Raw genomic sequence first — 55,696 nt, forward strand, 5'->3', positions numbered from 1 at the left:
ACAAACACGTTCTTCGGGTAGCCAAAGAGACGACTGCATACTTAGACATCACCTGATGGTCAATATAGAAATCAAATAGACTGTATAATTAGAATGAGAAGATGGAGAAGTTCCATTCTTTCTCCAAAAATATAACCAGAAGCAGATTTTGGCACAGACCATGAACTGCTAATATTAAAAATTCAAGTTAAAGAACTTTAAACTAACCATCATGACAAAAAACAACCTGAACAACATCACCATAGAATTTAAAGATTATGCAAACAAACAAACCAGATTTAAGCCTAATTGACTGGGAGCCAGGACAACCCTGGGCTGAAGCCAGGGACATTGTCAGAGAGGAATGCAAAATGATGCTATTTACAGCCAAAAAGACAGAAGTCTCAATGGATGACAGATGAAACACTTCAAGCAGTTAAAGGTAGATGAGAAGCAAAAATTAAAAATAATAATTATAAGCTGCTCTGATAGCCTTTAGGGCTGAAGGGCGGGGTATAAGTACTCTAATAAAATAAATAAATAAATAAATAAATGTCTTTTTAAACTACAATTCCCAGAATTTCAAAGCAAGTTAAAGTGGTGTCAAACTGGATTATTTTTGCAGTGTGGATGCAGCCAAGGGTGGGGATGCTCTTCAAGCAGCAGGGGGACACATTACACGACCAAGTAGAAATACAAAGATGATGGAAATAATACACTGAAAAACTAAATAACGAGAGATTTCCAACTTGTCCCTCTGTTTACACGGACTTTAGATCCATGGCCCTCGCTTACTTGCACAGGGCAGAGGGACTTAAAATGGGGCGTGCACTGCCAATCAAGCCAATAGGGCTTGAATACCAGGAGATTTCCATGGGGAGGGGGGTTGGAACGGATCCCCCCAAAACAGAGGGGCGAGTGTTGAGTATGTTCTGTCTCTGTAGCTTGGAGCAGGTGTATGGATATGCCGTCTGTTCCTGGTGACTTATTTCTCCCAAGTGCTCTGAGCGTAGTTCTCTTCACTTTTTAAAATTGGAGGTTCGTCCTCATATGGTTCTTCTTTAAATTATTTTGTCATTACATACATTATTGAGTAAAAAAAGTGAGACTCGGTGTGGTGTAGTGTTACAAGCATGGATCAGGGTTCAAATTTCTGATTGAACATGAACATGGAAACCTACTGGAGGCCCTTGGGCAAGTCACACTTTCTCAGCCTCATAGGACAGTAATGGCAAACCGCAATCTGAACAAATTTTGCCCACCCTGCTCCCATGACAGGTTTGGCTTAGGGTTGCCATAAATCACAAACCGCTTGAAGGCCCATAACAATGTACATTATCAAGTGACAAATGCCATGGCCAGAATCCTATTAGCCCATTGCACTGGGCCAGTGTAGGCGGCAGCAGCCCAAGGAAAAAGGCCATGGGCAAAGTGGCAGTGAAGCAAGGCATGGGAGAAACAGGCTACTTGCTGACGGCAGGTTTTGTCAGCTTTCACTCGCCACCATTTTGTGACCCTGAGAAAAGTGCTACTGCTGGTGTAATGCACCAGCAGGACTCAGGCTCATGCAGGAACAAACACACCACAGATGAACACTAAGGCAAAATTTTGGCATCAGTTCAAGGGCAGCCCTGTTGCCAGCACACAACATCCCCAAGCGATGCCAGGGCCCTGGCAAAACCCACGACTGATGCCAGCCGTGGTCTCAGTCCTCCTTTCATTCCCTGCTATCACCGCCACTGACAGAAATAATCAGGAAGGCATGGCTGAGTGTTTGTATAGCATGGCACTGTCGGGTTAAAACAATGGCAGTGAACACCATGGATGGTGTAGTGTTTGAGTGTTGGACTCTGATTCTGGAGACAATGGTTTGAATCCCGGCTCAGCCATGGAAACTCACTGGGTGACCTTGGGCAAGTCACACTCTCTCAGCCTCAGAGGATGGCAATGGCAACTCCCCCTCTGAACAAATCTTGCCCAAAATCCCTCATGATAGGGTTGCCTTAGAGTCACCAAGTTGGAAACAACTTGAAGGCACACAACAACAACAACAACAACAACAACAACAACAACGGTAGCACAGGCAAGTAACTCTAGCTTTGTGGGTCTATCTCCAGTTTCCACAGCTGTCAGGCTGCTGGCTGTGTCAAATAATCTCCCCCCGAATTGTCTGTTCAGCTTCACAGAGGGCTCTGGTCAGTCCTGGAATTAGTCTCCGTTCTTCTCTGGGAACAAGGTGAGCAGAGGCCCTCCTTCTCCAGGACCTGGCCTCCATTTCCACTTTCTGTCCAGGAAGAATTCAAAGCATCCTCCATTTTGAGCAGGACTGGGAAGCATGGGCTTACATTTCTAGGAGTGTCTTTTAGCTTTAACTGCATTTTGTACAAGTGAACAGGCATCCTCCTTTCCCAGGTCATGTCTCCCATTTCAACCTCCTCCATTTTGAGCAGGACTGGGAAGCATGGGCTTCTTCCATTTCTAGGAGTGTCTTTTAGCTTTAACTGCATTTTGTACAAGTGAACAGGCATCCTCCTTTCCCAGGTCATGTCTCCCATTTCAACCTCCTCCATTTTGAGCAGGACTGGGAAGCATGGGCTTCTTCCATTTCTAGGAGTGTCTTTTAGCTTTAACTGCATTTTGTACAAGTGAACAGGCATCCTCCTTTCCCAGGTCATGTCTCCCATTTCAACCTCCTCCATTTTGAGCAGGACTGGGAAGCATGGGCTTCTTCCATTTCTAGGAGTGTCTTTTAGCTCTTTATTTTTAACAATCTTTACTAATTTCAAAACAAACTTTAAAAAGGAGACAAATACAGACATACTAAGCACACTAGTAGTAGAGACGTACTAAACACAATAGAAACTATTCAATACATACACATACAAGCATTGCCTCACCTCTACGAGGAGGAGGAGGAGGAGGAGGAGGCAGGGACTCAAGGCTTCCAGGCTGCCCAGCCCCTCCTCCTCCTCCTCCTCTGTTCAGCAGCTGCCCCTGAGGAGGGGGCGGGGCCAGGGGTGTCCATGGCGACCCTCGTCCCGCCCCCCAGCCAACGGGAGTGACGTCACCCTGCCCAACCCCACCCTGCGCTCCCATTGGCTGCGCGGGTGATGAGAGGGGCATTTCTGGCTCCTCCCGCCCAGCCTTTGCCACGCCCCCTCCGCGACGAAGCCCGGCTCCCGGAGGGAGGCTCAGCGGGCGCCCAGCGAGCTCACAGACAAAGCCCAGCGCAGGGACGGTTGGCCGGAGAGACCGAGTCCAGCGCCCCAGGTATCAGGCGCCGCTGGGCCGGTGGGGGGCGGCAGAGGGGGCTCTGGAGCCCGGGCCGGTGGGGAGGGGAGGGACCCAGGCGCGCCCTCCTTTGCCCGGACGCGTCCTACATTTCCCCGCCCTCTGTCCCGAAATGTCCTCACAGGTTCACCAGGCGCGTCCTCCATTTCCCACCTTCTCGGAATGCTCTCCCATTTAAGAAGAGGGTGCCCAGGCGCGTCCTCCTTATTCCAGGACGCGTCCTCCATGTCCAGGAGGAGTGCTAAAATGCTCTCCATTCTGAGCCGGACTAAGAAGAGCAATGCCCTCCCGTTTGGAAGATGGCGAAAGCCCAGGTCACCAGGCGTCCTCCTTTTCCCGGGCTGCCCTGCTTCCCCACCTTCTGCCCGTTAGGGGCTCCGAAATGCCCTCCGTTTGGAGCAGACTAGGGACAGGCTGCCCAGAGGCCTCCTCCCTTTCTAGGACCGTCCTCCATTTCCAGCTTCTGTCCAGGAGGAGTTCCAAGATATCCTCCGTTTGGATCTGTCTTTTCGGTGAGTGTCCTTAGGCTTTTGTTTCGGGATGCCCTCCACCTGCCTTTGCGGGGAGAAGGGAGACAGCCAGCCCAGCGGAGGAGGACGAGCGCCGCCAAATGGAGGACACTGCCCCAGGAAAACGCTTACAGACGCTCATCGACAGATAAACCCGCCGTGCTTCGTGGCCATGCTCCAAATGGAGGACCTTTGGGAGCCCTGCTGGGCAGAAGGCGGAAATGGAGGACGTGTCCTGGAAAAGGAGGGCGTGCCTGCAGAGCCCAGGCGGCAGGTGCAGAGAGAGAAAGGAGGGAGGGAGGGAGGGAGGGGGCTGGGGCGTTGCCTTTGTTTGGCTGGAGAGAGTTTGGGAGCGGATCCCCTCCCTGCCGGACCGAAGGGAAGACCAGGACCCTGGGTCCAGCCCAGGCTTCCCGGAGGGGGCGAGGCAGAGGGGCTCCTGCTTGGCCAGAGGGTCCCTTCTTCCGCTTCCCAGGGCGGAGAGGTCCCTGATCCTGCGAAGACAGAGAGAGAGAGAGAGAGAGAGCTCACTGATCCTGAGAAGAGAGAGAGAGAGAGATTCCTGGTCTTGCAAAAAGAGACACAGATCCCTGATCCTGCGAAGAGAGAGAGAGAGAGATCCCTGATCCTGCAAAGACAGAGAGAGAGAGAGAGAGCTCACTGATCCTGCGAAGAGAGAGAGAGAGAGAGAGAGATCGATCCCTGATCCTGCAAAAAGAGACAAGAGAGGGATCCCTGATCTTTTAGGGAGAGATCTGGCAGGGTGTTTCTGGACAGGGTAAGGCGGGGGGGAGCCTGCCAATCCTCTGGAGGGGCTCCCTCTTAAACGATGGGGGAGGCGAGTGCCTTTGAAAGAGCAGCCTTCCCGGCCGCCTCCCCTGTCTGCGAAGCCTGGCATCTGGGAGGCTGCCTCTCCCTCTTCTTTGTTGAGGGACCGACTGGCAGAGAGGCCCAGCCCCACCCAGGGCTGCTTTGTCAGGGAGAGGGATGGAGCCCCCCCCCCCCATTGCCCACCGACCCCGTGCTTTCCTGCCTGCCTTTGAGCTGGGCATGTCCCCAATATAAAGGCAAGCAGAACTCGGGCTCTAACTGGGGATGAAAAAGGCAAGGCTGAGCTGTTTCATTGTTACTGGGAAACCCTCGTTTGCTGTTGCCTTCAAGTCCTTTCTGACTTATGGCGACCCTACTATCATGGGGTTTTCTGGGCAAGATTTGTTCAGAAGAGGTTTGCCCTTGCCTGCCCCTGAGGCTGAGAGAGTGTGACTTGCCCAAGGCCACCCACTGGGTTTCGTGGCTGAGCCTGGTCTCCAGAGTCGTAGCCCAACAGGCAAGCCACTACTGTGCCACACTGGCTCTCCAAACTAAGTGCCTCCCTGGACTGTAAGAGTAATTAATGGATTTGTGGGTGAAAGTGACATGGATGAGCAAGAGTAGGGGGTGCTTTAGAAATGGGTTTGGAGTAGCTACATACTGTGGGCCCTGGGCATCCGCTGGGGTTTGGGTCCAGGACACCCCATGGATACCAAAATCCATGGATGCTCCAGTGCCATTAAATACAGTGGCATAGTAAAATGGGTTCCCTTATATAAAATGCCAACATCAGGATTTGCCTTTAAGAATTTAGATATTTTTAAAACACTTTCAAACTGTAGATGCTTAAATCCAAGGATAAAAAATCCATAGATATGGAGGGCTGACTGTAATATGTTTCCAGCCCCAGTTGAAAGCGTCACTTGTAATCTAGAAAGTCTTCCCCTGCTCTGGACCCTACAAAGAGAAGATGGGAAGTCTTTTCAAGCATCAGCCTAGCCACACCCTGAGATCTCCAGCCTTTTCCTCAGAGAGGTTTGGAAGCGAATGGCAAGGAAAAAAGGCTTTTCAGCTCATGGTGGCTCTGCACACTGGCTCTCTTTGTGTAGTTAGTAATAAACAAGGGGGTTGCTTTCCCTCCTTCCCACTCCATAAAACACTTTTTAAGAGAGAGAGAAACCCCACTCTGCAAACACTTAACACAATAGTTCTTAACCTTTGGGTTTGGGGTGTGGTCATGGATCCTTTTGAGATTCTGTGGATACCCCCCCCCCCCCCATGCACTAATACACATAAACAAATACAGTCAGCTCTCCATATCTGTGGGTTCTTTATCCACGGATTCAACTATCTACCTCTTCAAAATATTCAAAAGAAATATAAAATTCCAAATAGCAAGCCTAGATTTTGCCATTTTACTTTGACATTGTATATAATGGGACTTAAACATCCATGGATTTTGGTATCCATGGGAGGGGTCCTAGTACCAAACCCCAGTGGATACCAAGGGCTCACTGTATAGGCAAAATGTTGCATACAGTTTATTTTACTGTATTGCGCTGGATCCCATGTTAAGATCCCCTAATAGGAATATCCCCTTCCACTGATTTTCTAGTGTCTAGGAAGACAGGGGAGTGACTTTCCTGTGTGTAGAGGCAATACAGCCCTATTAAGAAAAATATCCTATGGTGGGTAGTCCTTTGCTTAAAAGTTAGGGGTGTTACAAGTCATTTGGCAGCTCTTCTGATAATACTGAAGTGGTTCTCAGCTATTCTAAGTTTAAGGGAGACTGAAATGAATAAAATGTTCATGGTGTGTGTGAAAATCTATGAAGTGAAAGAACGTATGGCGGTACATGAGGCATATAGTACTGACCTTTCAGAGGGGATGAAAGGCTTAATGGGGGTTATAAGAACAAGAACCTGTTTATTCCATTTCATCCAAATTAGATTTAAAAAGAAAGATCTTGGGGGACTTGTGGTCATATCAGGTGAGCTTTTGAGGGGGAGGGGAGTGATCAAGTGCCTACCTGGACTGTAAAACTAATAGTTTTTTTGATGAAAGGTGACATGGATGTGCAAGAGGAGAGGGTGCTTTAGAAATTGGTTTAGGGTAGCTACATAATGCATTTCCAGCCCCAGCTGAAAGTACCAGTTGTAATCTAAAAGGGCTTCCACTGCTCTGGACCCTTAAAAAAGGATGGAAAGCCTCTTCCAGCATCAGCTTACCCACACCCTGAGATCTCCAGCCTTGCAGTACCTCCTCCCAGAAAGCTTTAGAAGTTAATGCCAAGGAAAAGAGCCTTTTCAGTTGTGGCTCTTCTCAGGGAGGCCCGCTTGGCTCCAACATTTTCATCCTTTCAGGACCAAGTTGAGATGTTTCTTTGTTGTTATTGTGTGCCTCCAAGTCATTTTTGACTTATGGTGACCCTATCATGGAGTTTTCATGGCAAGGTTTGGTCGGAGAGGGTTTGCCATTGCCTCTCCCGAGGCTGAGAGCATGTGACTTGCCCAAGGTCACCCAGTGGGTTTTATGGCCAAGCATGAAATCGAACGCTGGTCTCCAGAGTTGTAGTCTAACACTCAAACCACTACACTGCGCCACTTGCTCTTGAGATGTTTCTTTACTCCAGTATTTGATAGGATGCAGTTGGGTGTTTTTTAATGAGTTGCATTAACACCAATTGATTTTGCTTTGTTATTTTAGGGAGTGGGAAGTGTTTCATATTACAGATATTTTGCTTTTGTTTTAACCTTTGCTTGTGTTAACTCTTACAAAATGTGGCATTTATTTTTTTAAAAAGATGTTTAATGTCTTTAGTTGTTGTTGTTGTTGTTGTTGGTGGTGTGTGTTTTCAAGTTGATGCTGAATTATTGCAACCCTAATCCTTGGGTTTTCTTTGCAATTTGTTCAGAATGGAGGTGTCCTTGCCTTCCTCAGAGGCTCAGAGATTGACTTCCCCAAGATCCCCCAGCAGATTTCCATGGCTTAAAGAGGGTTTGAAGTGTGGTCTCCCAGAGTACCAGGCCAGCATCTAGACCACTACACCAGGCTGGTTCTTGTTTAGTTAATACTAGTAATACAGTGGTACCCCGGGATACGAATGCGCCGCCTTACGAAATTTCCGGGTTACGAAAAAAATATATTTAAAAAAACTGTTCCGCGTTACGAAAGTTTTTTCGGGTTACGAAAAAACTTTTGGTGCTTTTCAGCGCTATTTCGCACCAAATCGCGGCTTTTCCCCATTAGCGCCTATGGGTTTTTCGGCTTACGAAGCCTTTCGGGTTACGAAAGCGGCGGCGGAACGGATTATTTTCGTAACCCAGGGTACCACTGTAAAATAGGCAGTCGTGACCACTTACGTCCTCAGACATGGATCCTTCAGCTCTCAAGCACTGACGCTTAAAATTTGAAGAATCAAGGTAGATGGATTTGATTCTGATAAGAGGAACACAATAACCATCAGAGAGAGACACTATCCATAATCAGAGACCAGAGCACTTCCTCCTGGGATGAAAAATATAACATAATAAAACAGATTGTCCCAAGGGGTGCCTGATTTGTTTATCTCAGCTGGCTTTTTCTTGTTTGAGGTGAAAGGGAATAGTCAACTGTATTCAGAACAGTTCACCTTGATGGCTTTCCATAGAGGGAGGAAATGCAGGAAGAGAAGGCTTTGATAAAAGGTGGATATGTATTGTTCCTGGGAAGCTAGAAGAGTACTATATATACAGTACTCATGTATTGTACTCTAAAAATTTTAGGCACAAATTGACTCCAAAACCCGAGTCAACTTATCCATCATAGGTCAATGTAAGTAACTCGTTTTTTTAACGTTTTTACACAAGACAGACATAAGATTCTCATCAGAAAATATACATACAGATACACACATCTTGCCCTCATCCCACAAGACAATAATATATTCAAAAATATATAACATAGAAAAAGTATAGCTTCCTACTACTTGGTCTTTTCTTTGTTTATTTCATCTAACCGTTGTATCTATCTGCTTTAACAACTGCATTCTTTACAAGTCTTTATCTATATCTATATAGCTTATATCTTAAATTATTGCATTTGCATTCATTTGCCCCACCTTCTCATATTATCTTTGACTAGACCTTCATTTCCCAGTTTTAAACTCTCAACCTTGTATGTTCTTATCAACCTACTAGCCTTTATTCTCTAACAAAAATAGCATTTTCTATATATAACTTTCCCCCCAAATCTTACAACACATTTTAACTTATAATTCTTTATCTATAAGATCCAATCTTTTTTTACGTTATCTTCAGTTTTCTCTTTCATCCAACCTGTCATTATATCCATTTCCGCCATCTCATATACTTTAATCAACCATTGGTCAATAGTTGGTGCTTTATCCGCTTTCCAGTATTGAGCATATACAATCCTAGCACATGTAAATAAATAAAATAATAATTTAAATAATAATAAATAAATAAAAATTTTATTTATATACCACCCTTCCATCAGATCAGGGCGGTTTACAGCAATTAAAATACAGTGGACAATAAGCATTAAAATCATACAACAAATACAAGAAACATAAAAACAAAAGGCCCCAGGTTAGCCAGTCCCGTTGCCAGTGCGGCGGAAGGAGGTCTATAGGACCTTATTCAGGGAATGCAATTCCGAACAGGAAGGTCTTTAAGTCCCGTCTAAATTGGGCCAGGGAGGTAGCTGAACGGAGCTCTATGGGCAGCGTGTTCCAAAGGGCCGGGGCGGCGATGGAAAATGTCCTCCTGGTAGTGGAGACAAACCTCGCCCCGGGAACCCTAAGTAGTTGCTGCCCAGTTGTTCTGAGGGTGCGGGGCGGAATGTATGGGGAGAGGCGGTCCTTCAGGTATCCTGGGCCCAAGCCATTTAGGGCTTTATAGGTCATCACCAACACCTTATATTGCGCCCGGAAGTGAATGGGCAGCCAATGGAGATCTTTTAATACCGGTGTTATATGGCTGGCCCTGGACGTACCAGTGACCAGCCTGGCTGCCATGTTCTGCACCATTTGAAGCTTCCGGGTTTGGTATAAGGGTTGCCCCATGTAGAGTACATTGCAGAAATCCAGTCTCGAGGTTACCAGGGCGTGTACCACAGTTTCAAGGTCCCTCTGGGCCAGGTATGGGCGCAGCTGGCGAATAAGCCGAAGCTGATGACAGGTGCTCTTGACCGTCGCATTCACCTGAGCAGTCAGGCGAAGGGACGAGTCAAGAAGCACCCCCAGATTGTGCACGGAGTCCTTCACAGGGAGCGTGACCCCGTTCAGGACAGGTGGAACCACCGCCATTCCTGGACCAGGGGAACCTATCACGAGTACCTCCGTTTTCTCTGGATTCAGCTTGAGTCGGTTTTCCCTCATCCAGCCCATTACTGACTCCAGACAGGCCACGAGAGGAGAGACGCCATCCTCAGTCACTGCATCAGTCGGAGACATAGAGAAGATTATTTGGGTGTCATCAGCGTACTGATAACCCCGTGCCCCATGTCTCCGGATGATCTCTCCCAGCGGTTTCATGTAAATGTTAAATAGCATGGGAGACAGAATGGCTCCTTGAGGGACCCCAGTTTTAAGGGCCCTCTCATCGGAGCACACGTCTCCCAGCTGCACCATCTGGGACCTCCCGGAGAGGTAGGACCGGAACCACTGGAGCGCAGTGCCCCCGATTCCCACCTCTGCCAGGCGCCCCAGAAGGATACCATGGTCTATGGTATCGAAAGCCGCTGAGATGTCCAAGAGCACCAACAGGGACACGCTTCCCCTGTCGATGCCCAGACGGAGATCATCGACCAAGGCGACCATGGCCGTCTCAAACCCGTAACCTGCCCGAAAGCCAGTTTGAAATGGGTCCAGATAATCCGTTTCATCCAAGACCGCCTGAAGCTGGATTGCAACCGCCCTCTCGATCACCTTCCCCAAAAATGGCAGCAGTGAAACTGGCCGATAATTATTATATACCAGGGGGTCGAGGGAGGGCTTTTTTAATAAAGGTTTTACAATGGCCAATTTAAGATCGGATGGAAATTGCCCTTCCCTCAAAGATGTATTAATAATCCGGCGTAACAATAAAGTTACAGCCGGTCCCCCCTGGGCTGCTAGCCACGAGGGACAGGGATCGAGAGAGCAGGTTGTCTTCCGAACACTTCCGAGGATCTTGTCCACATCATCGGTACTTACCAACTCAAACCGATCCAGTTTAATAAAGTCCACGGAGGCCCTGGATACCTCTACTCTAGGTTCTGCCTGAATGTCGGCATTAAGACCTTCGCTTATCCGAGAAGTTTTATCCGCGAAGAAGTTGTTAAATTGGTCACAGCAGGCCTTAGAAGGTTCAAGGATCTGGTTCAGGGCAGGAGGGAGCTGAGTTAGCTCCCTGACTACCCTGAACAACTCTGCTGGACGCGACTCCGCGGACGCGATACGAGCACCATAGAACGAATTCTTTGCTGCTCGTATCGCCTCTCCGTAGTCCTCTAACAGTTGGGCTAGGAGAGTCTTGTCGTCTAAGCGAAGGTGTTTCCGCCAACGGTACTCTAGCCGTCGCAGCTCCCGCTTCCTTGCCCGGAGATCTTCCGTATACCAGGGCTTACGTTTGGAAGCGGGTCTGAGAGGGCGCTTGGGAGCGATACTGTGTATAGCCCTCGAGAGACCGGTATTCCAAATACCAGTCAGGGCATCAGCAGAGTCGCCGTCACTTCCAACCATGTATCCCTCTAGGGCTTCCTGGAACCTATTGGGTTCCATTAGCCTTCGAGGGTGGACCATCCTAATAGGTCCACCACCCCCGGGAGGGATCTGGGTAGAGACCTTGATTTTCGCCTCAACCAGGAAGTGATCCGTCCATGGCAGGGGGGAAATATTAGATATTTCCACCCACGGATTTTCCGCATCAGAACAGAAGACCAAATCGAGAGTATTACCCGCACAATGCGTAGGACCCAGAATCAGCTGGGACAGGCCCATGGCCGCCATGGTATCCATGAATTCGCGAGCTGCACCAGGTGGAACATAGCTGGCCGTGAGGGTGATGTTGAAGTCGCCCAGGACAAGTAGCCTGGGCGTCTCCAGCATCAGTTCAGCGACCAGCTGTGTCAGCTCGTTAAGGGAGTCCGTTAGCGCACGGGGTGGCCGATACACCAACAGAATCCCTAGACTGTCCCTCGCCTTTAGGGTCAGGTAAATACACTCGATATAGGACGTCTGTCGGATGTGGTTCCTGGTGAGGGACACGGTGTTCCTATGTATCAAGGCCACACACCCCCCCGCCCACCTAACCTGGGCTGGTCCTTCACCGAGAACCCGGCAGTCAGGGCCTGAGCCCACACAGCGTCCCCTTCAGGCCCAAGCCAGGTCTCGGTAATGCAAGCCAGATCGCAACTTCGGTCCTCCGACAGATCGTGGAGGATGTGGGTCTTGTTGATCGATCTGGCGTTGCACAGGAGCAGCGACAGGGTTTGTGGCACGGTTGGAGTGACCCTCAGGTCCCTTGGGTTGGGAGAGGGACAGGAAGGGGAGATAGATATGAAGCATCGATCTCGCCTTCCCCTGGAACGCAAGTCCCTCCTCCCACCGCCATACCTCCCCCTGCCCCACACAACCTCAATAGGAGCTCCGCTCAAGGTGATGTTATCCCCTTCCTCCCCAGCCCATGCATCCCCCGCGTCCATAACCTCCCCCCACCCTACACCAGCAATTTAAAGAGCAGAGGTTAGCCACCACAGGCATCCTCTGCTCTAGGCTAACCCACAACCTCCCAAGCCCAGCAAAGACTGCGCAGCTGCGCAACTGCGGAGTCCCGCAACGGTGGCCCTTCAGTCCGTGGGCGGCACTCCCGGGGCGGTGCGCAGATGCGCACCTCCGACACCCCGGAAGGAGGCCGCCCGGCAGAGGCGCGGCTCTGGCTGCGGAGTCCGGCGAGGAGGCGAAGGGGGCGTGGCAGGAAGGTCCGGGCATCCGGCTTTTAAGCTCGCCGCTCTCACCTGGCGAGCACTCTCCCTGTCTTCCCCCCAGGAGTCTTTAAAGGGCCCGCTCCCGGCTGCCGCAAAGTGCCAAAGCAGCCTACAAAAGAGTCCCGCAACGGTGGCCCTTCAGTCCGTGGGCGGCACTCCCGGGGCGGTGCGCAGATGCGCACCTCCGACACCCCGGGAGGAGGCCGCCCGGCAGAGGCGCGGCTCTGGCTGCGGAGTCCACTTTCCACTTTATGTTCTATCATCCCCAACAGAAGATATTTGTATGTTCAAATTTGTTGTTATTATTGTATATATTTCTTGCCAATATTTTTTTGCTTCTTTCCATGACCACCACATATGACAGTATGAGTCCATAACATAAGAAAATTTCCAACAATTTGGTTTTGTTTTCTTATACATAAAGAAGATGTTTTGAGGTGACAAATGCCATCTATATATATCATTTTATAAATTGTTTTTCAACTCTTGACTGACAGTATATTTTATTCCTCTACCCCATATTTCCTCCCATCATTCATAATCTAAATCGTGTCCCACATTTTGTGCCCACTTTATCATACTATTTTTAATTATCTCATCTTCTGTGTCCCATTTTGTTAGCATTTTATAGAGTCTAGAAATCATTTTATTAGTTGCTCTTCCAATTATTTCCTCCCATTCTGATTTTTCCATTTGTATACTTTAACTCTTATTAAAAATGCCCTGGTGAAAGGCAAGTACATAATCTGTCCTGGAATCACAGACCCCCCCCCCTACTCTCTCATCTATCCAACTTTTAGGAAGAGCACAAACAGTTCCTACCTCTCGGGAAGATTCCAGATGGTGCAGTTGGGGGACACTTGCTCCTCCAAGAGGGAACTAACATCTGGGGTCCCTCAGGGAGCTGTTTTGTCCCCCACTTTGTTTAACATTTACATGAAACCGCTGGGAGAGATCATCCGGAGACACGGGGCGCGGTGTTATCAGTATGCTGATGACACCCAAATATGTTTCTCTGTGTCTCCGACTGATGCAGTGACTAAGGATGGCGTCTCTCCTCTGAATGCCTGCCTAAAGTCGGTAATGGGCTGGATGAGGGAAAACAAACTCAGTCTGAATCCAGAGAAAACGGAAGTACCGGTGATAGGTTCCCCAGGCCCGGGGAAGGAAATTTATCCACCTGTCCTGAATGGGGTCACACTTCCCCTGAAGGACGAAGTTCGCAGTTTAGGAGTACTTCTGGACTCGTCCCTGCAGTTGACATCTCAAGTAGATGCGACGGCCAGAAGTGCTTGCTATCAACTTCGGTTGATATGCCAACTGCGACCCTACCTGGGCCAAAGGGACCTTGACCTCTCATCTAGATTTCTGTAATGCGCTCTACATGGAGCTACCCTTGTACCTAGGGTTGCCATAATTCTGGACCTCCAAACTGGGACAATTGTAGGACAAAAGTAGGACAACATTTTCAAATGTAGGACATTTTTTTAAAAAATGGAGGACATGCAAAAAATTGATGTTTTTTTTAAAATGTTAATATAAATGCATGTTTCTTAGGCATGATCAAAATGGAGGACATTTTGGCATTATTCCTAGACAGATGGCAGAAATGTACTTCCCTTTCTGGCTAACCTCCCCCCCCCCCATTCCAAACAGCATATTTGGGCATTGAAGAGGAGGAAGAGTGGAAAAGGCAGAGGAGGAGGAAGAGGAGAAGAAGAAGAGGAGGAGGAAGAAGGGGAGGAAGAGGAGGAGGAGAAGAAGAGATGGAGAAAAAGAGGAGGAGGAAGAAGATGAAGAAGAGGAGGAAAAGGAGGAAGAAGGGAGAGGAAGAAGGGGAGGAAGAAGAGGAGGAGGAGGAGAGGAGGAAGAAGAAGAGGAGGAAAAAGATGAAGAAGAAGGGGAGGAAGAGGAGGAGAAAGAAGAAGAAGAGGAGGAGGAAGAAGGGGAGGAAGAAAAGGAGGCAGAAGAAGAGGAGGAGGAGAAAGAGGAAAGGCTCTTTCCCCTGCCTGGCTGCCTCCGTCGCCAATGGAGGAAGCCAAGCCCGAAACCCCTGCCTGGCTGCCTCCGTCGCCATTTTGCCCCCACCCCCGGGATTCCCCCCCCCCAGAGACGGAGGCAGCCAGGCAGAGGTTTGGGGCTTGGCTTCAGCCGTCCTCCAAGCCCCAGCCAAGCCTGGAGGACTCCGCGATTGCGGAGGAGCCCCCAGGGCATGGCTGGGGCTTGGAAGACAGCCGTCCTCTAAGCCCCAGCCAAGCCTGGAGGACTCCGCGATCGCGGAGGAGCCCCCAGGGCATGGCTGGGGCTTGGAAGACAGCCGTCCTCCAAGCCCCAGCCAAGCCTGCAGGACTCGCTGGGGGGGGGAGTCCCGGGGGCAGGACCAAACCGGGGCGGGACCATGCGGACCCGCCCCAAATCGGGAAAGTCCCGCCCCCAGGCGGGATATGGGAAGCCTACTTGTACCAAGCCCGGAAGCTTCAGTTAGTACAAAACATGGCAGCCAGATTGGTCACCGGTGCATCTAGGTTTGACCATATAACACCTAAGTTGAAAGATCTTCACTGGCTGCCTATTCACTACCGAGCGCAACACAAGGTGTTGGTTATCACCTATAAAGCCCTACATGGCTTGGGCCCGAGTTACTTGAGGGACCACATCTCCCCATATAATCCGCCCCGCACACTCAGAACATCCGGGAAGAATCTTATGGAAATTCCTTCGTCCAAAAATGTTTCCACTTCCCAGTTGGTCTTTTCAGTGACAGGCCCCCAGATTTGGAGCAGTCTTCCCGAGGAGCTTAAAACCTTTCTCTTTTGTCAAGCCTTCCCCTCTGAAGAATGATGTTGCGTATTTCTGTTGCCATCAACTCTCTGCCTTACCCTCTTGAAGAATTGTGTTTAGAGTTTATATATTTGTATGAATGTATTATTGGATTTTATCTATTTTTATGAGATGGTTTGTAATGGTTTTAATAGTCTGTAAACTGCTTTGATCTGTGGAAAAGCGGTATACAAATAAAAGTAATTATTATTATTATTATTATTATTATTATTATTATGCCTGCTGGAATTTTGTAAGTTCTTTGTCACTGTTTTCCTTTGCTTCATCTTTTAGATCATTTATCAGTGGTCCCCAAACTGTGCCCTTTAAAAGATTTTGGACTTCAGCTTCCAGAAGCCTCAGCCATGTTGGCCAATAGTGTGAGATTCTGGGAGCTGAAGTCCAAAATCCCTTAAAGAGCACAGTTTGGGGAAGACTGCTTTAAATCTTTTGTTAGATGCCCCAAAATTTTACACTCGGCTTATCCATAGGTCATATGAAAATCCATAATTTTGACCTCAAAACCCTTGAGATATACATGAGGTTGAGTATATATGCTGAGTGTGAACGAGAAAAGCAACAGGTTTTCCCATGGTCCTGTTCTGGGCTCAGATGTGGCCAGACTGGGCCTTGCAACTTGAGATGATGCAGAATTGTAAACATGCCAAAACCATTGTGCTTGATGATAAGCAAATAGAAAAAGATATCTCTGGCAAATAAACTATTTGTGGTGGGAGACATGTAAGATGGATGGTTCAACTTCAGCATAAACAAGACTTGGAAATCCTGTTGAATTTTTTATTTATAATACTAGGCTGGGTGTTAATATACATATTTCTGTGGAAAAAATGTATTGCCCACACACATACTGCTTAAGACTTCAGATAGCATGCCTAGCTCTTGTGATAAATTATGGAATTACACACACACACACACACACACACACACACACATAATAGTAGGATTTGGAAAAGAAATGAACACTTCAAAACACACAAAGGGATTTGAAGGTGGATGTGTGTGTTTCAGAAGGAGGAAAGCAAAACTGAAACTGGTTAGCAATTCTCAGATGCCTAAGGTTGGCCTGTAAAACAGATGAGAAAATGTCTAGAAACAAAGCGTGCAAACAGAATTGCAAGGTTTTAAGATAACACCAGAGAGAATGAAATACCTCACAACCTGAACTATTTGGCTCTAACCAAAATTGACTGGGAACACAATGCAACCTATCAGCTGGGAGTTTAGCTAACAAACAGTGGTCCTTGTGTCAAATGTGGCTTAAGTCTAGGCAATTGCACTGTTGCAAGGAGTAGGACCCATAAAATCCCTGATTACACTGAGCAACTCCCTTAATTTACAAATTCAGCTTCTGTTTCTGCGTCTGCCACACCAAATAGCGGACTAAGTTTGGTAGGTCTTGCTGCTTCTGGAGTTTTGGCTTACCTGTATGTGGTTTGCAGAGATGGCAAGCTGATTTGTGAAAGGGAATATACCTTCCCTGGAATATCTCAGACATGGTGCTGTCACTGACAGGTGCAACAAAGATCACGCATCTCCCCTTGCATGAAATTTTTTTAATTTAGAAAGAATACTAGCATGCAAAGGGTTAGGGCTTACATCTGGACTGGGGCTCATAAGATCTTAGTCCTAGATGTGGAAACACTCTTCTGTCCCAGTCCATTTTGTCAGTGTATCCTTCTTTACGTGTGTTACCCGAAGTTAGGCACAAGACTACAGTTGTTGTTGTTGTTGTTGTTATCATCATCTTTTATTTATGTAGTGCCACCCACTACAGTTCTCTTTGCAGTACCTTTAAGAAAGATAAAGATAGATGGGGGTGAAGTTTTTAACAGCATAGTTTATTTAATGGTTCTTTAACTTCTGCTTTACATCTGACCCCAACAGATCTTAGAAATTCTACAGTGAAATGTTTTGGACTGCAAGGACTGGCAGGCATTGTAGGTCAAAAGCATCTGGAACTGTTCACCTCGGACATACACAATAACAGACTAACATAACAGTAGCTGAAGCAGAGTGCTGGGAAGCTTCTAAGCAGGGGTAGGCAACCTTTTTGAGCCGGGGGCCGGGTTGGTGTCCCTCAGGCGACTGGGGGGCCGAAGCCGGGGGGTGGAGCTTCAACCCTCCGGGGCGGGGCCACATGCGGGGGGTGGAGCTTCCACCCTCCGGGGTGGGGCCGTGTGCCGGGGGCGGAGCTTCCACCCTCCGGGGCGGGGCTGCGTACCGGGGGCGGAGCTTCCACCCTCCGGGGGCCAGGCCTCCCCACCTTTGCTGGCCCCTGACGGGGCCCCAGGCCCCGTCAGAGACCGGCAAAAAAGCTGGTGGGGGCCACCAGCGCTGGAGGGCCCCCTGGAGGGCCCCAGCGACAGCACCGGGCCTCCCAGAGGCCCCCTGCCGTCCCTCGGAGCCCTCCTGGAGGGCCCCAGGGATGGCAAAGGGCCCCCCAGAGGCGACCTGCCGCCCTCGGAGCCCTACTGGAGGGCCCCAGGGATGGCAAAGGGCCCCCCAGAGGCCCCCTGCCGCCCTCGGAGCCCTCCTGGAGGGCCCCAGGGACGGCAGCAGGCCCCCCAGAGGCCCCCTGCCGCCCTCGGAGCCCTCCTGGAGGGCCCCAGGGACGGCAGCGGGCCCCCCAGACGCCCCCTGCCGCCCTCGGAGCCCTCCTGGAGGGCCCCAGGGACGGCAGCGGGCCCCCCAGACGCCCCCTGCCGCCCTCGGAGCCCTCCTGGAGGGCCCCAAGGACGGCAAAGGGTTCCCCCAGAGGCCCCCTGCCGCCCTCGGAGCCCTCCTGGAGGGCCCCAGGGACGGCAGCAGGCCCCCTGCCGCCCTCGGAGCCCTCCTGGAGGGTCCCAGAGACGGCAAAGGGCCCCCCAGAGGCCCCCTGCCGCCCTCGGAGCCCTCCTGGAGGGCCCCAGGCATGGCAGCAGGCCCCCTGCCGCCCTCGGAGCCCTCCTGGAGGGCCCCAGGGACTGCAAAGGGTCCCCCAGAGACCCCCTGCCGCCCTCGGAGCCCTCCTGGAGGGCCCCAGGGACGGCAAAGGGCCCCCCAGAGGCCCCCTGCCGCCCTCGGAGCCCTCCTGGAGGGCTCCAGGGATGGCAGCAGGCCCCCTGCCGCCCTCGGAGCCCTCCTGGAGGGCCCCAGGGACTGCAAAGGGTCCCCCAGAGACCCCCTGCCGCCCTCGGAGCCCTCCTGGAGGGCCCCAGGGACGGCAAAGGGTCCCCCAGAGGCCCCCTGCCGCCCTCGGAGCCCTCCTGGAGGGCCCCAGGGACGGCAGCAGGCCCCCTGCCGCCCTCGGAGCCCTCCTGGAGGGCCCCAGGGACGGAAAAGGGTCCCCCAGAGGCCCCCTGCCGCCCTCGGAGCCCTCCTGGAGGGCCCCAGGGACGGCAGCAGGCCCCCTGCCGCCCTCGGAGCCCTCCTGGAGGGCCCCAGGGACTGCAAAGGGTCCCCCAGAGACCCCCTGCCGCCCTCGGAGCCCTCCTGGAGGGCCCCAGGGACGGCAAAGGGTCCCCCAGAGGCCCCCTGCCGCCCTCGGAGCCCTACTGGAGGGCCCCAGGGATGGCAAAGGGCCCCCCAGAGGCCCCCTGCCGCCCTCGGAGCCCTCCTGGAGGGCCCCAGGGACGGCAGCAGGCCCCCCAGAGGCCCCCTGCCGCCCTCGGAGCCCTCCTGGAGGGCCCCAGGGACGGCAGCGGGCCCCCCAGACGCCCCCTGCCGCCCTCGGAGCCCTCCTGGAGGGCCCCAGGGACGGCAGCGGGCCCCCCAGACGCCCCCTGCCGCCCTCGGAGCCCTCCTGGAGGGCCCCAAGGACGGCAAAGGGTTCCCCCAGAGGCCCCCTGCCGCCCTCGGAGCCCTCCTGGAGGGCCCCAGGGACGGCAGCAGGCCCCCTGCCGCCCTCGGAGCCCTCCTGGAGGGCCCCAGGGACGGCAGCGGGCCACCCAGAGGCCCCCTGCCGCCCTCGGAGCCCTCCTGGAGGGCCACAGGGACGGCAGCGGGCCACCCAGAGGCCCCCTGCTGCCCTTGGAGCCCTCCTGGAGGGCCCCAGGGACGGCAGCGGGCCCCCCAGAGGCCCGCTGCCGCCCTCGGAGCCCTCCTGGAGGGCCCCAGGGACGGCAGCGGGCCTCTCAAAGGCCCGCCGCCGCTGCCGCCGCTGCCGCGGCTGCCCATCGCGGCTTTTCGCCGCTCTGGGCGCCGCCATTTTGGGCGGCAAAATGGCGGCGAAGTCTCGCGCGACCTCCCCCAAGGTCGCGCGAGATTTCGCCGCCATTTTGGGTGAAAAAATGGCGGCGCCCATAGCCCCAGAGGCCGCTCTGGGCGCCGCCATTTTTTCAGCTAAAATGGCCGCGAAGTCTCGCGCGACCTCGAGGGAGGTCGCGCGAGACTTCGCCGCCATTTTGCCGCCCAAAATGGCGGCGCCCAGAGCGGCGAAACGCCGCGACGGGCGGCCGCCGCGGCGGCGGCGGCAAGGGGAGGCAGGGGCCGGTCGCCAGGCCTCCGCGGGCCGCATCCGGCCCGCGGGCCGGAGGTTGCCGACCCCTGCTTCTAAGGGTTTGTTAGTCATTTAACATCCTTCTGGGCTACCATACAGATCTAAATAATATACGTTTTATGTGTTGGGCATGTGGGCTTGGCAATACTCATGCTCTTCCCTCCCTGGAGAGGAGTATTACTTTAACTGCAGCAACAACTATCCACACTTACACTTTAGTGTTAAAATGCTGTTGGTAGTAATGCTTTGAGAGAATGTGATCTCAAACTTTCTGTGTGCACACTATTGCAGGAATCCTCACATTCTAATGTGGGAAAGGGAAGGAATCCACAGGGTTCCTGCTCATTAACAAGCTTCATTTATATACCACTTCATACTGCCTAAGCAGTGTCTAAGTGGTTTACAACTGTAAGCTAATTTGCCCCCAACAATCTGGGTACTCATTTTAGCGACCTCGGAAGGATGCAAGCCTGAGTCGAGCTTAAGCCCTTTTGTTGGTCTTGAACTCGCAACCTTGTGGTTTTGTGTGAGTGGCTGCAGTACAGGCATTTAACCACTGCGCCACTAGGGCTCCTTACATCACGTCTCTTCCCTAACTGCATCCTCCATGTTGCTTTGCGTTAAGTGGGAAGATCCCATGTAAATCTTGTCGATAAAGTAGCTTTAGGTCATAAGGTTGTGTTGGGGGAGGGGAGCAGTGTTATGCTGCTTTGCATTTGGTCTTAATATGTTGCTTTGAATGCTTGGAAGGCTGGGTATCTTGTTTCATTGTAAGCACCATGCTAAAATGGCTACCAGCCATGCCTGTGACTGTACAACAGTGTTTGTGAGCTTATTGCTACAAGCTCAACCAGTGGGATTGCAGAGTGGCAATGACAGGGTCTGCCCCTATCCAGTATTCTGTTGACCTTGTTGGTCTTTCGTCTCAAGTAGCTCCTCATAACTGTGTTGCTGTTCAGTGGTCCACTGACTAGCATGATGCAAAATGAGTAAGATTTAAGCTTAGAAGGCTAATTTTCTGATGCAGTTGATGGTCCTGCAGCTTTGTTTTTGCATTCTGAATGTGTACAATGTGTAGATCTACCTCATCAGAGCTATGTGACAATAAACTGAGGACAGTTTATTGTGAATCAATGGATGCATATCCTCATTTTGTTGTGTATCTATTGTGAGCAGTGGTTGCAATCTTTATTAATCTTTATTAGGTTGAACTCCATTTATAAATAGGTCAGAATCTGGAAGAGTTACTTTCTGGACTACAACTTCCCCATATTCCCCAGCCAACATGGCCAACACATATATGCAGACTTGGTGGAAGGTGTAGGAGTTGTAGTCCAAAAAGTAACATTTCTCAGCTCTGTAATAGCACATCTGTAGCATTGTTTTCATGTGTTGTCATAACCTCTGCAGTGCCTTACTGAGAATTTCCTATATGGTAACAGTTGTATAATGTCAAGGTTCCTCTTTATTTTCCCTACAGACTGAAAGTGAAAAACAGAATCCTGTCCCTTGCCTGGTAGTTCAAAGGGCTTCAGACAGCTTGCCCAGGATCTGTGGGTGTGAAGATGGATGATAGATCAGTTGCTGGCGGAGACTCAGCTCCTCAGTCAAATGGTATAACCACTACCAAAGAAGGGGCACCAGTTGCCCGCCCGCCTGCAGCAAAACAGAAACTGAGCAAGAACTCAAATCAAGCAGCCCAGCTTCCTAGCAGGAAACAGCCAGTCCCTCCTGCCTCTCGCTCTCCTACGGTTCCTTCTGGTGCTCCCAAAACTCTCAACAATGGGACAGTGAAGAAGGCTGGTGTATTGCATGCCAAGCAGCCGTTACTTAAGAACAATGCTGCTACCAACTCATCCACTAGAACAACAGCAAAAAAAGTGGCAGGAGACAAACCTGGTGGGGTGAAGCCTCTGGAAAAAATGGGTCCAGACAAAGAGGCACAGCAAAAACCCACAAAGGCAGCAACAGCGGCAGCAGCTTCAGGTATCCCTTGCCAGCCTAATCTCTTCTACATTGGGTTAATAGTATCATCCTGATCTATTGAATGTTTTGTGGGCATTCTCAGGAGACTTTCCCTTAGTTCCTAGTCATACCTGTTAATGTACACCTGGGGTCAAGGCAAATATTTCCAAAGAGTACCTTCAAATGTAATATTGCCATTCATGTCCTGTATGCTGTACTAAAAATCTAAATTGTTGTACCGTGGGCCAAAATTCCTATTACTATTGATTGAGAAGGGCAAAGCTGTGAAAATAAAGGAAAAGTTCTCTTTCTGCAATTGGTCAATCTCTTTGGGCCCCTTTCTAAGCTTCTGAAATTTTGTCAGGGGCTTGCATCTAGGAGCAACATAAAGTCATGATGCTTACTGATATCACCTGAAAACCTGAGGTTTCTTGAGTAATAACCTCTGTGTTTGCATTCCACTGTGAAGATGCAGAATACAGTGGTACCCCGGGATACGAATTCACCGCGTTGCGAAATTTCCGGGGTACGAAAAAGTTACATTGGAAAAAACTGTTCCGGGTTACGAAAGATTTTTCGGGTTACGAAATTAATTTCGGCGCGAAATTCAAATCGGAAGCCGCGGCTAGCGGCTTTCCAGCGCCTTTTCGGGTTGCGAAATGTATCGGGTTACGAACGGCACCACAGAACGAATTAAATTCGTAACCCGAGGTAGCACTGTATGCAGCCATGCCATGCCCCCTGGTGGCCTCTAGGTAGCTCTTTCGTTCAGCCTTAGGCAGTGAAAGTTTTATTTTTTCCCCCCATGTCTTGCTGTGCTGTTGACTGAGACATATATCTTTTTTGTTCTTTCCCTAGCCCCAAAGACCACTTCCACAAAGCCCAAGAGATCTGAACAGACTAAGCCCTCCAGGTATGATGTTGGGCACTGCTCTTGCTACGTGCTGCACACTTGGCACCAGCCGAGGAGCCAGTATCTTAATGTTCTTGTTAAATCCTAAAGTGTTAATAATTGCCAGGCCTTGAGGCATAGCCGAGTGAGGTGGTAAAGGGTGGTGCATGTTGTGTTTGATGGTATTTCCAGCTTATCTTTCCTCCGAATAAGCCACTTCCCTGCTATGTTCAGACCCCAAGAGAGTGCAACAGCCCCAAGTGACTTTCAAGGCTCAATGGGGATTTGAACATGTGTCTCCACAGTCCCAGTCTAGCACTGTCCAGTACATCACAGGGACTCAGAGCTAGTTCTTCTAGGAATTAGATAATACCCTGCTTGAGTTAGGAGAGAGCATAAAAGGGTGTGCTCACATATGGAGGATAGTTTGGTGAATGTCAGTAATGTAATGAAAGTGAATTGTATGAATGGTGGGATGAAGTGCTTCCAGTTATAGCTGAAGCCAAACACACCTTTTTCAGGACAGAAGTCATAACTTTCCTGATACTTCTAACTTAGTAGTTCATGGTGTAGTTTCTTGTGCATCTAATGAGGATCCTGTCTGAGCAGTGGCTAAATACAACATCAAGACCCTCTAATTGCACAAGAAACTAGCCTACAATAACAAGTTGCATAAAAAACAATTTACCAGGGTTTGTGATACCAATCCTTGACCATTTAGTGACTGGATTTTAGCATTCATTTGCATTTGCAGCCTTTTCAGACTCTTCCACATTCAAACAGCAAAGTGGAGCAGGTGGGACTTGGTCAGATCATACGTTGAGCTGGGTCTGGAGATTCCAGTAAAAGAGAAACTGCTATGTCTAGTGAAAATGCAAATTTGACTGCATCTATCTAGGCATAAGTAGTGTTTTTGAGAAGGTTAAAACCAGCACCCTGGTGTTAAAGCACTCTACTGCCTACTTGGGTGTGAAGTCTATATTTGAGAGTTTTACACATGGGGAAAAGAATTAAGGCTGTAGTCTGAATTATGCAAAATAGAGATAGCTACTATGTTTATCTTGCTTGAAATATTCTACACCAGAGTGAAAATCATGTGGTCTGTGGGCCACTTGCAGTCCCATGTGACCCTTAGGATCTTCAAAAACCTTTTCTGTCTGAAAAGACACTTGCTGGGGCCAGATTGGATTATCCCAAACTATTTCATGGCACCCCTGCAGAGAAAGTGTCTTAATTTCATCAGTAGCGAAAAGTGCCAAAACATTATTTTTGGCCTGTCCAAATGGTATTGCAACAATGAATTGTATCTCAGGAGAGTTAGAAATGGTGGTGACTGCCACCACCACCACCCCCAGGCTTTGGGATATGCCTACTGTCAATCTTCAAAATCCGTTTTAGTATACGTAATAGGAATTAGTTTTAATCCCTGCAGTAAATTAATACCAAATTCAGAGATGACAAAATGTATCCAGACTTTTGAATTCTCCAGAACTTTTCACTAGGTAAGATGGAAAACCATGCAGAAATTGGAGAGGTAGGCAAAGTCATTTTGGTCCCAATCTTAGGATGGGATATTTTTGTGTATATGAGTGGGAAATAAATGAACAGTTAGAGCAGGGGAGCAGTTAGACAGTCTCCAAATACTGGCTACAGGGAGACTTTCTCTCAGTCCCACCACACTCACAGGCATGCTTGGTAAGGACATGAGAGACAGCCTTCTTCTCAGTGGCTGCTCTGAGTCTGTGGGACTATTTCCCACAGGAGGGTAGAGTATCCCCTTCTCTTTTTGCCAGCAGGCAGATACTGTACCTTGGCTGCTGCTGAAAGCTCTTGCAATGTGGAACATTGTATTTCTGTCCCTTCTGTTGTTATGTTTTTAAGTTTTCTAATTCTTTTAATGCTGTGCTTGCTTTTAAACATCATATCTTATTTAATGATCTTTCAGTTGCTCTTTAATGTTGTTTTGGTATTTATTTATATTGCAAAGCTGCCTTGGAAGAAAGGTGGGATAGAAGTGAAATGAAGTAAATGCATCTCTGTGTGGGAATTTGCCTGAGCTGATTCATTCTATGATTCTATATTGTAAAAACAAGCAAAAGGAGGGGAGCTCAACTAACGCACACACACATACAGGCACCAACACATTTGGCACATTCACACGCACATAACACAGCTGGTATACCAGCAGATCTTTGGCACCAGGAGAAGGAGTGTACAGAAGGAGTGAACTGCAAGGTTTATCCAAAAAAGTGATCTTATTTTTGATCCACTGGCTGAAATGCATGTAGCTGTCTTCACATGTAGCCTTTTCTCTCATCAAACTCTGGCATTGTTAGGCTAGCCTGGTCTCAGTTAATTGCCAAAGGCTTGAAATGCTTTATGTGTTGATGTACATCAGGATGCTGGCAAGAAATAGTCCTTGTGTGTTCCAAAGGCTTGAGCAGAATTTTCTCCCCATCACCTAATTGTTTGTTCTCTGTTCTCAGGACTTGGTTGCCAGGGGCTAAGAACACAACTTCATCATCCTTAAACAGGCCACCAGCCAATGACAAAAGTGTGGGCAGACCTAAGCAGACAGCACCGCCTGCTGGTCAGCAGCAGCAAAGTACTCTGTCCACACAAAGAGGTAAGCAGCGTATATAGCATAATTGCGGAAATGAAGCATTCCCTGTTGCACATTATGAAAATGCTGGACTTTGCAGTCCATAAATGCTGCATCTGGGGAAATACAACAAGTCTATGAAAGCGTGTGCTTAATCTTCTTTGGCACAGTCCGAAAGGTCTGTTTCCATACTAATATTCCAGACTAACATGACAGGATATTTCATTATTTATTAACGATCAACAGATCAGACATACAGATAAAATATATCAAACAAAATCAACATCAGAGCAAAAAGGGGAATAATAGTAATTGAGAATCAAAATACAAAGTTTGCGCTTCAAAAATTTAAAATTAAAATTTAAAATTAATCATTATAAAATTTTAAAATACCATTTTACTCCGACAGATCATTGCTGCTGTTCAAAAGCCAGCCACTTTAATTGTTACCAATCAATATTGGTCTGTCAGCAGATAAGATACATAAAACTCATAAGTTCTTCCAAGAATTGAATAAATAAAAATGTGACGATAACCATTATAGAAAGGTCAATATAACAATATATATCCTACTGGCTATGTTCTAACATGGCTATGTCTCTGAATAAATGGGAATGTTGAACATTCCAAGGAATTTTGGAGACAAGCATATGTATGTGTGCATGCACACATGCATACACAGCTGCTATACTAGCAGATCTGCATATAAATGAGTATTCAAAGAATAATCCATGGCTTTTATATAGTGCTTTTGAATTTTAAAAGCACTTAATTTCTTGTTGTAATCCAAGGATCACAACCCGGTAAACTAGATTGGTGTTAACTCCTACCTTGCAAATGGAAGATTGGAGGTAGAGAAAGTAGCTTGCCTAATCACACCTAGTGGGCTAATGACAGGCGAAAACACCAGATCTTCTGATTCATAGCTTAGTCTCTTGGCTGCTGTGCTGTGTCAAGTGTTACCAATGAGTTGAAGGTGCCATTTTTCTTGATACATTAAGAGTTTTAGTCTTGTAGCTGGTATTTCAAGAAGGAGTTTGTGCCAGCTGAATTCTAACGTAAGATGTAAAGGATTGTAGTAGTAACATTATACTGACAGCCATTACACCTTGGTTTCTCTCTTGCTTGATAACATCCCAAGTGGCAGATGTTTTTTTTAAAATCATTTTGGGAGTGCTAAGGAATATGAACAATACCATAGACTCAGAAAAATCATGGCAAGTAAAAAAAATGGCAGCGTCCTGGGGGAAAAGATTTTTGGACTACAGTGCGCCCACGCCATACGCGGGCGCGCCATACGCGGACTTGAGCGTATGCGCTCAAGCCGCAGCGCAGGGCGGAAGGGGCGGCGCGTCCCATTCAATTGAATGGGCGCGTGCGCCCGCGCCGCCACGCACGAGCCCCATTGTTTCCAATGGGGCTCGAGCATAGGCGGAATTCGCCTTACGCGGAGGGATCCAGAATGGATCCCCCGCGTAAGGCGAGGACGCACTGTACAATCCAAAGAATTCTCTAGTTAGTATGGCCATACTGGCTTGGGGAGTCTGAAGGATGTAGTTCAAGAAAATTTAAATTCTCCCATTTTAGGAAGAAGACTGCCAACTAGCTGATGATTTCAGTATTCTTTGGGTAGATGCTGCATGAAGTCCAACTTATCCAGTCTCCACAAAGGGACTTAAAGTGTTGTTTATTGTTCCAGATGCCTCTAGAACTGCCACCCCTCTGAATGCCAGACCATCAGCTTCCAACCCCGCCGCAAAGGTGTCTTCTGCCTCAAAGAACCCCAAAGCCCTAAATGCCAAATCACAGTCTGAGCAAAACCTTGGACAGAGGAATGCCACTGTGAATACCAAGCTCACCACAAAGAAGTTTCCAGAGCCTGCTAAGACCAGAACTCCTGCCAGTGCAGCGTTTGCAAGTGCCCGCCCAGCCAAACCACAAAAAACCACTAAGGTCCCACCTCCAGGAGGCAGCCCAGGCAAGAAGCCTCTGAAGAAGGATGTTCCTCCTAGCCAAGAGCAGGCTTCTATGGAAAGCAAGATTCAGAAAGCAACTTCCAAGGAAAAGGAGGCCATGATAACCACTGGAGACACAGAAAGTGTTACCATGGCAGATATGGGGGCTCTGCAAAAATTGGACCCTGTGATGGTGATGGAGACGGCTGGCCAACCCATCTCTCAAGAAGGAATGTCTGTAAGCTGCAGTGTAGGAGTCTCAGGGACTGAGCAGTTGGAGCTACAGGGCTTGGAAGAGGATGATGGGGCCAACATGGTGTTAGTTGCAGAGGAGCTGCCTCCAGCAGTGCTGGAAGCCTCTCCGGCCCCTCTTGGTCCACAAATTGTGCAGGTTTTCTCTCCCAGCGAGATGCCTCATTTGGCCGCTCCTGAGGCCCTGTCACTCCCCGGTGGTTACAATGAACTGCTGCTCTGCAAGACAGCTCTTCCTTGCGAAACATCTACTCCCGTCCATTTGGAGTCTGCCTGGAACCCCCTTCCTCTTCCTCCAACACAGTCCTTAAGGCCTGCTGAGGAAGCCACATCTTCTGAGGACTTGGAAGAGCAAGCATCTCCACACTTTGAAGTTGCAGGGGCCCTTGGGCAGCTGCACTCATTGCCTGATGTTGAAAATACCCATGAAGACTTGAATCCTCTCTTGACTTCCTCCCAGGGGTCCCCAATTTTGGCTGAAGGTGAAGCTACCCTCCCAAGTCACAAAGAGGGACTTCCTTCTCCTGGATCCTTGGATTTTGAGGCCAAACCACTTGAAGAGCCCCATGCAGTTATGCACTTGGTACCAATAGCAACAGAGTGGGAGTCACCTGCCCTTGACGTGGATGCTGCCTCTGCCAGGGAGGCAGATCCTCCTGCTTTGGCAACCCTTGCAGGGCTTGTGGCAACAAAGTATGATAGCGAGCCTGGCACTGAGGAGGAAGACCAAGTCCCAAGGCTCTCTCAAAGCCTTGAAGAAGAGTTGCAGCAGCAGCAGCAGCACATTGCCCCTCTAGAGACAGAGAGTGCCAGATGGAGGAACTCCCTGGAACCTGCAGCTGAAGATGGTGAGGTGGCTGAGGAGGATGACTTTCCTCTGAGAATGGAAGGGCTGTCTGCATCTACCAACAGTGGTACAGACGGAGCTCCAGCAGAGGGGTTGCATGTGGCAGAATGCTTGGCTGTCTGTGAAGCTGTTTGGGACCAGCCTCTTCTTTTTTCTCCTGCAGCAGCAGCTCCACTCCATAGTGAACTGCCAGGGGATCTGCCAGCAGATGATCTGCCAGTGTATAATCTGCCAGCGGATGAAATCTTTGGTGACCAGTCTAGTGGGTTGGCTGAACATCCTGGCATTGAAGACCTCAGCAATGATGATGACAATGATGACACAATAGCTCCAGAAGTATGTGTGCAGCAAGAGGAGGGTCCTCTGGACATTATGCTCCCACTGTTAGATGAGACATTGCCAAGTGGTGGAGGTCACAGTGACGGTGATGCTGATGGTGTCACCACTGCTGCTCCAGGATCAATGCATAAACCCCAGAGCCTGCCCGTGAAGAGCCTGGAGTTACTGCAAGAGCCTCCAACTCAGTTGCCTGGTGGTCCAGAGCTGCCACTAAGCAGGACAGGTACAAAGGGCCATTCCCCAGAGCGAGGAGGCTCATCTTCCAAATCCAGCACTCTGAGTGGCCCTGATCTGGCAGGAAAGAGCAGCAGTGAGACGAGCACACCGGAGGAGCTGCGGGAGTACGATAGCAGCTCAGGAGTGGAGTCCAAGTCAGATGAAAGACTGGAGCAGACATGCCACCAGCTCTTGAGTCCCCTGGAGGACCTTCCTGGTGAGCTGGACCTGGGCATCCATATGGAAAAGGGGGATGATGAGGCGGAGACCCTGCCAGCAGATGAAGTCCTTGGTGACCCACCAACAGAGCCCACGGTATCCTCAGGAGAAGAGGAAGGGGTGGAGGAAGGGGAGCTGGATGTGGACCTGCTGAAGGAGGTAGGCTTTACCAAAACGGTGTGCCTGTCGGCCTCCCTTCCCCCAGGCAAGCAGCCCCCCTTGCCTCATTCAGTGGAGGAGTCAGATGAGCCTGGTTCAGGTGATGCCGGCACAGAAACCCCAGCTTCCACCAACTCAGCAGCCTCTTGCGATGTCTTTGGTGCCTTCCACCTCCACTCCACTGACAGCTGTGGGAAGAGCCCTGGCCTCTCCTCCCTTGAAAGCGAGGAGCATTCCACCGAGGGCTTGAAGGACCAGCTCCCCAAAGAGACCAACGACCAGACTTCTGTGGGTTGGGAGCATCCTTCCCCACAAGTCCCCCCAGCTGCTCCCCAAAAGATGGGAGGGCAGCAGCAGGAGGAGGAGGTGGAGCCTTATACTGTCAGTCAAAGCCTGGCTGCTGCAGGTAATGTATAGAGAAACCTGCCTTGTCTGTGTTGAAAGTGCCAACCTGTGCTGTCTCTTTCTCTCTTCCTATTTTTCTCGGTCAGTGTGCAATAGTACCCTGTAGGGAAGGGAGATGCAAGGGGTTGGGAGCTTCCTTCTCCATGTGTATCTGTTCCATCTGTGTTTCTAGACAAGCAGGCATACTCTTTTTTTTTGTCTGTGTGTGTGCGTGTGTGTGTGTGTGTGATCTTTTCCCCTCTACCACCCTCTTACAGACTTCCTCAGGGGAAGCTGTGTGTATTTTAGTGTGTTTCTGAAGAAAGGAAAACTTCTTAGCCTTTTGACATGTTAAATAAAGCATCACTTTGTCTATCTGATCTTGCCTGTCTTGTTTTTCCAGGAGACCCGTCCCCTGCTGCTTTTGGTTTGAGCTTCAAAAAGGGTGCCAGAGGGGGAGGGATCTAATTGAGTATGGCTCAACAGGGACTACCAACATACTTTTCAAGTGTTCAGGCAGTAGGGGTGAAACAGTTTCCTGTAAGGGGGAAGCACTGCCTCTGTCTGTTGTTGCTCAGTGGCTTAGATCAGATGTAACAAGAAAACATGGACCAGGCTTGGAGGATGGAGGGGGGATATGGATGATTATCTGAACTGGACCAGCATGACTGATATCTTGGCAGAAGTAAAACATATGGGAATGTTTGCAGACTTGTATTGCATGTAAAAGATAGTCAGGCAACAGAGGTGGTGCCCTCCAGATATTTGCTCCTAGACTGCATCAGTCCTAGCCAGCATAGCCACTAGTAAAGGGTGATGTGACTTCCTGGAGGGCTCTCAAGTTGCCCAACCTCACAGATGATTTTAATCTGTTAGCTGTGTCCATATGCTTGTTTCTCGAGTCCAGACTTGAGGCCCATAGTTGTGGTCCTGCAACATCTAGAGGCTCAGTCATTGCCCCATCCCTTTATTTAGAGACTCCCTCTCCCTTGAAGATTATTTTTCCTCATCATGCAATGGCAAAGTTACCTAGTGACTGACATCTCTTGCTGCCAGTCCAGGACTTCTGCATCTCTGTCCCTAAACTGGCAGGTCATAGAAAGGCTTTCCAAAGCACAGGAGGGGTTTAGGCAGGTTAAGCAGCAGAGTGCACAAAAGTGTGCAGGCACAAGTACAGGAAGCCTTGGAAGACGATTTCATCTTCTAGTTTGACTTTAGGTCATGGGTGGGAAACTGCATACAGAGTGGGGGCTATTCTTCTCTAGAGAGCTGCACTATTGCCCTTTAGCATGCTGTAAGTGACAGCATTTTGGCTGGGAAGTAAACCACATTTGCAGCTGGTTTGGGGTTGGTTTTTGTCCATTTGAGTGTGAAAAAAATCACCTAAAAATCAATATGAAAAAAAAAATTACAAAAAAAAAATTGTGGTGTGGTTTCAATAGCTGCACCTCAAGGTCCCAAAGTCTGCATGTAACCTGTGGGCTGCACTCTGCCCAGCCTTCCTTTGGCAGGGAGGAATCACTTAGAAGGCAAACCCATTCTTTGCTTTTCTTGGAGTGTAGGTCTAGAACCAGTGGGGTAGATCTCAAGTTTAATGTCAAGGAATTGTCTTTTAACAAGACAAGCAATCTGACTAAAATCAATTGTCCATTGAGGTGGGTCAGCAGGCAGGAGTGGAAAACCATGCATTTCAGGTGTTCTGGTAAATGATTAGATAAACTAAAAGTGTTTCCCCCTATTCAGACAAATCTGATTCTATAAAACTGGTAATGACTGACCAGCTCAGGCTTACAAGTATGTAGACCTCTGGAGCCCTTCCACACTAAACAATTGCAGCATTGCTATGATGCCACTTTCATGGCTGTGGCTGCATCCTGTGGAATTCTGGAGTTGGTAGTTTGGTCAGAGGCACCACAGAAAAGTGGAATTGACTCATTATAGTTGTATAGTGTGAAAAAGCCTTAGGAGTGGCCAACTTCAGAGTGTTCACTGTTCAGCCTTTAGGACCCACCATAGCCCACAGTAAGCTGTAAAATAAGCAGATAATTTAAAAAGATAAGCCAATGTGATTGGGGATTCACTTTCATTTGGGGGTGGGAGCTGAAGCAGGGGGATCCTGCAGTCTGTTTCCATGTAGAACTGCTGTCTATGGAACCTTCCAGAAACAGAAAAAGGTGGTTTTAGAGAATTCTTTCCCACTGGCCAGATAGGATTTTTTAATTTTTTTTTTTCGGGGGGGGGGGGGGGGACTGCCAAAACAGACTGGACTAGGCTAAAACTTTGACCTCATCTGACATAGCCTGGCTTTTTAAGTGATAGATGTAATACATGGGAGGGGGGACTCTCCTTTTGAAATTCACTTAGCAAGTCCACATGCTGGAAGGTTCTTTTTGGAGCTTTAGAGGTCTCATGAAATGAATGTTTATGGAGTATTGGTGGAAGAAGGGCCAAAAATTGAAAAAAGCCTCCTCTAATCCTAGTTTGTCCAATAGAATAGCAGAATTCAGTCAATAAATACTGTACAGCTTTTTTGCTGTAAATACTGTCGGCACTCTGCATTTGCAGCTTTGACTGTTGTGGATTTGATTATTCACAGATATTTAATTGATATATTCTCTAGGTTCTCCAGTGTGACTTAGCTGGAAGCTGAGCATGAAGTTACTCTGGACGACCTAGAGATTCCTAGAGAAAACACTTGTCTAAGCTTAGTTTTTTGCGGGTTTTTCAGGCTATGTGGCCATGTTCTAGACGAGCTTATTCCTGACATTTTGCCAGCATCTGTGGCTGGTGAAACATCAGAAATAAACTCTTCTATAACATGGCCATATAGCCCTAAAAAACCCCAAAAAACTATGGATGTCGGCCATGAAAGCCTTTGACTTCTCACTTGTCTAGGCATTTGTAGGACTTCCAGCAAGATTCTGTGGTCACCCTCTTGCTGATGTTAATCATAAAGCTAGAGGACCTAGCGATTCTTAGAGAGGTGTTCGCTCAGGTAAAAAAAAACTAGTGTGTCTTTTTAGTTGCGTTTTTTTCTACTTTTACTGGGGTCCTATGCCCCTAACCCCAGCAAATGTGGAGGGACCACTGTATTCTTTAAGCTTTCCCTACTAGTTTGTAGAGAATCTAAGAGGATGCTCTTGGGCATTTCCCCAACAACCCTGGAATAATCCAGGATTATACCTGCCCCTATTGGTGAAATCTGAAGTGGAGGATTGGGACAAATAAAGGTGGGAGTGGAGCTTGTTCAGAATGGTGGATCCTAGTGGGTTTGAGAAAGGTGAAGCTCTGTGCTGAGAAAAGAGGAATACAGTAGGTAAGGGGTCACACATGGATGTTGGGCCTCATAATACCCATTTCTGGCTTAAAAGTATACAGTGAGATTTAGAACAATAAAATAAAGAACTAGCATCAATTCTGAAAACGTGGTGCACACCAATTCCACTCTCCTTTGAGAAATTGGACTATGAGTGATGTTGGAGAGTGACTAGATAGGAGGTTAAGTTGGAACCAAAGCTATGATCTATTTATTTATTTATTTATTTATTTTTATTTAGGTATTTATATCCCGCCCTTCAGCCCTAATGGCTCTCAGGGCGGCTTACAATATTATTTTTAATCAGACAGTTCCCTGCCCTCAGTCTTACAATCTAAAAGACATGAAACAAAAGGAGAAGGGAATGATGGAGGGAAAGGGGATGAGGTCCAGTAGTTCTTCTCTCCCTCTAAGGCCTGGACCAAGGCAGATGGATTGGAGGGAGGGCTCTTCCTTCTTCCAGGCTAGTCCTGATGGAGCTGGACTTGCCTGGCCAACTCCGTCTTGGGCCGGCAGATGGCAGTTGTGGAGGGTGGAGTCTCCTTCCTTCAGGCTTAGTCCTGATGGAGCTGGACTTGCCTGGCCAACTCTCTCTCGGGCCGGCAGATGGCAGTTGTGGACTCTTAGGTCTGATCTTCAAATAGTTGTTTGATACCATTCCTATGGAATCCTAGGATTTGTAGTTCATTGTGGCTGCACTATTTCTGCAGTGCAGATTAGACCTCAGAAAGTAGAAGTAGGTATGGAGCTCTCCCTTAAAGATCACCTTACCTGATCCTACACTGTATTGTAAAAAAGGAGCCAGATTTGATGCACCAAAAGGAGGAAGGCCCAGCAAGAAGTGTGAAGCTGCTTTGGAATTAATGAGTTGACTCTACACAGGAAGGCTAGGCCAGGCTTTGATGCTGTTGCTTCCATAGCTCAATAACCTTGGAATATATTTCTTGCTTGGCTGGGAATCAAAATAAATAATAAAAACCAACCTGCTCCCCTATTCTCCTGTTCTTCTGTTGCTTGTCTGTTGATTCCTCTCTTTGTGTGTCACCCACTCCTACCCCTGAGGGCCACTCTTTCCAACCCGAGCTCCTTGCCCTGTTTGTAGGTGACAGTGGGGCTGGCTTGCCCTTCCCCTGGGGACCATGTCCGTCAGAGATCCTTTCCACTATCTACGAAGTAGAAAGTGGTGCTGAGACGCCAGGCCCAGATGACGAGGAGGGGAGCCGCTGTTTCTGCACCGCTTCCCGAGACCAGGCTCTTCACCTAGGAAATATCCAGGCCACCGTGGTGCAGCAGCTAATCAACCGGACACTGCTCTTCCCCATGGAGACCCTTTCTGGGGCTGTCGGTGGGAAGGGGGCAATGAGCAGCGAAGCAGAGATTGGCAAATGGACTGAACTGATCTCCCCCCTGGATGAATCACGGGCCAGCATCACTTCAGTGACAAGCTTCTCCCCAGAGGACATGTCGTCCCCCCACGGGGACTGGACTGTGGTGGAAGTTGAGACCTTCCACTGAATTTTCTTCCTCAGAGGTTAATCTCCCATTTGGGCATCCTGGCTCTTGTGGCCTGACACATATTTCCTGTAGGTTTGGCCCATTTGCTCTTGGGGGTGCAATGGAGGCATCAACTGTGAGCTGATGGAGGACTATCCCCTTTTGCCTCTCAGCCACAGCCCAAGACTACCTTGCTCTTTGCGTCTACTGTAGTTTGGTTCTTGTGAGCTATAACCATGCAAGAAAGGATGTGCTTCCTCTTGGAGCTCCTGCTGCAGTTGGCTCACAAGAGCATTTAGCTTTGACATTTGAGTTTTCGACTGGGATGGGGGGGGGGGGGATTCATTCTAGTGTGGTGTAGGGCACTTCTAGGCCTCAAGCTGTTGTTGGAGCTCAACTCTCATGGCTACTGAACAAGGAAGATGGGAGTTGGAGTTTAGCTGGAGGGTTACAAGTTAACCTTTTGCTGTATATGAACCACTAGTCTAACAGGGCTAATGGTCCCAAATTGTGGTGCATTTATTTCAGGTTACACAAAGCAGACCAACTTACTTTTAGGTTGACAGAAAAGCTTCAGAATGACCCCCTTGCCTCCATTTGACTGCAGCAGGAAAAAAACAAACTGTCCCCCTCTTGGGGAAAGTCCTGTGCGCCCCTTCTCTTCAGAGGAGAAGAATTAGTGTGTGAAACTTCATCGAAAGGAGAAGAGATATTTGCAAGTGGAGAGCAAATGACTTTTAAAAAAAACTATGATATATACATTGAGCCCATGATTTCTGCTAGGGTATGGTTCCAGGACCCGCTGTGGATACTAAAATCCATAGATGCTCAAGTCTCATTATATTCAATGGCCTAGTAGAATGGTGTCACTTGTATACAATGGAAAAATCAAGGTTTGCTTTTTGGAATTGGTTTTTTGTTAATATTTTCAAGCCATGGATGGCTGAATTTGTGCATAAAAAATCAGTGGATATGTAAGGCTGACTGTACTGATGCATCAGCACACACTTGTCTGAGGATTGAGAAATCTCTGGTTTTCTGAATTGGATGGAAAGCTGCATCTTGCAAAGAGTGGAGGAAGAAAATGGTTGCTAAGCCTGTCAGAAATCACCTTTCCATGTTGCAATTTATTGGCAGCAGCTTCATCAGTTTGGGAAGGAAAGGCTTGGTGCAGCTGGGGGGGGGGGGGGGTCTTTTGTTTTTATACCAGTGCTGGTCCCAGGTGGTGTTAGACGACAACTCTGGAGACCAAGGTTTGATTCCCTGCTCAGCCATATAAACCCATTGAGTGACCTTAGGCATCACACTCCCACCCTCAGAGCACTGGCAACCCTCCCCCCCCCCAAGAAACATTGCCAAGAAAACCACATGATCGATCACTTTATGGTCACCACAAATTGGAAATTATGTAGGGTTTGTTTGTTTTCTGCAAGTTTCTTTGGAGGGCTTTTATCATTGCCATTCTCTAAGGCTAAGAAAGTGTGACTTGCCCAAGGTCACCCAGTGGATTTAGACTGAGCCAGGAGTTGAACACTGGTCTCCAGAGTCATAGTCCAACACACAAATCACTACATCATGCTGGCTCAAACATTATATCTGATGATTATTAGGATGTCCTTCAGAGATACTGCTAGAAAACCACTAATGAGACCAAGAGGTAGGTCAAGGCAAGTGGCCAACATGACTTTAAACCTGCCTGGTTTCTGAGACTGAAACTACTGACTGAACATACAAGTTGCCCTGTCAAAAGCAGCCCACCAATCCTTTGCTACCTAGGGGGTCCCCTATTATGTTGCTTTATTTATTTCAGGCTTGCATCTTACCTCTGCCCTCTTGGCTTGCACAGAGAGGCTGACTGTCCCCCTAATTACATGGAGGAATTGTTGTGCAGTAGCATTATTGAAAACAAAGCCTTATTAAATGTAACAGGGTGTTGATCTTAGGTACGTAACTGCTGTTGTAATGTAGCAAATCATTAGTGATAAATTATAGTACATATTTCTTAAGGTTTTTTAAAAAATAAAGATAAACTTTTGAGTTTGTTCTGTTGTCTGTATTTCACAATGAAGGGGGCAGGGACTATGCGCAGTATAATACATACTGATTTCATTTGAAAGCTGCAGAAAATGGTTTCAGTCCTAATATTACTTATTATGGATTAGGCTGCCCTGATTTTACCTGCTTTTAAGCAGGCTAGAAATGGCTCCATAGCAGATACACTTAAATGTGAGCTGTCTATTATCTGGGTGGTATATTATAGAAGCTTCTGCCAATTCTGTGTGTAAGTTCTGCTTTATAAAGTATATATTTTAAAGCTGTGAATACACTAATGAATTGTTCAGGATTTCTTAAATGACAGCTTGAACCTGGTTTTAAATCTGCATGGTGACACAAAGCATGGAGGAGAACCTAACAAACCAAGCCACCAACTATGCAATTGTAGCCCTAGCTTTCCACAGCACAGAACACAGATGTGCCTCATTCTTTCTGCCTGTCCTCTGCTCACTTTAGCTGTTTTGTCAATGACAAGTCAATGGATCATCATGATTATTGCTCAAAAGGGCAAAGAAAGACTTACAGACATCATTTCCATTCTTCTTTTGGAGATAGTATGTGATCAAGATAGGGCAGCATTTCAAAGATGCAGTCTCTGCATGCTATATAGGGCAGGGATGGGAGTCATGCAACACTTCAGACATTGTTGGCCTGTAGTTCCCAGCATTTCTCACCATTCACCATGTTGGCTAGGAGTTGCTGCAAGTTGCAGCTCAAGAACAGCTAGAGGACTGCAGGATTCCCGCCCCTGCTACAGGAATTGAAATTAATACAAATGCAGCTCTCTTTCAGCCTCTCTCTGCCTTGCCCTAGTTGACCTGTGCCCAGCTGTAGTTCAGGGAGAGAAGTGGGAGAGTTAAAGGTGTTGAAGGATTTTTGATTCTAGGCCTTCCTGATTGATCCATCAGTGCTACTACATTGAAGCAATCCTGGGGCCATCATGGGGAGGGAAGGGACAACAGTAGCTGAAGCCCTCCATGCCTGGGTCTGGAAAGGTTTTGTGGCTACTTAATCCTTAGTTTATCTTTTCTGCTATATATTACAAGGCACAAACGTTACTTTGTACAGCAAATCCTATGTGGGGTAAAACAAGAGCTGAGCAGCTTGCATTTAATTGTTCTTGCTTAGTTTACAGGAATCTGCACATTTAGCAAAGTGTGAGTATTTTACACAAATCCTTGAAGCCTGCAAATCAAGTCTCTATAAAGAGCTTCAAATGGGATCACCATTGTGGTAGGAAGTAACTTTTCCTCTACCCAACTTTGGTCTTAAGTTCCTGCCATTCTCACTATCACTAGCTCCACCATATTCTACATTCTAGGAAATACACAATAGGTAACACTTGCAGTTCTTTTTTTAAAAACTATATTTTACAACCTATCTTTATTATAAATTGTGACCTTGTGAGAAAATCTTCTGTACCATACCATGAAAAGAGAAGGTATGCCAAGATTTTTTTCATCAGGGGTTTTTCTTTTGCCCCCACCATGGTTGAAATCCAATATTATCAATCACCTTGTTGCAAGAAGCATACATTTTTCAGACTAGGAGTCACCTGGGCCTCCCTGCAGTTCCTACAATCTAAGCAATACTCCACAAGAGAAACAGATCCTATACTCTAGCAGCTTGAGCAGATGAATCATCATAGAAGGGCCAGGATAATTTAACCCAAATCTTCAGCCACTCTTCCTCCTGCCTCACCACCCTGCATGAAGTTCAGTGTTGCCAAAGACAAAATATAATTCAAACACAAAGAGCATAAGGCAATCATTTGTCAAGTACAATGGAAGAATAATTGCAAAGCTTAAAGCTGACCTCATGTGGAAGCTTCATATATTGAAAACTCAAAGGACCAGCATGATGGGGGATTTAAAATACATAACCGTACTTCCATTTGAAGCAGCAGACACACAAGCATACCAGCTTTCTCCTAACACCTTGAAAAGTTATAGCACTGTTTGCTTTATAATCTCCATGTAGGAGATGGGATCACTTCTATTAACGAGTTTCCATTCATTAAGATATTTAATACTCATCCAGGTAGATTGGGCATTTCACTTTCCCAGGGTCATGTTTTGATATAGACCTTACACAGAACTCTACCTACAAGGTAGGCATTTTACAACACCTATTACTTGAAGAGGGGTAAACAGGATCCCCAAGTTTCAGCCACCTGATGTACACAATTATTCTGCTGGTACTCTCATGGTAAAAACTGTTTGGACAAAAATTGTCCCAAAGTATATTTTCTTTCTATGAACCAGGATGGCTGACAACCTCTCAAATCTAATGCCCCCAATGTTTTCTAGTTCTGGGGTTTTCTGGAATACCTCTAATTCTGCACTCAAACACTCCTGTGGATATGGGTCACTGTACCCCACAATACAACAAAACTATCACTGATGTAAAAAATTCTCCCAGATTTAAGTCAGTCAAGTTGTTTTTTAAAAGAGAAGTAGAGGTGTTTAACACCTGGCTTAGCTCAAAGGAGGACCTATGCACTTCAGCACTCCATTTTCTACTGATGCCAGGTGGAGTTTTCAGTAAGTCCACATCCTGCCCACCCCCATGCTCTTTCCTTAGCATTTGTTCTCCCCCCCCCCCCCAGGTCCAAAGATTCCATTTAGTTGCCACAGTTAATAGCTAGGGATAAGAGATATTCTGTTCCTGCACCTGACAGGAACAAATTCTTGAGTTTTGGACTATGACTCTGGAAACCAGGGTTTGAATTCCAACTTGGCCACATAAGCCCACTGGGTAACCTTTCGCAACTTTTTCTCAGTCTCAAGGCAAGGCAATGGCAACTCCCCTCTGAAGAAACTTGCCAAGAAAACCCCATACACACCTTAGGGTAACCAGAAATTGGAAATAACTTGAAGGCACACAGCAACAAGATGAATCAATGCCTCTGGCTCTGTAATCCCATTATTAAAACCCATCTCAGCTACGTCAGGGAAGTAACCATGTTTCTCTTGCAGCATAAAAAATGAAGCAGGGATGGGGAGTGGGGAAAAGGAATATAATAGCACCTTTAATGCTAACTTTTTTTATTTCTGCATGAACTTTCATGGACATAAACCCACTTCAGATTCAGTTCCATCCCACTCCCACAACTGTGTTATTATGCTTTATATATGAACATTTATCATCACTGTATTGCATCAGAAGTGGGTTTATACCCATGAAGGCTGATGAAAAAATAAAATTCAAGTTACTTTCCTTTCCCCCCACTTCCCCTTCCTCCTTTTTATTCTTAAATGCTAATGACACTGAAAATAGCAAAGGCAGTACAGCAGAAAACAAAGGGTATGTAGAGACACAAAAATCCAGGCAAGCCACCTTAAGGTAGCAATACTGGATGAGAGAAAACTGTTGAACATAATGAGAACTATAGTTCAGAAACCATGTATGGGACGATACTCCCCATACTAAGTTACTTCCATTCCATGTGGTTCCTGGAGGGCAAGGCTATCAATTGCGTCCAGTTATGATGGCTCATGTCCTCCATGGGTTTTCTCACAGGCATCCTGCTGGACAATGTGAAAATTCAACATTGGACTAGACCAGCCATTGGTCTGAACCAGCATAGTCCCATAGCAAATAAAGCTCTCATTCAGAGACAAACCTGAAGCATAGCTGGGAAGATTCATGCAGAAGAGTAATTGTTTTCTCTCTGCATCACCACTACATACTTTTTTGTTCTGGTGGGAATGCAGGCTCAGGTCACCTCTTAGTTTCAAGAAGCTTGCCCCTTGTCACAAACACACAGATTAGGAGCCCCAACACCCTGCTTTCACCATTCCATCAGAGTTAAGGCAGGGTTTCTTTTTAAAAAAAATCTAAAACATGTTGGACTGCAAGTCATCCAAAGTGACGGAGCAGATTCTGCAAGCTTCTGTTCAGAGTGTTTAAAATGTTGCTATTTTTTCTTCATCATGCTGGTCCAAATTGCTTCCTAAATCACTGGTGCTGATTTATCTTCACTAGAGGTTTTCACACCAAAGACTGATATACTACCCGACACAAGGTGGAATTTTCTGGGACGTTAACACATGTTGAATTAAGCAGAGAACAATTTTAACGCATGTTGAATTAAGTAGAGAGAACGATATGCCCAAGTGATACATGACACCTCCTTGTTCACAACCATTTTTCCTTCCACGTTTCCAAGAATTGTTAGGACCTGGGCATGTATAAACCTGTCAAAAGAAGAGTTCAACATGCACAGAACTTACTTTACCAAGGCTTTTGTCATCAAAACAAGAATTATCAGGTAGTTCTGCCCTGAGACTTCATCACAGAACATCTGTGGAAAATTGTTGCATAATCCCAAAACTGCACTGGTCCTTTCACAAATTCTGTCAGTCCTCCCTGTGTTGCAAAGCTTCATCTTGAGTTCTCCCTACAATAAAATCTTCAACACATGAAACACAATATGCTCCCATCTGAGCCTCACAGAGGAACCTGAAACGCATTGTACTGGAACAGCCCTATCTGATTTTATCCATTCTAATTGAAACCTGGAGCACAGAACTGGATTAAGACAGGCAGAGGCCCAAATCCAGGGTGGCCAAAGTGCAGTCCTTCAGATGTTGTTACTTCGCACCATCACTTCACACCAGGAGCTATGCTGGCTACAGTGACGGGAGTTGCAATTTGGCAGTCTCTGGCAGGCCACAGTTTGATCTCTGCAGCCTTAAAATGGGTCAAGATTCAGACCCTCCCCACATAATTGTCAGAATTTGAAAATAGTTGATTTTTTGTTTTCGTATGACCCTCAATCTAACGCCCTAAACTGTACCTTTACTTAGCTTGTGTTTAAATTCTGGCACTGCCAAACTTTTAATGCATTTAATGCTCCTTCTCCCATCCTGTCTAGAATCAATGGCATTCAACTGAAAGAGCTGCCCAGCTCAACAGCCCCCCCTACTCCCAAAAGGAGAGCTAAGAGCCACTCTCACTAGAGTCACCCACAGCGTTTCCTACAGCATGTCATTTCCCACTACTGTCCTTGGACAACTGATTGCCAATGAAAAGAATAAATACATGGGGTAAGACATGTTAGAACCCAAAATTGTTGGTTTTTTTTTTATTTCCGGGTGTGGACAAAATAGTAGGGTCTAGTGCAATAGGGGGCAACATGCAGCCAGTATGAAGCCCCTGAGGCACTTTTGTGCTACAACATTGAGAACCTCTGCTTTCAAATTGCAAACAGCAAGTTTCTAGCCCTCATAGTTCCAAATAAAAAAATTGATAACATAAATTTGGTGTGCATCTAAGGTCTAATCTGCGCTACAGAATTAATGTAGTCTGACACCGCTTTAACTGCCATAGTGCAATGTTATGGATTTCTGGGATTTGTAGTTTTGTGAGATATATAGCTTTCTCTGTCAGAGAGCTCTGGTGTCATAGCACTGAGCCATGACAGTTAAAGCGATGTCAAATTGCATTATTTCTGAAGTGCAGATTAGACCTAAGTCTGCATTCCTCTAGGCATGCATAAGGAAGGGGTGTCTATGGACATACGATTCTGTGTGTCCTGGAAACAACAGAACAGAGCAGGTGCCTGCCTACTCCATAATGGTCACATTGCATTAAAGGCCTATTGACATTCCACATTTAGACCGGTTTCAGACATCATCTGTCATGGCTCTCAAACAAGGAACCCTTAGGAAATGAAGGTCTGTATATGACTCCAAAATCTGATAAACAAGAGTTGTCAGCACCCTCAGGAAAGTTCTCATTTTTATCATTCTTTATGCATAGCCAGGGCAGTTATATTAGCTCCACATTAATTTGTTCAACAGGTGTTTCCTTAGCAAACAGAGGAATCACATTATTAGCTGTGTGCCATCAGAACACCAAGAATGTGGTGAACTGTTTCTTGGATAACAAAACCTTCCACCTACTTGTTTCCTTAACTGAGATTTAAGGTTCTACGCCACTTGCCCTTCTAATCCACCACCCTCATTTAAAAACAAAACAAAACCCAGAGCATTTACACTGCCGATATGGACGACTAAAGTGCCTGCATAAGACACTACCTGAGCTATGTATGTTTGTGTGTTTATGTATGTGACAATTATACTTCCCTCTGCTATCATCCAAAGCTTTTCTTAATTTTAAACTTTATGATGAATGTGCAGTGCTTAATGATCTTTAACCCCAGTTGATTAAAAAACTGGAAGGTGAGTCAGAACTCAGATCTACCTTCAACAACAGGCCAGTCAGAATAGGCTTTATACCCCTCCTGCTTTCTAGACCTCTCCTTCAAAAAAACAAAAACAAAATCAAACACATTATTCCCTCCCTCCCTCTCTGAGATGAATGCAGAACTTCCACTTTCCTTACATGAACACATCTATCCCTTAAATGCACACTTGTGTTAGCTGTTCCATAGTCTTCTGAGAAAGATGACAGATCTAGGAATAGTAAACCAACCAGGTTTCTTTTTTTACAGTTTAAATATTTGTATTTTTTAAAAATGAAAAGGAGGAAATAATAAAAAGCAGTTGACTCTGGGCAATGACCATGAAAGTTGGAAGAAAGCCTACCCAAACAGAAAAGAGAATAAAAAGGTATTTCGTTAAAACCTCCTGACCCCTCCAGCAGGCTCTATTTTTGTCTTGTCAATCACAGCAACAAGGGAGCGGGCAGTTGAGGCCATCAAGTGCTACTGTGATGGGAGGGAGGAGAGCAGAGAGGGATGCTGAAGCACATACTATCTCAGTCAAATTGAGGCCAGGAAGAGGAGAACAAAAGCACATCTCTCCTACCTTTCCCAAAACAGACAATGTACTATAGCAAGTGAAAACACCTTGGGAAAGGTAATACAGACAGGACAGGAGAAGAAAAAGATTTTGCAGCCCTCCCACCCCAGTCTCCCACCCCCCTCCCCCCCGGACAATCAAGATACAGAATCCACTAGGCCAGGGTGTTCATCATTTCTGCCTCCCTCCTATCACAATATCTGATCAAAGTATTTGCTGTTCCCACACTGATACTGTCTTGCTCTCAAGGAAGCAGAGGAAGGCTGAAATGGTCGACACAGTAGCAGCTGGAAGAGTTTCCATTACATCTCAATCTTCTCTCCCCCACCCTCACCCCTTCACAAGATGTGCCTATTTTCTTCAGCCCATGAAGGAGTCGCCTTCATCCTCTTCAAAATGGCACTGCTGCAGCACCTTGATGTGATATTCATAGATCTTGAGGGCAGGACCCAGACGGATGGACAGACCTGTCAGTACATCAGTGCGTTGCATCAGCAACAGAGACTTCCCATCAATCTCCTGCAGGGAAAATAACATGGACACAACAGGTCAGGGCATTAAGGCCTAAGGACTGACTACCCATTGTAATTCACTATCATGCTCCACCCAACAGCCTTTCTAGAAAACAATAGTGAAGAGCCAAGTGTGGTTGAGTGAAATAATATCAAGACACTATTTTGTTTGTGAGTTTGGCACAGGAGGGGACTGCAACTGCTTTTTCAATTTATGCATTTTTAGCCTACTTTAAGATTCATATGGCCATTCTTAAAATGTCAATGACAGAAGTTGAAACTGGACAGAGCTAACCTAGCTCCATTGGCTGATGCCCAGCAACCAGTGTCCTATCATGTCTAGATAATACTCTAAAGACTATGTTCAATCTTGTATTATAGAAGCAGTATCCAAAAGATTGAGACATTCCCCTCAAAATGAACATAGTGCATAGCGAATATTAAGAGAGTCTTTTGAGATTACAGGCCACAACAGGACATATGGATAGTTGGGGGGCTCTAGGGCACGGGTAACAAACTGGTGTCTGTGGAAAGTATCCTGCCCCAAAGAGGTGCAATTCTAAGTGAGGAACCTTGAAGAGTGGCGTGAAACGTGAGCCTGAGCACAGGTGACCTAATAAATATCCATCAGAAGGCCCAATGAGGCCAGGTGTACTGCTTCAGTTATGGAAAAAGAGCTGGAGGAGTCAATTTCAGACAGTGAACAGGGACCTGAAGAGAGGAATATGCAGGGCAAAGTGGGAGGATACAAACTTTGGTGCATGTATGCAAACATATATTAATCACTGGCCTATAGAAGTGCACTTGCCATGTTCTGGTCAGGCATACCAGAATTTTCTTGGGCCTGCCCTGAGTTCAAGGCAAACAAGTTGAGCCACCAACCAGGTGCCACCGCAGCCTACAAACCCTCCCTCATGACCTCTGTTTTACACACTTTTAAAAACTGATGATACTTTTTAAGGTGCTGAAGGCAATGGATGTAGTAATTCATCATCATTCCCTTATTTTTCTTTGTCCCGAAGTGTAATACACTTTTAAAAGGTTTTAAAACAGAGGTCCAAAAGGGAGGTTTGATTGCCTGCACAGTGTTAACTGTCACAATCAGGCTTGATACATGAACAAAACAGTATACAGTATTTTGTTGGTGGTGTTCTTTTATTGGGTGGCATGGAAACAAGAATGATGTTTGAATCAGAATTTTAATCATTAGCAAGCACTTTGGTCATTTACAAAATAAAGGCTGAAAGAACATAAGTTCTCCACATGCAAGAAGATAGCATGGCTATTGTTTTGATGCACACTGGCTTGAGTTTTATTAGTCTGCAAGGAAGGTAAGGCACACATGTATTAGGAATTCCCACTTCACAAAACACTGCACACACACCCTCCCCATAACATTCAGAACATTACATCTCATTGAAAGTTTAGCATGAGCACAAATCCCTCAATCTTCCCCTCCATACACCCAGGTTCTCACCTGCTCTTGAAAGGCAGTTGCTTGCTCACCAAACCCAGCTTCTGTGAAATAATCCACAACATCACTCACAGACCATTCCACTGGATCAGAAGGCTTTTCCTTTACTGAGCTACAAGAGGAAGAGGGGAAAGAGAATTCACACTCAAGACTTTTCACAGTCCTCTACTCCACAGAGCTAGGGTCTTGGAATATAAGAATGAGGACACACAGCTCCAGACAGTGAAGGTAGGGCACTCACTCAAGTCAGTCAAAATTTCTTTTCTTATATAAGGCTATGGCAGCTACAGTAATGTTTATTTATTGTACATATCAACCTTCCACTACATTCCCAGGAACATTTTATAGGAACCGAACAACTGAAATGTAATTTTTAAAAAAGCTAAATACCATAAAACCGTAGATCATAGAAACCAAGGTCATTGTCTGGAGAGAAATGACTCCTGTACTCAGCATTAGTCTCTCTGGAGAGAATGTTCAAAACCTGGGATACCACCATCAACAGTCTTATGAGTGATACCTCACCAACTCAATTGAAAATTGCTATAGCACCTAAAGCCTTCCATTTCAGATTGCAATGTATGATCAGAGCCTGAAAAAGTTACATTTTAGGACTCCCCAAATAAAGCCAGCGTGGTGTAGTGGTTTGTGTTGGACTATAGAATCATAGAATCATAGAGTTGGAAGAGACCACAAGGGCCATCCAGTCAAACCCCCTGCCATGCAGGAACTCTCAATCAAACATACCCGACAGATGGCCATCCAACCTCTGTTTAAAGACTTCCAAAGAGGGAGACTCCACCACTCTCCGAGGAAGTGTGTTCCACTGCTGAACAGGACTTACTGTCAGAAAGTTCCTCCTAATGTTGAGGTGGAATCTCTTTTCCTGCAACAAGCTTGCTCCCTCCTCAATATGACATCCCTTCAAATATTTAAACGGGGCTATCCTATCACCTCTTAACCTTCTACTCTCCAGGCTAAATATACCCAGCTCCCTAAGTCATTCTTCATAGGGCATGGTTTTCAGATCATTCACCATTTTAGTTGCCTTCCTTTGCACATGCTCTAGCTTTCAACATCCTTTTTGAATTTTGGTGCCCAGAACTGAACACAGTATTCCAGGTGGGGCCTGACCAAAGTAGAATACAGTGGCACTATTACTTCCCTTGATCTAGGCACTATACTTCTATTGATGCAGCCTAAAATTGCATTGGCCTTTTTGGCTGCTGCATCACACTATTGACTCATGTTCAACTTGTTGTCTACTTGGACTCCTAGGTCCCTTTTACATGTAGTCCCGTTCAGCCAGGTGTCCCCCATCCTATATCTGTGCATTTCATTTTACCATCCTAAGTGCAGTACAGTACCTTACATTTCTCAGTGTTGAATTTCATGACTCTGGAGAATGCCTGCTCAGCCATGGAAACCGTGACCATGGGCAGGTCACACTCTCTTAGCCTCAGAAAAAGGCAAAGGCAAACCCCCTCTAAATAAATCTTGCCAAGAAAACTTCATGACAGGGTATTCTTACAGTTGTCATAAACTGGAAATGAATTGAAGGCAGAAAACAAAAGCACTCCCCAAATCCCACAACTAACAGGACCAGCAGCCAAGACTGGGAATTGCAATTTTAAAAAAAAATTAAGTAGAATGGCCATGTGGTCTTTCAAGTATTTCAATTGGAAGGTGTGAAGGACCTCACAAGATCAAAAGCAGCACTATTAGCTGGGCTCTGAAATGGTCTGAGTGTATTACAGTTAATAAATCATAAGTGCAATATAATGGTATAATCAAGTTGCACCTAGCAATCTAACAGCCACATTGTACAGTAGCTGCAGTTTTTGAAGCGTCTTCAAAAGCAGTCAAACATTACAGTGGTCTGACTTGTGGTTATTTAGAGCATGAGTCTTTTGGTTATTTACAGCATGATTAACTGTGGTCAGGTTAGCAGTAATCCAGCATTTTGAAAGGAATGCCCACATTGGGAAGCACTGAAATGCATCACATGAAGACAGTAATATGAAATAGGCCTTCATGAAGATGTTCAAATATTTTAACCCCACTACAAATATTCTGGTATTTGAAAGGAGACTAATTCTTGTCACCAGCCAGCACAGGGGGAGAAGCTTGTAGCAGTAGCTTATTCCTCCCCCATCTGCTGCTGCTGCTATTCCTCCCTCCCCATGATATAGGGAACCCCTTATTCACATTAACCATTAAAAGGCTAAGGTTCACTGCCTCCAAGAATTAGCTGGTGCATGGAGGCAGCTCAGTTTCCAGAAGACAATGGCAAAGTGAGGGTTGAGCTAGTTCTGCAAGCACCTCTAGATGCCATCATCTTGTACTCACTGCTGAAGGAAGTCTGCCTGTGCTCTTTCCTATAATCCATAATCAAGGGGTGATCATGACTAGGGAGCAAATGCAAATGCATCCACTTCCATCCTGCAGATATGCTGCATATCTCAACTGGCTGTCATTAAAGAGAAGTTTGTGGTGCCCACTCAAAACTTACGTGCAGCTGAATGGTCTCCCATCTGCCTGGATGCCAGGTCTCCCAGGAGAGGAGGGTACAGAGGGTTCAGTCCCTGCAACAGCTGGCGACACTGGGAATAGAAAACAGGAGGGGAGAGAAATGTGAATAGATCGACATTTTGTCTCACTGCAGCTCATGGAAGAACTATGGGTGAGACCCTTCCCAGGGCCTATCTATCAGGGACCTTCTGAGACAGAGAAGACTCCCACCAGCCAAGCCAGTTTCAGTTGTCAGGCCACACAAATCAGGAGCCCAACTGTGCTAACACCACCCACCTCTAACCTTATTTGCTTCACCCTGTAACCAATACCACTCTTAGCCAAAGTATGCAGTCATGAAATAACAAGCTTGAATAGTCCCTGGAAGCAAAGATGATGAAACCGAGGTTGTTCTACTTTGGCCACATCATGAGAAAAGATGGTGTGGCTCACTAGAAGAGACAACAATGCTAGGAAAGGTGGAGGAAGTAGAAAGAGAGGAAGGCCGCATGCTAGATGGATGAACTCTATCAAGGAGGTCATGGGCATGAATTTACAGGACCTAAGCAGAACAGTGGAGGATAAGGTGGGCTTGGAGATGGCTCATCTACAGGGCTGTCACGCTTCCCGACTCAAGGGCAGTTAACACACACACAAACACACACTTGCAAATCAGAGATGCACAACCTGAAGCAAGGGAAGAAGGGAGGGAGTTCACCCCACGTTTTTGCAGGAGGCTGAGTGCTCTCCTAAAATTTTTCCCTCCAGGCTTTTGCATCTCTATCCTAAAACCTACTGAACAAGAAAGAAAAATCTTACTCCACTAAAGGAGTCCTTACCACCCCAATGGGTCTCACTGCCAGCATCTTTTGCTTTCTCCTCCTGCCTCTCCAACATGTCTCCCAGGAAAGCCAAGCCTGACCAAGTGTCCTCTTAGCCCGCTTCACCCCCCTCCACCTGCCCACCTTATACCTGCTCTGTCCGGCTGCTGGTAGGTGGTGCTGCCTTCTTTCTTGACACTTCCCAGATGAGGACAGGCACTTTCTCCTGGCCAAGAGGCCTTTGTTGTGTGGCACTGCTCACTTCCTTCATGGCGGGGTCGCTCCAATCCTTTACTCAAGGGCTGCTCCTCAAGGGAGCGCAGGTCTCTGCTGAGGCCACTGCTGGGTGGGATGTCTTTCCCACCATGCTTGCTGTCCTTACAGTCCCCATTCAGCTGGGCAAGCCCAGGTCGGCTGTAGTTGCTGGCGTCATACTCTTGTGCCACTTCTGAACCTTCTGACATTGTAGAGACTTCATCCTCCTCTTCTTCCTCTTCATCCTCTTCTTCCTCTTCACCTTTGACCTCCTCACTCTTCTACAAATGTCAACAAGAGGAAATGAGAAGGACAAGGAAAAGAGTCCATGTCCTGCTTCCACAGACCCCAGGTTATGAATCAGCCCCACATCTTAACATGTTAGCATTCAAGCTTTCTTCTGACTCTAAAATTGATGGCTTCAGCCAGAGGAGCTGCAAGTGGATGAGCAAAGCTCACTCCCCTAGATGTAGTTGAACTGCAATCCTCAGCACTCCTCACCACTGACTGTGCTGCTAAGAGTTTCAGTCCAATGATTTCTGAAGGGCCCATCATTCCCACCTCTGCCTTTTGGTTGCTTTAGGCTGCAGGCCTGTAGATGATTATTGTTACTGTGTACCTTCAAGTTGTTTCAGACCCCGATGTGACTCTATCATGGGGGAGTCCTAGGGTTGACAGAGTGTGACTCACTCAAGGTGAGTGGTTTTCCATGGAGCGGAACTGAACCCTGTTATCCAGTCACAGTCCAATGCTCAAGCCACTGCACCCTGCTGGCTCTCCCTTAATGATTATCCAGCAGCAAGTTCCACTTAACTCAGTATGGTTTACCTCTAAGAAGACATGTACAGTGTCATATTACTCATGATGCCACTTCTCATTTCTCAAGCCTAGTTTGCTCTTACATTAGCACAAAATCTTAGGTGCAGCATCTCCTTGTCAACCCTGCTTCAGTTTCAAACTAATTTATTTGCGGGCAGGTCATTCAGTCTGAGCAATGCTGGGGTGAGAAGCCTCCCAAAGGTACCATGATGTGCCTCAAGATATCATCACGTGCCCCACATGTGCCCCAAGGTACTTTCATGTGCTCTGAAGCTTGCTAAAAAAAAGAGCAGGCATCTCCCAAATCCTTGGGAAATTAAGAGCAACCAACTTTGCCTGCACCATCTCTCTATCTGGCTTTGTCCTGCCTCAAAAACTAAACACAACTTGCTATCTTTATCAGAACAAAGCTTCCAAACTGGGGGAGAACCAGAAGGACGCTATTTTACCAGACAGTAACTAAAAAACCCCACCCATCCCTTTGATTATGGCTGGGCTCCTTATTAGATTTGGTTGCTGGACGTCCTTCTGACCAGTAACCACATGATTTTATTTTTTGGTGCGCCTCCCTCCTCCATTCCCTTGCATTTGTGCTCCCACCACCCACCTCTCGACCTCAGTGGGAGGTTACAGGAACGCTTTAGGTCAAACACAAACTGACTATTTGTTCTGTGTTTAGATGGAGCCTGGTACTGACTGGGGATGGGGGGGAGAGGGGGCGCTGTTCTGGGTTTGCCTCACAGATGCAAACTGGAGGGTCACATGCGCATGGTGGGGGGGATGTGCATCTGTGTGGGTGTGTCTCCTCGTGCATAAGAGCTCATCCCCCCCCATTTGCCTGACCCCTAGAAGGACCATAGCCTTCCAGGGGTCCTCAATGGGTGTGCCCCCATCCCTCCCTGCCCTGGAAGGAGTTGGCCATCCCAATAGGTGGCTCTTTCTTCCTAGAATACATTGGGGTGGCACTGGCACAGGGTGATCAGACATCCTCCTTTTCTAGGACACACCCTACATTTCTGGCTTCTGCCCTGGAGGAATTCCAAAACGTCCTCCATTTGGAACATGACTCAGAAACATGGATTTATAGTTTATATGAGCATTTTTAGCTTTAGCAGGAATCTGAATCCTGATCCACATTTGAAACATTACCCGACCCTGACTCTCACATTCTTGCACTCTAACATATGTAATGATAAAATAAAGGAGAACTGTATGAAGACAGGATGACCGGGCGTCCTCCTTTTCCAGGACAATTTCAACCTCTCATCCAGGAAGAATTCCAAAACGGCCTCCATTTGGAGCAGCACGGTTTATACATATGTGCTGTGTTTTCAGTTTTCCATTGGTCATATCCCGCACTTGTCTTGAAGGTCCCACATTTGGGGGTTTCTTGTCCTTCCTTGGAGGTGTGAGGGCCTCTGGTCACTCTGACCAGACCCCTACAAGGGCCACCTCTTCCCTGGGATTCCCTGGGAGGAGCTGGCCATCTCAAAAGGACATTTTCCCCCAGCCTACTCTGGAGTGACAGGGGAGGACAGTACGGACAGTTGGAACTGTGCCAAGAGGAGGTGACACCCAAAACTCTTCCTCACAGCTGTTTGCACATTTGCACAACAACACAGACAAGACTCCTCTCACTTGGGGGGGGGGGGGAGCTGGGATTTCCCCTTTCCAAAAGCATCTCCCCTCCCTCCATCTGTCAGTCTGTCTGCTGGAGCCCTGTCCCTTCCATGCATGCCCACTCCCCTCCCTGTCCTGGAGCAGCACCCTTCACACAGATCGCAGTGGTTCTCAACTTCTGGTCCTCCAGATGTTTTTGACTTCAGCTCCCAGATTCCCTCATCATTGGCCATGCTGGCAAAGGCTTCTGGGTGCTGAAGTCCAAAACAGCTGGAGGATCAAAGGTTGAGAACCTCTGACCCAGAGTGATCAGACTTTTGTTCCTCTGAAATGCAGGACCTTCAAAGAAAATGGGAGGACACGACCCAAAAAAAGCCCCAAACACTCCCTATATATAAAATATAAATTATGCTCCTTCGCCCTGCTCAAAGTCAATGACATTTTGGAATTCCTCCTGGACTGAAGAAGGTGGGGATGGAGGGCAGGTCCTGGAAAAGGAGGACATGTCTGGCTGTCCTATGGATGTCCTCACCGCCAAGGAGGACGAGGCACCGCCAAATGGAGGATGGCCAAGGAAGAATGGAGGGATGTGACCCAAGAGAAGCCAAAAACACGCCTATAAAAATATTCATGAATGCTTTGTGGCTGTGCCCCAAATGGAGGACCTTTTGGAAACCCCTCCTGGACAGAAGGAGGCTCGAAACACATCCTGGGAAAAGGGGGGCCAAGTCTGGTCATCCGCTTCTTAGCCCTACTCAGAATTGAGGACGCTTTGGAAACATGTATTGGACAGAAGGAGGCTAAAGTGTTGGACGTGTCCTGGGCAAAGGAGGACGCCTGGTCAGCCTGGTCTTAGCTCCACTCAAAATGGAGGACCTTTTGGAAATCCTGGGAAAAGGAGGGCCAAGTCTTGTTGCGCGGTTCTAAAGTCCTGCTCAAAATGGAGGACATTAAATCTGACACGGACGAAACGTCCTGGGGGGGGGGGGGGGGGAAGGAGGACAGTGTGTGGTCACCCTCTTTCTAGCCGTACTCAAAATGGAGGACGCTTGGGATGTTTCCCTCATGGGCAGAAGAAGAAGAAGGCGGGAAGGGAGGGCCAATCCTGGTGGCCCGGTTCTACACTCCTGCTCAAAATGGAGGGCGCTAAGTCTGTTTAGAGGGGGGCAATTGGCTGAGAAGCATGGGTTTGTCTCTACAGAAGTGCTCTGGCCTTTTTGGGGGGTGGGAGGTCCTCCCTTTGGGGCGCCCCTTCCACGGAGGAAAGAAATCCGCCCGGTTCCTAGCCCTTCTCAAAATGGACGGGTCTTGGGAGAATTACGTTCCGGAGAGAAGCGGATGGGAAGCGGATGGGAAGCGGTGGGTGGTGCGTGTCCTCCTCTCAAAATGGAGGAGGAGGAGGAGGAGGGCCGGGGGCTCCTCCGGGGCAGAGGCGTCCTGCTTCCCTTCCGCGCTTACCTTGTTCCCGCGGGGGGCCGCCCTGGACTGGCCGGCAGCGCCCCCTCCTCCTGCTGCTGCTGCTGCTCTCTCCGCCCGGCCGCCTCCTGCTCCTGCTCCTGCTCCTGCCGCCGCCGCCGCGGCCCGCGTCCTCTCCTCCTGGAGGAGCAGCAGCCCCTGCGCGCGGCCCCTGGTCACCCTCCCCGCCGCCCCCGCCGCCGCCGCTCCGTCTCCGCCCAAGTAGCGCACGATCTCCCTCAGGCTCACCGGCGACGACGAAGGAGGGTCCTCCTGCTGCTGCTGCTGCTGCTGCGAGGCCGACGCCGACGCCGCCCCCGCGGCGGGAGAGGGCCGCTCTCTGCCGGTCCTGCGGGGGGCAGGCGGGGGCGGCGGCGGCGGCGGGGGCGGCGGGGGCAGGGGCGGCGGGGGCCTCTGGGAGGCGGAGGCGGAGGCGGAGGCCCCTCCCGGCCTGCGCGGGGGCTGTACTCGCGCGGCGTTCCTGTAGGAGATGCTGCCCTTGTAGGAGACGCGGAGGACGGCGCGCTGCTGGATCAGCTTCTCCAGCTCGGCGCGGGTGCGCTCAGGCTCGGGCCCGTGGCGGCGCCGCACCATGCGGCAGATGCGCTCCAGGTCCGGGCGCGCCTTCCGCGAGCGCAGAGAGTCGATCGTGTCCAGGATCCACTCCTGGTAGCGGGGGGCCTCCGTCGCCGAAGACGAGCACGACGACGAGGAGCAGGACGACGACGACGACGAGGAGCAGGACGAGGAGGAGGCCGGGGCCGGAGCGGGGCCCGCCATGGCCCGCCAACAGGGGGACCCCGCCGAGGAGGGGCGCGAGGAGGGCTGACTGGGGCGGCGGCCAGGGGCGCCAGCTACTCCTCCTCCTCCTCCTCCTGCTCCGCCGCCGCCGCCCGAGCGGGACCCGCGAGACGCTTAAGGAGGCGCCGCCGCCGGTGCTGCTGCTGCTGCCGCCTGTGTCCGCTCTCCCGCTTAAGGTGGAACGAAGGAGTTCTCTGAATGGCTTTTAAAGAGGAGGAGGAGGGGCTCCGGCGCTCTCTCTCTGGCTCCTTCCTCCCTCGCTCCCTTCCTCCCTCGCTCCCTTCCCTTCCCTGGTTCCTTCCTCTCAGAGTGACCCAGGCCTGTCCTCCCTTCCCGCCTCCGCCTCCCTCCTCTTCTCCTGATGCTGCTGCTCCTGCTGTCCAGAAGGGAGTTCCAAAAGGTCCTCCATTTTGAGCAGGGCTAAAGCACAGGGTCACCGCAGACACTTCCTCCTTTTTCCAAGACACGTCCTCCACTTCTTCTCTCTAGAAGGGAGTTCCAAAAGGTCCTCCATTTTGAGCGGGACTCTAAAACACGACCACCACACACACTTCGCCCTCCCTTTCAGCCACCTTCTTCCTGTGGGAATCCTTCGCGCACAATAGCCAGCTGTCCTCCTTTTCCCAGGGCCTGTCCTCCATCTCAGCTTCCCCTGTCCAGGGAGTGATTTCCTAAAGGTCCTCCATTTTGAGACTGACCAAACCACAGTGACCATGTGTCCTCCTTTTCCCAGGACCTGACCTCTCTCTCAGCTCCCTCTGTTTAGGGAGGGGCTTCCTCAAGAACCTTCATTTTGACACTGACCAAACAACAGAGTGACTAGGTGTCCTCCTTTTTTAGAGGACAGGTCCTCCATTTCAGCCACCTTCTTCCTCTGTCCAGGAGGGATTCTCCATTTTGAGAGTTGCCAAACAACAGAGTGGCAAGTGTCCTCCTTTTTAAGGACCTGTCCTCCATTTTCAGCCATTTTCTTCTTCCTCTGTCCAGGAGAGAGTTCCAAAAGGTCGTTCATTTTGCTAAAGGACAGAGTGGCCACAGACACGTCCTCTCTTTCCAAGACACATCCTCTATTTCATCCTCCTTCGTTTGTCCAGGAGGGATTTTCAAAAAAAGGTCCTCCATTTTGAGTAGGGCTAAGAACAGGGTGACCACACACGTCCTCCTTTTTCCAGGACCTGTCCAACATTTCTTCTACTGTCCATTTCCAAAAGGTCCTCCATATTTTTATAAAAGCGTCCCCCCCTTGGCTCTTTCTATGTGAGGCCATCAACAGGGTGACCAGGCTTGTCCTCCTTTTCCAGGATATGCCCTCCATTTCCGCCGCCTCCTTCTGTGCAGGAGGAATTTCCAAAAGGTCCTCCATTTGGAGCATGGCTGAGAAACACAAGCTTCTACTTTATGTGAGTGTTTTTAGCTTTGACAGGAATTTGAACCCTAATCCAGACTCAAATCATTGCACCACACTGGCTCCCACTTTTTCCACCTGATGAACAAACCAAAGAAGAACCATAGGAGGGCAGGGTGACCAGATGCCCTCCATTTCAGCCTTCTGTCCAGGAAAGATTCCAAAACATCCTCCTGGACAGAGCTAAGAAGCAGGAATTTATACTTTTTTATGAGTGCAAGGCTGACCAGATGTCCTCACACCACCAAGGAGGACAAGCACCACAAAATGGAGGACTTTCCAGAAAAAACTAGAGGGACAAGAGCAAAAAAAAAGCTATAACACACTCCTGGAAATATACAGTAAACTTATGCTTCTTAGATGTGCTCCAAATGGAGGACATTTTGGAATTCCTCCTGAACTGAAAAAGGCAGAAATGGAGGACTGGTCCTGGAAAAGGAGGATGAAGTCTGGCCACCTGCATGAGTGTTACCAGCTTTTCTTAGGTCATGTCCCTCCATTTGTCTTGAAGGTCCTACATTTGGCTTTGCTTCATCCTCCTTGGCGGTGCCTCCTCAGACGTCAACCTAGATCCAGTTTTAAAGAAAAGCAGCAGCAATAACAACAACAAAAGGCCCCACTCTCTCCCATTTATGGCTGCAAGAGTTTACAGAACACCATGCTCTCCAAGCTTCTAGTTCCTC

General features: G+C 48.1%; 2 protein-coding genes across 3 annotated transcripts; one reads left to right on the top strand and one right to left on the bottom strand.

The window, feature by feature from the left end:
* The first annotated feature begins 3,136 nt into the window (after positions 1-3,136).
* On the top strand, positions 3,137-36,545 carry LOC149322005 (uncharacterized). 2 transcript variants are annotated; one of them, XM_089532890.1, is made up of 6 exons: positions 3,137-3,249; positions 21,356-21,861; positions 22,699-22,753; positions 25,219-25,358; positions 27,034-29,727; positions 34,124-36,545. In XM_089532890.1, the coding sequence occupies exons 2-6, from the start codon at positions 21,441-21,443 to the stop codon at positions 34,534-34,536; spliced, it is 3,723 nt and encodes a 1,240-aa protein (XP_089389016.1). In that variant the 5' UTR covers positions 3,137-3,249; positions 21,356-21,440; the 3' UTR covers positions 34,537-36,545. The 2 variants fall into 2 exon arrangements, with proteins under 2 accessions (XP_089389016.1, XP_089389008.1); XM_089532882.1 differs by lacking the exons at positions 3,137-3,249; positions 34,124-36,545 and adding an exon at positions 4,023-4,053 and having other exon boundaries at positions 27,034-30,086.
* Positions 36,546-43,490: 6,945 nt separating this feature from the next.
* Positions 43,491-53,672, bottom strand: SAMD1 (sterile alpha motif domain containing 1). The gene is made up of 5 exons (XM_089506609.1): positions 52,811-53,672; positions 48,810-49,194; positions 47,839-47,929; positions 45,330-45,438; positions 43,491-43,859 (listed from the first exon to the last, which is right to left on the bottom strand). Exons 1-5 carry the CDS (start codon positions 53,585-53,587, stop codon positions 43,701-43,703), a joined length of 1,521 nt encoding a protein of 506 aa, XP_089362735.1. The 5' UTR covers positions 53,588-53,672; the 3' UTR covers positions 43,491-43,700.
* Positions 53,673-55,696: the final 2,024 nt, after the last annotated feature.

The sequence above is a fragment of the Sceloporus occidentalis genome, unplaced genomic scaffold (assembly GCF_023333645.1).
Source record: "Sceloporus occidentalis isolate IW3139 unplaced genomic scaffold, rSceOcc1.0.p SCAF_1, whole genome shotgun sequence".
NCBI classification, from domain to species: domain Eukaryota; kingdom Metazoa; phylum Chordata; class Lepidosauria; order Squamata; family Phrynosomatidae; genus Sceloporus; species Sceloporus occidentalis.

What these genes read in the sequence shown, in the direction of transcription:
- SAMD1 (XM_089506609.1), bottom strand. Translation starts at nt 53,587, where the DNA reads ATGGCGGGCCCCGCTCCGGCCCCGGCCTCCTCCTCGTCCTGCTCCTCG. An exon ending in CGGCCCCCCGCGGGAACAAG is followed by an intron (nt 49,195 to 52,810) that starts GTAAGCGCGGAA and finishes TGACATTTGTAG; the next exon opens with AAGAGTGAGGAGGTCAAAGG. An exon ending in CAACTGCCTTTCAAGAGCAG is followed by an intron (nt 43,860 to 45,329) that starts GTGAGAACCTGG and finishes TTTTCCCTGCAG; the next exon opens with GAGATTGATGGGAAGTCTCT.
- LOC149322005 (XM_089532890.1), top strand. Translation starts at nt 21,441, where the DNA reads ATGGATGATAGATCAGTTGCTGGCGGAGACTCAGCTCCTCAGTCAAAT. An exon ending in AACAGCGGCAGCAGCTTCAG is followed by an intron (nt 21,862 to 22,698) that starts GTATCCCTTGCC and finishes TTCTTTCCCTAG; the next exon opens with CCCCAAAGACCACTTCCACA. An exon ending in TACTCTGTCCACACAAAGAG is followed by an intron (nt 25,359 to 27,033) that starts GTAAGCAGCGTA and finishes TTATTGTTCCAG; the next exon opens with ATGCCTCTAGAACTGCCACC.